At 45.0% G+C, this 72,089-nt stretch overlaps 1 protein-coding gene across 1 annotated transcript; it reads right to left on the reverse strand.

Moving 5' to 3' along the window:
- Positions 1 to 38,685: 38,685 nt before the first annotated feature.
- Positions 38,686 to 58,765, reverse strand: LOC144782695 (uncharacterized). Its single transcript, XM_078662026.1, has 3 exons — positions 58,755 to 58,765; positions 50,273 to 50,327; positions 38,686 to 39,267 (listed from the first exon to the last, which is right to left on the reverse strand). Exon 3 carries the CDS (start codon positions 39,216 to 39,218, stop codon positions 38,904 to 38,906), a length of 315 nt encoding a protein of 104 aa, XP_078518152.1. The 5' UTR covers positions 39,219 to 39,267; positions 50,273 to 50,327; positions 58,755 to 58,765; the 3' UTR covers positions 38,686 to 38,903.
- Positions 58,766 to 72,089: the final 13,324 nt, after the last annotated feature.

Raw genomic sequence — 72,089 nt, forward strand, 5'->3', positions numbered from 1 at the left:
ATTATTGTTTTCCAGCCCTGAGAGGCTCTTGGGTGCCATTTGCTCTCCGAGCCCACGAGAGGCTCACAGCCCACAGTCGTTTTAGAGCCCCGAGGCTCTTGAGTGCCAGTAATTTGTTTAGAGCCCAGCGAGGCAAGATGGCGGCTGAGTGAGAGGAGCCACGGAGCAGCAGCGGGATGTGGTGCAACTTAACCCCCAAAATCCTCGCCCCACCGCGGGAGTAGCCACTAGTCACTCACGGCCTCTTGTTGGTTACCTGTCGGGGAAGTCTGAAGCCCTGCCTCATTCATGTTGGTTTGTTGCTGCCGCAGTAAGGTAGCGCGTCCCGCTGAAACCCGCAGGTGGAAGCAATCTCCTGGAACAGTCGGAGCTGCCGGGATTCTGAGGCTGGTAACTGCCGCGTTAACGCTCTGGGCTCGGAATCGCCAGCGTATTGGGCGGAGTACTGTGGCGGATCAGCCCAGAGGGAAGGAAGTGCTTTGCCGTAACGGATACGGCTGGCGAGGACGGCACGCTGAGCAGACCGCAGAAGACATGGCCCCAAAAAACAACCTCCAGAGCGTCGGCAAAAGCAGCAGTGGCTGCAAAGAAGAAAGCGCAGGCAGCACAGGCTGCACAAGCTGCTCAGGGCGTCCAGGGAGTGCCTACCACTGGGCACGCACATGAAGGAATACCTGAGGTCGATCCCCTGATGGAACAAACAGATACGCCTGAACCAACCAGAAAGGGCAAACAAGCGGCGACGCGCTAAAGACAGACTCCCTCAATTTCGGAGTTGCTAGTCCGCAGTGGTAAAAGCCATAGGAACGCGGCTGTGGCTGCGGCGGTGCCTCACTCACCAACTAAGGAGGTAATAAAAGATTCAGGTACTGGCGCTGTGTGTACACCTCTGCAGGGGGTTGTCGAATGTCCATCAATAGAACAGGATGCTGTACTTTCTGTCGACCTTCCTGATGCAGGGGGGGAAGCTGTAACTCAGGGGACCCCCGAGCTCACTGGGACAGGGACATATGGTCAAAACCAAGACAGCGGGACTATAATCAGCAAAGATGCTACTGGCAAGGTTTTATCTCAAACAGCATGTATAACTGATCCGTTGAACAACGAGGTACCAGAAGTTGTTACGGGTCAGGAGCTGGTGAAAGGGGATGATGGCAGGGAGAAAAATATTACATTGTTATGTCCTCCTCTTGCTTTGATGACTCTAATGGACGGCATGGAGAGTGAACAGGAAAAGGAGAAGGACAGCAGTGAATGCTTTTATTCCCTGGCTGAAGTGGCAGAGTGGTCTGACGATGAGAGGAGCTCTTCTCTAGAGGGCAGTAACGTAGAATCGGATAGCGATCTGGAACAGACCCCCCCAGTACGGCTAAAAGACCTGCTGTTCAGGATAATGTTCAGGCTCATCCACATAGGGATCTGGTCTGGGATCATTCCTCAGCCCTGTCACTTCAGGGCAGCCTTAATGTCGAGGTACCAGTCTCTCACCCCTCCTGTTGGACGTTATCTACCAGACTATTCTTACGCACAGGGAAGAAGCCAGACAGGACACTAAGAAATCACAGGCAGCAATGCGAAACTCCAAGGTGTTGTCAGAAAACTGTCTAAGGCTCATGCCAATGTTGGGGATAGGGTTACCAACTTAGAAGAACGGATCGTGGCGACTGAATCAGAAGCTGCTGCGGCTTCACTTAAGGTTGACTCCCAGGCCACTCAGGTTGCTGATATCCAGTGGAAGCTGGAGGACATGGAGAATAGGCTATGGCGCAATAACCTACGGGTACTGGGGGTTCCGGAGGGGGTCGAGGGGTCAGATATCAGGGCCTTTATGATCAATCTATTCAAGAATGCATTCCCGGAGCTCTCAGATTGGAACTGGTCATCTGAAATCCAGAGAGCCCATCGTACCCCGTTTAAAGTGTGCCCAGGGGCAGCTAGTGATAAGCCAAGGGCAGTTTTAATTTTTCTAAGTAACTTCATCCTCAGGCAAATTATATCTGACAAGGCTAGACCCGACGCAAGAAGAACTAGTGAGGGCCTGTCTTTTTTCGTCAGACCAGATTTCTGCCATGTAACGGTTGAGAGGCGAAGGAGACTTCGGCAGTTGATCAAGCCTTTTCAGGACAGGCACATGCAGGTTTACTTAGTAAATCCAGCACAACTCAAAGTAGTGAGGGATGGCAAGACTCAATATTTTTCGTCTGAGGTGAAGGCAAGGGAGTTCCTGGACTCTTTGTGATATATAAAACTGAGGGGGAAAAAAATAGGTGAGTGATTAGAAGGACGCTAGGAACTTTTGACATCAGTAAGCTGGGATGTAAGGCCTGAAAATGTCATTGGTTTCTATTTTTTTTTTTGTTTATTTGGTATAGGTGATTGTTTCTCTTGCATGTTGGTTATTTGTTTTCTTCTTTTTTTTCTGACACTGAGCTTGGTGGGGGGACAGGGGTTTTGGGGGTGATATGCTATTCATGTTGTTTGTTTTTGAAACAGTAGTTGCACCCTCGCACCATGCTGCTGCACCTATCCATCAACGCACAGACCTCGGTCTGAGCGCTTCCAGAGGGAGAGGGAGGGGTGAGGGGGGAGGGAGATCGGGGTGGGTTCCAAGGGGGAGATCAGGAGTTACAGGTGGTGGGGGGACGGGGGGAAGCTTAAACAAAAAAAATTGAGAATATGCGGTATAAAGTTCGGATTTGTGGGGCATAATGTATGCGGTATGGAAAATGTTCTTATCCAACCCTGGGTAATAAGAACTAAGAGACGGTTGAAAAATAAAGATGTCAAGTCTTAGCATATATTCGGTCAACATAGGGGGGCTGAACGACTGGATAAAAAGAGCCAGACTGGCGGAGTTCGTCAAGTCTGAACCCATCGATATCCTGTGCATGCAGGAAACGCATCTGCCTTGGGCGAAAAGAAAGTTGCTAAGGGTTGGTGGTTTTGAGATATTGTCATGTTCCTCTCAGACTTCAACAATAAGGGGTTGGTAATTCTAGGTAAAACAATGCTGGCGGGGGCTAAACGAGTAAAGTCGGATCCCTTGGGAAGATGGGCTTTGGCAGAGTTGGGGTGTGGTTTAACAATCTGTGGGATCTATGGATCAAATCAGGATGACCCAGCAGTATTTGAAATACTGGAGGGGGATCTGTCAACCTGGCCTGTACCCATTCTGGTATGCAGCGATTTTAATATTTCTATAGATTTGACTAAGGGAGTACTGTATACTGGCAGAAAGCCAAGAGTCTCCAGGGCACTTCTTTCCATGATGCATTCACATGGCCTAACTGACATCTGGGGGACAAAACATCCTGATGATCCAGGGTTCACATATTTTTCATGTCCTCACCAGAAGTATAGTAAACTGGACTATTTTTTAATCTCCTCTGTAGAAATTGGTAAGGTTAATATTATGAAGCTCCCTAAGGTGCTTTCGGATCACAGTCCACTGGTAATCAGATATAGTGGTCTAGGACTGGTCAGAAAAAGTAGGGCCTGGACCTTCAACCGGAAACTTCTGGTTTACGCTCCGTTTGTGGAACATTTACGGAAATGGGCCCAGGAGTTCTTCGATGCAAATCAATACAGTGCCTCAAGGAATTCTGTTTGGGATTCTTTTAAGGCAGCATTAAGAGGGGAGGTCACTAGCTATACTGCCCAGGTAAGGAAAAAACAACAGGATGGGAAGAATAAGCTCCTAGCTGACCTAGTCAAGGCAGAAGAGCAGCACTGTCTTGATTTGACACAAGGGAAGGAAGGTAGCGAGAGCCGCAGCAGAATCTGTTTGATTAAAGCAGAACTGCAGAAACAGTTGGCAGAAAAGGCTGCGACAGAATACTGGACGTATAAGAGGTAAATGTATGAGACAGGGGAGCAGGCTGGGAGGGCACTAGCTTTAAGAGTTAGGCAAGATAGCGTTAAAAATGCAATAGCTAGTATCCATGATGATGGGCAAGATTATGTCGAGCCTCAGGATATTTTATTGGTGTTTGCAAAATTCTACCAAACCCTGTATAAGGAAGAAGCAGGGGCTGCAGGTCTGGATGGCCGCTACCCGGATCTAGGTCCTAAATTGGAACCGCTCGAGGTGGTAAATTTAGAGAGCAATATAACGGCCGAAGAGGTACGGGAAGCATTATTCAATCTGGCTGCCGGCAAAGCTGCTGGCCCTAACAGCATTCCACTGGAGCTTTATAAATGTTTGTCGGCTGAAGTTGCTCCGATGTTATTGGACCTGTTTAATGGGATTATCTGCACGGGCAAAATCCCCGAAACATGGAAGGATACGAATATAATTGTCTTCCATAAAAAGGGAAAGCCAAGAGAAAGTCCCGGGTCATATAGGCCGATCTCTCTTATAAACTCCGACAATAAGCTATACGCAAAGATCTTGGCCACGAGGTTGGGGAGGATCATTGGTGGGCTTGTCTCCCCCTGGCAGCATGGGTTCATTCCAGGTCGCGGTACAACGGACCACATTAGAAGAGCAATTTCGTTGTTTGAGGCCCATGCTGAGGGGGGGAGGGCGGTCGCCATGATCCTCCTCGACGCAGAAAAAGCGCTTGATCGCGTTAGGTGGCATTATCTCTGGGATGTTCTTGCGGAGAGAGGTTTCGGCCCTAAAATTCTGACGGCTATTAAGGCCATGTACTGTGACCCGGTGGCTCGTATTAAGATGATGGGTCAGAGCTCAGATAGGATCATGATAAGCAGAGGCACCCGTCAGGGGTGTCCCTGCTCGCCTATTTTATTTGCATTATACATCGATCCGCTAGTCAGGCAGATACTGGGGAATCACACTATCAAGCCAGTAATAACCAACGGGTTCGAGAGCAAAATACTAGCGTATGCCGACGATTTGGCGGTCATTACATCAGACCCTGCAGAGACCATGCGAATTTTGGTTGAAGTTACCAAGCAATTTGATGACTCTAATGGACGGCATGGAGAGTGAACAGGAAAAGGAGAAGGACAGCAGTGAATGCTTTTATTCCCTGGCTGAAGTGGCAGAGTGGTCTGACGATGAGAGGAGCTCTTCTCTAGAGGGCAGTAACGTAGAATCGGATAGCGATCTGGAACAGACCCCCCCAGTACGGCTAAAAGACCTGCTGTTCAGGATAATGTTCAGGCTCATCCACATAGGGATCTGGTCTGGGATCATTCCTCAGCCCTGTCACTTCAGGGCAGCCTTAATGTCGAGGTACCAGTCTCTCACCCCTCCTGTTGGACGTTATCTACCAGGCTATTCTTACGCACAGGGAAGAAGCCAGACAGGACACTAAGAAATCACAGGCAGCAATGCGAAACTCCAAGGTGTTGTCAGAAAACTGTCTAAGGCTCATGCCAATGTTGGGGATAGGGTTACCAACTTAGAAGAACGGATCGTGGCGACTGAATCAGAAGCTGCTGCGGCTTCACTTAAGGTTGACTCCCAGGCCACTCAGGTTGCTGATATCCAGTGGAAGCTGGAGGACATGGAGAATAGGCTATGGCGCAATAACCTACGGGTACTGGGGGTTCCGGAGGGGGTCGAGGGGTCAGATATCAGGGCCTTTATGATCAATCTATTCAAGAATGCATTCCCGGAGCTATCAGATTGGAACTGGTCATCTGAAATCCAGAGAGCCCATCGTACCCCGTTTAAAGTGTGCCCAGGGGCAGCTAGTGATAAGCCAAGGGCAGTTTTAATTTTTCTAAGTAACTTCATCCTCAGGCAAATTATATCTGACAAGGCTAGACCCGACGCAAGAAGAACTAGTGAGGGCCTGTCTTTTTTCGTCAGACCAGATTTCTGCCATGTAACGGTTGAGAGGCGAAGGAGACTTCGGCAGTTGATCAAGCCTTTTCAGGACAGGCACATGCAGGTTTACTTAGTAAATCCAGCACAACTCAAAGTAGTGAGGGATGGCAAGACTCAATATTTTTCGTCTGAGGTGAAGGCAAGGGAGTTCCTGGACTCTTTGTGATATATAAAACTGAGGGGGAAAAAAATAGGTGAGTGATTAGAAGGACGCTAGGAACTTTTGACATCAGTAAGCTGGGATGTAAGGCCTGAAAATGTCATTGGTTTCTATTTTTTTTTTTGTGTATTTGGTATAGGTGATTGTTTCTCTTGCATGTTGGTTATTTGTTTTCTTCTTTTTTTTCTGACACTGAGCTTGGTGGGGGGACAGGGGTTTTGGGGGTGATATGCTATTCATGTTGTTTGTTTTTGAAACAGTAGTTGCACCCTCGCACCATGCTGCTGCACCTATCCATCAACGCACAGACCTCGGTCTTAGCGCTTCCAGAGGGAGAGGGAGGGGTGAGGGGGGAGGGAGATCGGGGTGGGTTCCAAGGGGGAGATCAGGAGTTACAGGTGGTGGGGGGACGGGGGGAAGCTTAAACAAAAAAAATTGAGAATATGCGGTATAAAGTTCGGATTTGTGATCATAATGTATGCGGTATGGAAAATGTTCTTATCCAATCCTGGGTAATAAGAACTAAGAGACGGTTGAAAAATAAAGATGTCAAGTCTTAGCATATATTCGGTCAACATAGGGGGGCTGAACGACTGGATAAAAAGAGCCAGACTGGCGGAGTTCGTCAAGTCTGAACCCATCGATATCCTGTGCATGCAGGAAACGCATCTGCCTTGGGCGAAAAGAAAGTTGCTAAGGGTTGGTGGTTTTGAGATATTGTCATGTTCCTCTCAGACTTCAACAATAAGGGGTTGGTAATTCTAGGTAAAACAATGCTGGCGGGGGCTAAACGAGTAAAGTCGGATCCCTTGGGAAGATGGGCTTTGGCAGAGTTGGGGTGTGGTTTAACAATCTGTGGGATCTATGGATCAAATCAGGATGACCCAGCAGTATTTGAAATACTGGAGGGGGATCTGTCAACCTGGCCTGTACCCATTCTGGTATGCAGCGATTTTAATATTTCTATAGATTTGACTAAGGGAGTACTGTATACTGGCAGAAAGCCAAGAGTCTCCAGGGCACTTCTTTCCATGATGCATTCACATGGCCTAACTGACATCTGGGGGACAAAACATCCTGATGATCCAGGGTTCACATATTTTTCATGTCCTCACCAGAAGTATAGTAAACTGGACTATTTTTTAATCTCCTCTGTAGAAATTGGTAAGGTTAATATTATGAAGCTCCCTAAGGTGCTTTCGGATCACAGTCCACTGGTAATCAGATATAGTGGTCTAGGACTGGTCAGAAAAAGTAGGGCCTGGACCTTCAACCGGAAACTTCTGGTTTACGCTCCGTTTGTGGAACATTTACGGAAATGGGCCCAGGAGTTCTTCGATGCAAATCAATACAGTGCCTCAAGGAATTCTGTTTGGGATTCTTTTAAGGCAGCATTAAGAGGGGAGGTCACTAGCTATACTGCCCAGGTAAGGAAAAAACAACAGGATGGGAAGAATAAGCTCCTAGCTGACCTAGTCAAGGCAGAAGAGCAGCACTGTCTTGATTTGACACAAGGGAAGGAAGGTAGCGAGAGCCGCAGCAGAATCTGTTTGATTAAAGCAGAACTGCAGAAACAGTTGGCAGAAAAGGCTGCGACAGAATACTGGACGTATAGGAGGTAAATGTATGAGACAGGGGAGCAGGCTGGGAGGGCACTAGCTTTAAGAGTTAGGCAAGATAGCGTTAAAAATGCAATAGCTAGTATCCATGATGATGGGCAAGATTATGTCGAGCCTCAGGATATTTTATTGGTGTTTGCAAAATTCTACCAAACCCTGTATAAGGAAGAAGCAGGGGCTGCAGGTCTGGATGGCCGCTACCCGGATCTAGGTCCTAAATTGGAACCGCTCGAGGTGGTAAATTTAGAGAGCAATATAACGGCCGAAGAGGTACGGGAAGCATTATTCAATCTGGCTGCCGGCAAAGCTGCTGGCCCTAACAGCATTCCACTGGAGCTTTATAAATGTTTGTCGGCTGAAGTTGCTCCGATGTTATTGGACCTGTTTAATGGGATTATCTGCACGGGCAAAATCCCCGAAACATGGAAGGATACGAATATAATTGTCTTCCATAAAAAGGGAAAGCCAAGAGAAAGTCCCGGGTCATATAGGCCGATCTCTCTTATAAACTCCGACAATAAGCTATACGCAAAGATCTTGGCCACGAGGTTGGGGAGGATCATTGGTGGGCTTGTCTCCCCCTGGCAGCATGGGTTCATTCCAGGTCGCGGTACAACGGACCACATTAGAAGAGCAATTTCGTTGTTTGAGGCCCATGCTGAGGGGGGGAGGGCGGTCGCCATGATCCTCCTCGACGCAGAAAAAGCGCTTGATCGCGTTAGGTGGCATTATCTCTGGGATGTTCTTGCGGAGAGAGGTTTCGGCCCTAAAATTCTGACGGCTATTAAGGCCATGTACTGTGACCCGGTGGCTCGTATTAAGATGATGGGTCAGAGCTCAGATAGGATCATGATAAGCAGAGGCACCCGTCAGGGGTGTCCCTGCTCGCCTATTTTATTTGCATTATACATCGATCCGCTAGTCAGGCAGATACTGGGGAATCACACTATCAAGCCAGTAATAACCAACGGGTTCGAGAGCAAAATACTAGCGTATGCCGACGATTTGGCGGTCATTACATCAGACCCTGCAGAGACCATGCGAATTTTGGTTGAAGTTACCAAGCAATTTGATGACTCTAATGGACGGCATGGAGAGTGAACAGGAAAAGGAGAAGGACAGCAGTGAATGCTTTTATTCCCTGGCTGAAGTGGCAGAGTGGTCTGACGATGAGAGGAGCTCTTCTCTAGAGGGCAGTAACGTAGAATCGGATAGCGATCTGGAACAGACCCCCCCAGTACGGCTAAAAGACCTGCTGTTCAGGATAATGTTCAGGCTCATCCACATAGGGATCTGGTCTGGGATCATTCCTCAGCCCTGTCACTTCAGGGCAGCCTTAATGTCGAGGTACCAGTCTCTCACCCCTCCTGTTGGACGTTATCTACCAGACTATTCTTACGCACAGGGAAGAAGCCAGACAGGACACTAAGAAATCACAGGCAGCAATGCGAAACTCCAAGGTGTTGTCAGAAAACTGTCTAAGGCTCATGCCAATGTTGGGGATAGGGTTACCAACTTAGAAGAACGGATCGTGGCGACTGAATCAGAAGCTGCTGCGGCTTCACTTAAGGTTGACTCCCAGGCCACTCAGGTTGCTGATATCCAGTGGAAGCTGGAGGACATGGAGAATAGGCTATGGCGCAATAACCTACGGGTACTGGGGGTTCCGGAGGGGGTCGAGGGGTCAGATATCAGGGCCTTTATGATCAATCTATTCAAGAATGCATTCCCGGAGCTCTCAGATTGGAACTGGTCATCTGAAATCCAGAGAGCCCATCGTACCCCGTTTAAAGTGTGCCCAGGGGCAGCTAGTGATAAGCCAAGGGCAGTTTTAATTTTTCTAAGTAACTTCATCCTCAGGCAAATTATATCTGACAAGGCTAGACCCGACGCAAGAAGAACTAGTGAGGGCCTGTCTTTTTTCGTCAGACCAGATTTCTGCCATGTAACGGTTGAGAGGCGAAGGAGACTTCGGCAGTTGATCAAGCCTTTTCAGGACAGGCACATGCAGGTTTACTTAGTAAATCCAGCACAACTCAAAGTAGTGAGGGATGGCAAGACTCAATATTTTTCGTCTGAGGTGAAGGCAAGGGAGTTCCTGGACTCTTTGTGATATATAAAACTGAGGGGGAAAAAAATAGGTGAGTGATTAGAAGGACGCTAGGAACTTTTGACATCAGTAAGCTGGGATGTAAGGCCTGAAAATGTCATTGGTTTCTATTTTTTTTTTTGTGTATTTGGTATAGGTGATTGTTTCTCTTGCATGTTGGTTATTTGTTTTCTTCTTTTTTTTCTGACACTGAGCTTGGTGGGGGGACAGGGGTTTTGGGGGTGATATGCTATTCATGTTGTTTGTTTTTGAAACAGTAGTTGCACCCTCGCACCATGCTGCTGCACCTATCCATCAACGCACAGACCTCGGTCTGAGCGCTTCCAGAGGGAGAGGGAGGGGTGAGGGGGGAGGGAGATCGGGGTGGGTTCCAAGGGGGAGATCAGGAGTTACAGGTGGTGGGGGGACGGGGGGAAGCTTAAACAAAAAAAATTGAGAATATGCGGTATAAAGTTCGGATTTGTGGGGCATAATGTATGCGGTATGGAAAATGTTCTTATCCAATCCTGGGTAATAAGAACTAAGAGACGGTTGAAAAATAAAGATGTCAAGTCTTAGCATATATTCGGTCAACATAGGGGGGCTGAACGACTGGATAAAAAGAGCCAGACTGGCGGAGTTCGTCAAGTCTGAACCCATCGATATCCTGTGCATGCAGGAAACGCATCTGCCTTGGGCGAAAAGAAAGTTGCTAAGGGTTGGTGGTTTTGAGATATTGTCATGTTCCTCTCAGACTTCAACAATAAGGGGTTGGTAATTCTAGGTAAAACAATGCTGGCGGGGGCTAAACGAGTAAAGTCGGATCCCTTGGGAAGATGGGCTTTGGCAGAGTTGGGGTGTGGTTTAACAATCTGTGGGATCTATGGATCAAATCAGGATGACCCAGCAGTATTTGAAATACTGGAGGGGGATCTGTCAACCTGGCCTGTACCCATTCTGGTATGCAGCGATTTTAATATTTCTATAGATTTGACTAAGGGAGTACTGTATACTGGCAGAAAGCCAAGAGTCTCCAGGGCACTTCTTTCCATGATGCATTCACATGGCCTAACTGACATCTGGGGGACAAAACATCCTGATGATCCAGGGTTCACATATTTTTCATGTCCTCACCAGAAGTATAGTAAACTGGACTATTTTTTAATCTCCTCTGTAGAAATTGGTAAGGTTAATATTATGAAGCTCCCTAAGGTGCTTTCGGATCACAGTCCACTGGTAATCAGATATAGTGGTCTAGGACTGGTCAGAAAAAGTAGGGCCTGGACCTTCAACCGGAAACTTCTGGTTTACGCTCCGTTTGTGGAACATTTACGGAAATGGGCCCAGGAGTTCTTCGATGCAAATCAATACAGTGCCTCAAGGAATTCTGTTTGGGATTCTTTTAAGGCAGCATTAAGAGGGGAGGTCACTAGCTATACTGCCCAGGTAAGGAAAAAACAACAGGATGGGAAGAATAAGCTCCTAGCTGACCTAGTCAAGGCAGAAGAGCAGCACTGTCTTGATTTGACACAAGGGAAGGAAGGTAGCGAGAGCCGCAGCAGAATCTGTTTGATTAAAGCAGAACTGCAGAAACAGTTGGCAGAAAAGGCTGCGACAGAATACTGGACGTATAGGAGGTAAATGTATGAGACAGGGGAGCAGGCTGGGAGGGCACTAGCTTTAAGAGTTAGGCAAGATAGCGTTAAAAATGCAATAGCTAGTATCCATGATGATGGGCAAGATTATGTCGAGCCTCAGGATATTTTATTGGTGTTTGCAAAATTCTACCAAACCCTGTATAAGGAAGAAGCAGGGGCTGCAGGTCTGGATGGCCGCTACCCGGATCTAGGTCCTAAATTGGAACCGCTCGAGGTGGTAAATTTAGAGAGCAATATAACGGCCGAAGAGGTACGGGAAGCATTATTCAATCTGGCTGCCGGCAAAGCTGCTGGCCCTAACAGCATTCCACTGGAGCTTTATAAATGTTTGTCGGCTGAAGTTGCTCCGATGTTATTGGACCTGTTTAATGGGATTATCTGCACGGGCAAAATCCCCGAAACATGGAAGGATACGAATATAATTGTCTTCCATAAAAAGGGAAAGCCAAGAGAAAGTCCCGGGTCATATAGGCCGATCTCTCTTATAAACTCCGACAATAAGCTATACGCAAAGATCTTGGCCACGAGGTTGGGGAGGATCATTGGTGGGCTTGTCTCCCCCTGGCAGCATGGGTTCATTCCAGGTCGCGGTACAACGGACCACATTAGAAGAGCAATTTCGTTGTTTGAGGCCCATGCTGAGGGGGGGAGGGCGGTCGCCATGATCCTCCTCGACGCAGAAAAAGCGCTTGATCGCGTTAGGTGGCATTATCTCTGGGATGTTCTTGCGGAGAGAGGTTTCGGCCCTAAAATTCTGACGGCTATTAAGGCCATGTACTGTGACCCGGTGGCTCGTATTAAGATGATGGGTCAGAGCTCAGATAGGATCATGATAAGCAGAGGCACCCGTCAGGGGTGTCCCTGCTCGCCTATTTTATTTGCATTATACATCGATCCGCTAGTCAGGCAGATACTGGGGAATCACACTATCAAGCCAGTAATAACCAACGGGTTCGAGAGCAAAATACTAGCGTATGCCGACGATTTGGCGGTCATTACATCAGACCCTGCAGAGACCATGCGAATTTTGGTTGAAGTTACCAAGCCATTTGGATATTATTCTGGGTATCGCCTAAACGAGGCAAAAACACATGTGATATGTTCTAAGGACATAGTCAAAATAGATCAACGATATGTTAGCTCTTCAACCTATCTTGGGGTAATTATTAATGCTGCAACAGGCTCAATTGTACAAGATAATTTTAATCCACTCCTTAAAAAAATCGAGTTAGACTTGAAGCGTATGGATGCACTGCATTTGTCCCTTATAGGTAGGACAAATGTATTAAAAATGACCATGTTGCCCAAACTCCTCTACTTATTTAGATCCATTCCCTATTTATTAGAGGAGGGAGTGATAAAAAAAATTGAGTCTATTTTTAACAGCTTCCTGTGGCAATATGGCAAGACAAGGAGGGCAGCTAAATACATGACTCTCTCCTAGGAACATGGAGGTTTAGGACTTCCAAATGTTGTTGTTGTTGTTGTATAGCTTTATTTCGAAATATTTCATTTCATAAAAGCATTGCAATAAAAACAGATGCAAGAATAAAAACAGTTATACAATTTAGACATCAAGACAAAAAGTCATTAAAAAGGATAAAATATACAACAATGCTAAAAAACGTCCATCTTGGGACATTCATGTGGACACATAATTGATCATCCTTAGGGGAAGGAATGGGACACAACAATAAGTAAGGGGGCCGATGGAATGTGAATTGGAGCCCTTACTGGAGGATCATCATCCTCGCGGATCTTATCCTCCAAGCCCACCCCAAGTATTTCGCCAAGCCACAAGCAAACAAGGGGTGAGGGTCTGATTTTAGCAGATGTAGGGCCTCCAAATATGACCGGGTGCCCAGCCTCAGGCAAAGCGGTTTCAACCATCTGCGACGAGGACTAGCATATGCGGGGCATACAAACATTAAATGGAAAATAGATTCATCACTATTCGTACAAAAAGGGCAAGTTGTTATGGTTTGCCAAGGAGGTTTCCAATTTGCAGTCCATGATCCAAGGGGCAGAACACCAACCCTGAATTTAAAATACAGCGCCCTATCTGTTGAGTTGGAAATCACATCCAAGTAGGGTTCTCTGCAGGGGCGGCCTTTAATCAACAGAAACTCCACAGCAGATCTACATAAATTAGAGTGTTTCACTCTCTCATTATCCACCCACGCCCAAAATAATTTCTTTAGTAATTGTTTGGGTGGTGATGATCTGTTGGCCCAAGCGTCATCCAGACCTAGTTCACAAAGCAAACGCTTTACTTCCGAGAGCCAACCGATCTTGCACCAACCCGGGGTGGAGAGAAGTTCACGTAGAGCATCTGCGTAGCTTGAAAGTTCAGGAACATTCCATATACGGGCCCACAAGAGAAGGGGGCGTAACTTCGCCTGCTCAGCTATGGATCGTGTACCTGTGTCAAATAGGAGAGGGAGAGTAGGGGAGCTATGAGGAAGCCTCATTAGGTCTTTGTGGAATTTGTTCTCAAGATGGGATAGAGTATCACATTTCTGGGTATCCCATAGCTCCGCCCCATACAGTGCCGCACTGACAGCTTTTGCCCTATAAATATCTAATATCACCCCGATAGGCTTAAGGGAAGAGGCACGATGTTCTTTTAGTAGGGCGCCTGTGACCCTCCCATGAGTCAGGATGATTTTTTGGTGGTGCGCCTTCCAGCTCATGGAGTCACAGAGTCGAATTCCTAAATAATCGAATTCCCTTACCCTTTCTAAAGGAACTGAGTCCAAGGACGGAGGGTGGACTGTCTTCCTGGGGGGATTCAACACCAGGAACTTGGTTTTGCTGATGTTGATAACCAAGCCCCTGGTGGCACAGAAGCCCTGGAACCTCGTTAGCAGGGTTTGGAGGCCCACCGGGGATTTCGAAATCAGCAGGGTGTCATCTGCAAACAGGAGTGTTGGTATCTTCCTGCCCGCCAGGGAGGGGGCATCTGCTGGTAGCTGGAGCAGGTGCTCCACCACTCCGTTTAGATATAATGAAAACAGAGTGGGAGCTAGCACACACCCCTGACGGACCCCCCTGTCTACAGAGATGCGAGGTGTTTTTTGGCCCTGCGCACCCCATCTGATTTGGGCAAAATTACTCTCGTGGAATTTAATAATTAGTGCCAACAAGTAAGCGGGCATACCCAGACCCTCAAGAACGGCCCACAATAGGTTACGTGGGACTAGGTCAAAGGCAGTCCGTAGATCTATAAAGGCTAGGTACAGACTGCCTTTGCCCAGTGTGACCACTTTCCAATACAGCATAAGGAAACGAAATGTCTGCTCGATCGTACCAGTACCGGATCTGAAGCCGGCCTGAAAGTCAGACAAAACCATGCGCTTCCTCGGCCCATTGCAGGATCCTCCCTAAAACTACCTTCCCTGCTACCTTCTGAGTGGAATCAAGCAGACTTATAGGTCGGTAGTTGGCAGGATCGTCCCTACACCCTTTTTTAAAAATAGGGACAACTTCCGCGCCCCTCCATGAATCCGGAAATCCTCCGCCCTCCAAGGCCTCATTCAGGAGTTTAGCAATAAGTAAGCTCCACTCCTCTGCATTAATCCGTAGCAAGTCACCAGGGACTCCATCTGGGCCCGCCGCCTTATTGGGCACGATACACCTGATCGCTACTTCTACCTCCTTAGGTAAGAAAGTAGGGTCAAGGTGTGGGCTGTTATCCGGAACTATATGACTAGCGCCCCTACACTGACCCATAGCCCCCAAGGAATTGGAATAGAGTTTTGAAAAGTGGGCCAGCCAGGCGTCCCCTGTAATGTTGCATGTCAACAGTGAGTCGACTGGCCTATCCCTGCCTCTAAGCAAGGCCCAGAAGGCCCTTGAATCCTTTCTGGACCCAGCATCCATTAATTCGCTCCAGAAATTCGTTTCATGAGTAGCCCTTGCCACCACTTGGGCTTTTTTATATTCTTTCCTAGCAAGGGAAATCAGAACAGGGTCTTTCAGGCCTACTGCCCGGACAAGATTGCTTTTAGCCAGGCGACAGGCGGGGGAGTACCATTGATCTCTACCCCTGGTGGCAGTTCTCCGCTTAGCCCCGCCCCTCCCCTGGGGAACCATAAACAGGTTGCCAAGTGATACAATGGTCTCCGTAAAAGTCGTAAGAACGGCTTCATCGGAGTCCAACGTACCCAATATACCCTTGGCTTCCATCATTATGGTTTTTGCTTGGGCCATTCTTGATTCATCTAGAGCTACTTTGGCCCATTTCAAACGCCTCCCGCAATTGGATGGGACAACTTCATTAGATGATTTCCAAGTGGGCCGGGGCGATACTAGATCCCCTGTCTCCCATGGGAGAGCGAGTGATAAGACCAAGGGGTTGTGGTCACTATCCGATGTTTGTTGGACATCCATATCGAGTAGATACTCCCACAGGTTATGGTTTAACAATATATAATCTATTCTCGAGGTGTGGCCCACCCTATTGAAGGTGTGCGCACCCCTTGTGTCTGATTTGGAACGGCCATTTGTGGCTCTTAGGGCATATTCCAAACAAAGAGAATTGATGTCGATGGCATTCTGTGACCATTTTTTGATGGGGTCAAGAGCAAGCAAGGGGATGCCTCTCTTGGCATCGTCCTCCCAGGTATCCAAAATGTCTTCACAGGCCAGTGGTTCGAAGCAACAATTAAAATCACCAGCCAAGACAATAAGGGAGTCAATGTTACAACCACTGAGCTCTTCTTCAACTCCAGTGGAAGATAGAGGAGAAGAGTTGCCCACCCGGCCCCCCCTAAGATACAAATTAAACAGTTCTAAGATCCTACCCCCCGGGCACCGAATGATAAGTCTCAAGAGATCTGGAGATTGGGTATTTATGTGTTTTATGGTGAGCCCCAGAGAGATACTAACCCAGACAAGGAGGCCGCCAGAAGGGCGGCCTTTGCTGCCTTTGGACTTGGAGGCCGGCACGTGGTACGTCGCGAAACCAACCCTGTGCACGGGCTCCAAGCACCAGGTTTCTTGTAGGAGACAAATCCCAAACGGCTCCACAAAGGAATTCCAGTCGGGTTTATTGAAATTTCGCGCAAGCCCTGCCACGTTCCAGCTTAGAATCTTGATCGAGGAGCTGCCTACCGAGCTTTTACAGGGTTGGGCGGCAGTAGCTGGGTAAACAGCATGAATACCGTCAAGCCAGGAAGGCTGAGGAAGAGCCAAAGGTGGCAACGAATCATGGGCTATTAAGCTCACTGCTGTGGAAGTACTGGCATTGCCAACAGGCAAGGGAGAGTACAGCAAACCCTGGACAGGGGCAGCCTGGGACGTAGCCTGAATCGGGGGGACAGTGCTCCCCATGTCCAGGGTAGTCAACAGTGGGGAGAACTCAGCTTCCACCTGCGAGGTATTGGATTTAGTTGATGGTACCGGCGCTGGAGACATTAGGAGTCAATCAACATCCTCAAGGCTGGCAAACCTGTTAGAGGTTGTAATACCAAGCCAGCCTCTAGTTGGATTATGCTCCTTTGGGACAAACCCCCAGCTGTACTGTTGGGGGACCATAGACCAATTACCCCCCTGTGAGTGTGCAATACGCGGTGGATAGAAAAATGACAAAGGCCTCGGGGCAATAGAAGAGCCCCCATCTTGGCTCACCCAGGAGCAGATGTGGTTAGCCGTAAAGACATCATCAAAGGTTACGACTATGCAGTCACCTGGGATTAATTTCCTTGTTGTTCCCACCCACGGGACTCTGCGTACCATTGTAACTCTGCTCCTCCTACCATTAAGGATAGGTCTGTAGGTATTGAGCCAATGCATGACCTTGTTATGAAGGGAATGCTGGTGTTCGTGGTGGCCATTCTCTATTTCCGGAACACCCGTCAAAACTACCACATAATCATTGGCTTCAGGAGGGAGATCGATATATCCCCCTCGGAAATTACTCTTAGAGCTAGGACCCCCAGAAGAACGGGTATGAAATTTGTTCTGGGAGGTATGAGCAGGACGGAGACTAGAGCTAATGGAATTCTGTAGTCTCGTAACAGCCGAGTTGGTACGAATATGTGGTTGAGTGGTGGGGGCGCTTGAGGTGTTAGCCCTAGGCTGGAGAGCCGGGTTTGTAGTAGCGACTCTCTTAGTCCGTGGTTTGGGGATGGGCTGGGTGGAACAAGGCACAGTAGGGTTAGACGACAAACCGGGCATGGCTGTGGGCAGGGGGTAGCAGCCTGGACGACCATATTGTTATCTATCAGACCCTGGTGTTCAAGGCCTCTCAGGCCAAGGGTGGCCAAAGCAATAATGCTTTTCTCCATCTCTAGGAGGTTGTTCTCTATTCGAGAGAGCCTTAAATCCAGGGGAGACAGAAGGCTTTTTAAGGTGTCCCAAACCACTCCTATAAATTCCCTTTCCCTCCCTTCTTGGTCATTTGGGACAGGGTCTATTCTCCCAGTTGATAAAATACTTCCAGATGCCACAGGAGCTATCCCCACGTTGTTAGCACACCAAGAAGCCTGTGGGGCGGTGTAAAGCGTTCCTGTACTACCATCAGCTGTTGTACTACCAATGTTGGACAAGTTGCCACCCCGATTTAAGGTCTTTTTGTGTGGGGAAGTTGTACTGGGGGAACGTTTTCTTTTGTTTGGATTGACTGGAATACTATCTAGTCCTCCATAGGAAGTGGAGGCAAGAGAGATATCTGAGGAGTTTGAGATAGAAATAAGGGGATCAGGAGGACTACCCACAGCAGTTGGCAGACCCTCAGGCAAGACAAATGGGTACAGAGGTGCGGGGGGGATAAGTAAAACTGGAATATCATGAACATCAGCCTTCGTTTGGGCTCCCTCTGTATTGTGAGCGCGAGTAGGAGTGATAGCAGATGCAATGTGCCCAAGGGAGGATTTCTTATGGGTGGCAAATTCGAGTGACAACTTCCTAGCAGCTTCTAGGTCAAGAGACACTCTAGTTTGCAATTTGGTGATTTGTTGGTCTATGGCAATGTTCGTCCGTGTAATGAAATCATCCATGGGCCCATTTTGGGCCAGCCCCCCCTTGGCCGCCCTATTGCGAGTTACACGAGTACACATGTAGACTAACAGTGACTAGCAACCCGGACAACAATAGAAGACAGTCACAAATACCAGCAACAACCAAGTAGCGGGGAGAGGGAGAAAGAGGAGGGGCCCAGACCAGACCACTCAGACCTCGAACGGCCTCAAACGGCCCAGTCTTTGCCCTGTCTTCGCCCGGGCTGCGTCCCGCGCTGCGGGAGGAGGAGGCTATGATATAGGGGGCGTGGGGGGCGGGCCAGCAGGGACTTCTGGGAGATGAAGTCCCCGCACACTCGCAGCCCCGCTGACGCCTCGCGCCCACAGCCGCCTTACCGCCACCAAGATGCCCCGCTGTAATGGAGACTGCCGCTCCCGTCGATGCGGCACCCGCGGAGCGGGTGCGGCGAGATGTGGGCTTGGAGCTCGGAGAGCTCAGAGAGCTGGTGCTGGTTTTGAAGAGTTGCCGCTGTGCCTCTGGCCTCACGGTATGACCGCGGATGAATCAAAGTAAGTGTCCCACCGTTGGAGGGCTGAACGCCTCTTTAAGAGCCTCGTGGGGGGGGGCGGGGGGCGGGCCAGCAGGGAGAGCGGACCGGAAGCTCTTCCTTGGTCTTGCAGGGACTTCTGGGAGATGAAGTCCCCGCACACTCGCAGCCCCGCTGACGCCTCGCGCCCACAGCCGCCTTACCGCCACCAAGATGCCCCGCTGTAATGGAGACTGCCGCTCCCGTCGATGCGGCACCCGCGGAGCGGGTGCGGCGAGATGTGGGCTTGGAGCTCGGAGAGCTCAGAGAGCTGGTGCTGGTTTTGAAGAGTTGCCGCTGTGCCTCTGGCCTCACGGTATGACCGCGGATGAATCAAAGTAAGTGTCCCACCGTTGGAGGGCTGAACGCCTCTTTAAGAGCCTCGTGGGGGGGGGGGGCGGGCCAGCAGGGAGAGCGGACCGGAAGCTCTTCCTTGGTCTTGCAGGGACTTCTGGGAGATGAAGTCCCCGCACACTCGCAGCCCCGCTGACGCCTCGCGCCCACAGCCGCCTTACCGCCACCAAGATGCCCTGCTGTAATGGAGACTGCCGCTCCCGTCGATGCGGCACCCGCGGAGTGGGTGCGGCGAGATGTGGGCTTGGAGCTCGGAGAGCTCAGAGAGCTGGTGCTGGTTTTGAAGAGTTGCCGCTGTGCCTCTGGCCTCACGGTATGACCGCGGATGAATCAAAGTAAGTGTCCCACCGTTGGAGGGCTGAACGCCTCTTTAAGAGCCTCGTGGGGGGGGGCGGGGGGCGGGGGGCGGGCCAGCAGGGAGAGCGGACCGGAAGCTCTTCCTTGGTCTTGCAGGGACTTCTGGGAGATGAAGTCCCCGCACACTCGCAGCCCCGCTGACGCCTCGCGCCCACAGCCGCCTTACCGCCACCAAGATGCCCCGCTGTAATGGAGACTGCCGCTCCCGTCGATGCGGCACCCGCGGAGCGGGTGCGGCGAGATGTGGGCTTGGAGCTCGGAGAGCTCAGAGAGCTGGTGCTGGTTTTGAAGAGTTGCCGCTGTGCCTCTGGCCTCACGGTATGACCGCGGATGAATCAAAGTAAGTGTCCCCAAATGTGAGATTCTATCATTGGGCCTGTTTACTGACTCAGATGTCTATCTTATTTGTATCTACACCTAGGGAAAAATACACCTTGGACCCGACCTCTGACTTGTATGCCCCCCCCATCGATATATGAACTTTTAATGGGGAAGGAGGCAGTAGGCGCACTACTGAGAAAAACTGGTCGTAGATTCTTTAAAAAAAACAGGTTCAAGGTCCCCCTGGTGCTTGGGATCTGTGGAAAACACTGCAAAAAACATTACAGATCCCTAGGATTAACATACATACGCCATTGTGGAAATCAGGGTTCTTCCCGAACTTGAGTGCAGACGGGGCTTGGAAAATATGGGAACAACAGGGTATCCAGACAGTGGGGGATGTAATACTGAATGGCAATATCATGACATTCGATGCCATGCACCAGAAATACGGTTTGCCTACGGGTCGGAGCTTCAAGTATCTCCAAAGTTCACGAACGCTTAAGGCTGCTGGATCTGCCGCTGCTTTTGGCGCTCGTAATTCCATACTCGAATATCTATTGCGGGGAGGGGATAGGATACGGGTTATATATCAGGAATTAATTAAAAAGTTGCCAAAAGATCTCGAGAAACATGAGGCAGCCTGGGCAGTTAAATTGCAAGATCCAGATGCAGACCTTGATAAAGCTCTATACCTGGATAGGCAGGTGCTTCGGTCCTCCAATCTAAAGGCTCAGCATTTTAAAACCCTCTTCAATCTATACTACACTCCCTCCAAGTTATATGATTGGGGTATGAGGACGGATAGTAATTGTCCTAGATGTCAGAAAGGTTCGGCTGATCTGCTACATATGTTCTTCTCTTGCGAAAAGCTTACTGTAATTAAAACCGAGATCGAGAAATTCCTAGAGGGGCTGCCAGGCTCTAAGATCAGTCTATCCCTGACAGTGATGATTCTCGGGACCGACAACAAACTGGGCTTTAGTAGCAGAGAAACAGAGGCATTTATTTTCCTGGCTTTTGCCGTTTTACGGATCCTATTGTCAGCCGCCTGGAAGGATCCAAATGCCCCGACCTTTTCAATGTGGTTGGCCAGGTTCCTTGCTATCCATAATATCGAATCTATGCTTTATTTGCACAAAGGTAGGAAACTGCTGGATTTTGGCTGTAAAATCTGGGCTCCTCTGAAGGTGTGGAGGGAGGGTAGAGTTTTTTAATTAGACTGGGCTGTGGGTGATGTGATATTTCTAGTTCTGCTCTGACATAATATGTTGACTGTTGGTAAAAATTTTAGGGGGCTATGTGTTTATATATATTGATGGCTATATTTTTATTATGCATATTTATATATTTATATATTTATGTCTCCTATGGTCCTCCTTTTCGCTCTATGTAATAATATTGAATTGTATTTATGATAAGACTAATTTTTTTTTTTTTTTGGTTTTTTTCTTCTTCATGAATTGATATATATTTTTGTATAACCACATGCATTTTCTGTCTGATATCGCTTTTTCAAATTCTCAATAAAAAAAAATTTGAAAAAAAGAGTGCGTCATTTGGTTAGAGCCGAGCGAGGCTCTTGGGGGACACAGTCAGTTGGTCAGAGCCCTGAGGCTCCCATGTGGTGTTTCGCCCCATTGTTTTTCTTGAGCCCACGAGGCTACAACATTGACCCCATCATTGCCTTTCAGCTGCCTAGCACTTAGTGGGCAGCTGCCACGTTTAGGTTTGTGCTTGTGGCTGCCTGCCCAGTCTGCCCTGACATTTTGGGACTAAGGGCATTTCAGCCCTTGCGAGGCCAGTTGGCCTGAGGGACAGTTCTAGTGTTGTGCCTATGTGCACCTTGCGCAATTTGTGATTTACTTGCTAATGTGATTTCTGCGCAATTGTTATTACTTGCACCTCTGAATGTTTTATGCATCATGTGTTTTGCTTCTTTCCCTTTGCTATATGTGATTTGCTTAGGTGATTATTTTTCCTTCTCTAGGTCCTGTTAGTAAGGTCCTGGTTTCCTGCGTGATTTTCCTAAAGTGGTTAGGGTTGCATAGGAGGTATTTACCCATTAACAGTAATTATTGGTTGTGTGCGACATGTACTATTTTGGTGCTACAGTCATTATATGTTCTATGTGCTAAGTGTTATACCTACAAGAATTATTATTCCTACAAAGTACAAGTTCTAAAAGTGCATACCCCTGACAGTGGTCCAGGTGACCCTGTCCTGTACATAATCCCCTGTAAATTCTGCCCGTGCCTGTTGGCACATTGTAAAGTCTGTGTTTTTATCTAATGTGTTTTACTATAATACAAAGGCTATTTTTTATATAACCTTGTGTGGAGTTTCCTTTGTGGTGGGCCTTGGGTGTTATTGCTGGGTGCGCGTGCAAACGCTTTACACATCGCCTCCGAGATTAGCCTTGCTGCTCACGTCACGTTACCCAGAGGGTGAGCAGGGGTTATCTTGGTGTGTAACTCCCTTGCCCTGACTTGGGAAAGGTGATCTCTGACTGACTTTGGCGCAAGCCTTGGCCAGCCAGGGATCCCGTTTCAAACACTGCCCTATCCTGCAAACTATCTTGTCCTGGTCTTTGCAAATCAGGATCCCACTCTCATTCCAAGACTGTGATGCAGCCTGTGCTCTGGTCAATGCAGCTGGCATTGTCCAAGCTATAAAGGCTACTGATCCTCGTACTACGCCAGAGGCAATCAAAGCATTGCCCAGGAGAGATCTAGCTATTTGCTTTTCCCTTACCCCCCACATTAATCATAGCCACCTTGCATTGAGCTTAATCTCAACCTTGGCAAATGGAGACTCCCTGCCCTCTCCAATCCTATATACTTGGTTCCAGGGAGTAGCTCTTCAAGCTTAAGGTACTTCCCCTCAAGCATAGCGCTTAAGGCTCCAGAATCCCTCGGGGCAGGCACCTTCCCCCATTGATACTAACTTCCAGGACAAATCCCATTGTGTTAAGATGGATGTGCTTCAGAGCATCTGGGTACCTCTCCCAAATGTCCATTGCTAATTGGTTGAAAGCAACTGGTCCTTCTCAGGTACCTTCACCCATGTGTAACATTCTTGCCATAAACAGGTGTGCCTGTGTCCAGTTCTTTCTCTTGACAGTCTCGCTTTTAATATACCACTTTGTGGTACTTAAAAAAACCTACCATGTTGGACCTAAAAGGAGTTCCTTGCCTTCCCATATCATGATGCAACTTTCACACACTGCTTCGCATTGTTTTGTGCCATGGGGTCATACCCAGGGTGATTCATGGGCGTTCCCATACAACCACCCAAGGTTTCTAATGCTAAACCCATTTTACTAAAAACAGTAGATTGAGTTTAGTGTGAGAAAGCTGTGCCCTTTTCAACTAGGCGCAAGGAGGGAGAAATGCTTTCATTTCTCCTTCCTTTTCCGACTTTGAATGCTTGCAGCATTGTGCAGCATGCATGCAAAGTTGTAAAGCTTTCCCGCATGTTTAGCATAGCATTTTGTACAGGAATTGTACCCTTCCTGTACAAAACCCATACTACATTCATGCACACACCCTAGCACTGAAGCGCTAAGGTGTGTGCATGGTGCACGGCAGCTGAAATCAGTGCCAGCACAAGAGAAAGGGAAGGCGAGAGCCATAACTTTGAAGATATGGCACTCTCCTGCTCCCTCCCTGTCACGTTACTCAGTGCAGCCCCTGCGGGGTTTGTGCTGCGTTGCGTGAATTTTTAGTAAATCTCCCCCTCAAAGGCCAACCTGCTTCACAATGCTTCAGTGGTACCTACATTTAAATACAATACAATACATGCATCTTCATTGACATTCACTCTGCGTGCTTGTAGCAGCATGTTCCTCTCCATGCACCTACCACTTGCAGCCCTCACTCCCATATGCTCTTGTCATTGTTTTATATGCGATGCTCTAAGGCTAAAGGATTACCAAATATGGAAGTCTTAAATAAAGATAGGTTATCTTGTATTTATTTGACTTTATTGCCATTTATTCCACTGGGCATTTCCCCAGCTGACTGGAGCTTTTCGAGGTTGATTTTGAAGTCACTTTATTTCAACATGCACTTTAGGGGGGCTCAAACAAACACGGAGAGTTAGAAGAGGGAAACAGAGACAGAAGTTGAAGAAAGAAAGTGAAACTAAAGAGAGAATGCTGATACCTTGGAATGAGAAGGGAGAATGAAAGACACACAAATGGATGGACGTAAAGACAAGGAGGCATATGTACAAGGCCCTATTGCCACCACAACGTCACTTTTATCGACATTGTGGTGGCGATAGGGGCTTAGCCTTATTTACTGGGCAGCAATAAGCCACTTACCGTGGCTTAATAGTGCCTTCAAAATAAGGCCCCCTTTCTTTCTATGATTAGTGTGAAAGGGGTGGGCAGTGGGTGTTGCAGTGTGCGTTCCAGCACAACACCCATTGATTTTGACACTGCCCTCTATGTACAAGGGCAGCGTACATAGGAGGCAGCGCCAAAATTAAGACCAGTCAGCGAAACGAGGAGAAATGCATTATTTCTCCTCATTTTTGCTTTTAAGTTGTGTGCTGCCTTCTGCAGCACACATGGAAAGAGCAAAATGCCATGGATTGTTTCTGTACAGGAAGGTCCCCCTTCCTGCTAAGTGTAGCACCATTGCAGGGGGAAATGCAAGCTGCACCATATCATTGTAAATATGGTGCAGCCTTGAGTTTCAGAAGTGGTGGAGAGAGGAGTTAATCCAGGAAAGCTAACGCCTCTATCGACCACTTCCTTGTACATAGCCCCCAAAGTTAGGATGACCAACCGTTTGTAAATTTCATGGACTGCCCGTAATTTGGGCCTCTTGTCCGTTGTCCGTTAAGAATTCTTTCACAGATGCATTTTGTCCGTAATTTCGGACTTTAGTGCAAGCTGCCTCTGCATGCAGCCTGAGAGTTCTGTAACTCTCACTGCAGGGGCCAGCTACGCTCCAGCTGTGATCAGTGGCCTGCAGCAGCCTCTCTCCGACCTGTCACAGACTGCTATAGGCCCATTATCATTCTGTGTGTTGGCCTAATTATCCCATACAGTATGATAATGGGCCAATGACAGCATTTGCTAGGCCTCCTCCTGCCTGAGCTAAGGGCATGGCACACTGCTTTTGTTTATGGGCTCCTGTCATCTCACCAGGGGCCAAGCTCTGGGGTGGGTGGAGGTTTCATTTTGGCACATGGTACCTGGGTGCATCCAATATGCAAACGCAGGTATTTAAGTTTCACTCAAGAACACAACAGATGCGGTGCAAGGTTCAACCTAATATAAACTTATTTTGACTTGTGCTTGTGTTGGTTGTCTATTTACTTATGTAATATTGTGCAACCTCCTCTGATGTGTCTGTAAAATGTTCGTTTTGTCCCGAATTTTTGTTCAGAATTCTGACCTTCTGTCCTATTGACCCTTTGTCCATAATTTTTACACTCACTGTCCTGAATTTGCACCCATGCCAGTTGGTCACCCTAACCAAAGTGTAGGGAAGAAGGGAGCAGGCGGGTTTGAACAATCTTGCTAGGGCTGCTTTTGTTTTCTCAGTGCGGCCCTGATCATAAGATTAGATATGGTTAAAAGTTGCTGCTTTCTTTTATTTCATGATGTAGAAGAAATTGCAGGGTCTACACACATGCTTTCAAATGACTCAATGTCATAGCTTTATTGCGTGAATGTAATACATTTCAAATCATGGATAGACAACATAAACCAAAAAACCCTGCAGAGATAGTATAAGCCTTTTTAATTCGACATTTCCTTATTTTACTCAGCTAACGGTACACTATATTAGTATTTCACAGTTATCTGGATTACGACGACGGGGCCTTATTCAGAGGTGAGTGCGCCTACTCTATGGCGCTGGTCTGCTGTAACAGAAGCCGCAGTACTGCACATCTCCATTAACTGTTGTACATTCATACCACTGGCCAAACACGTTAACTTTTTTCTGGCATGATGACGCACACTTCGCATTCTTATAGCTGACTCCATTGGAGGGGGAACAGTAATCAGACGCCCCTCCGCTGATCATGCATTGGTATGATCCACCTCCATCCGCGCGACAAGCATTAACACACCGCACAGCCTTGTAGGTGTATTCAGTGCACTGGCCATGAACAGCAACAGCACACAGAGCCAGGAGGCAGGCGACGAGAGCTAGCTTCATTTTTCCAGGTGGTGCCTTCAGCTTCTGACGGATGAGTAGCGGTGTTTTCCTAAAAATAAAAAAAACTTGATTTGATTTCCTGAAAACATTTGCATGCCTGGTGGTTACGTTTTGAAATCATAACACATTCTATATGTCCAAAGTGTTAGCCTGCAAGAACAATGAGTGTATGGTGTGAGCCAATGATATAAGGGGTATAATTCAATCGTGTTATTATAATTTTTGCAGTTACAATATCCCTTATATGTAAACTGCAGTCAAAACAATCTGAAGACAATATAAATTCTAAGAATAAAAATCAATACAACACCTTGATGGTGCACCTCCCAAAACCATTCAAATTACATTTCAGAAGTAGGTGCACATCATAAACTGTGCAAACTAGCCAGGGTACTTCATTCACAAATAATCATCGGCGTGAATATTGGTAGTGAAAACATTGTCTAGGAAAAAAAAGTATTTATGATGTCAAATGTGCACCTCCAAGACTCTGACCTCTGTTAGTTACCAACTTCTTTCTGGTGCCTTTCGTTATGTGAAAACCAGTCTTAACCCGTGAAACATCTGCTACCACCATCTTGAACCTTCAAAATGTAAATTAAGACATCATTTGAGTACTTAGATATTTATTTGAATTAAAGGCTGATGGTGAAAAATAAGTCCTAGTACCCACAAAAGAGTGCCAGTTGTAGGAAGCAGGTTCCTTATATATTGGACCATAACAAGGTAGACTGTGTAAAGAGTCCAGGCAAACCCCAGTTTGTTTACAGAGGCACACATAATAACCCAAATGCTCTTCTTTGTGGTAGTGTGGTAGTGTGAGTGAGCAGTTAGGCTTATCAGAAGATAGTGCTAAGCATTTGTTCTACTCACAGAGGCAATAACTGAGACACACACTCATGAATATATCTGAGACAATTTAGAAAAATAAGTCATATTTTTATGTCAATTGTGATACTAACAACTTCATTATCAAGTGATTACTTTTTAAAGTATTATTTTTTACAGATAAGTATAAAGTTCACTTAAATGCTTCTTAACACAGCAATACTTCACTATGGGGGAAAAGGCATATGTTGCATACAGTTATTTGTGATCGGTTTCTGAGGGTCTCCTTCCGGACTTAGGGTAATAAGGGGCCAAGGCCCCAAGTACCACCAGCAGTTACTTGTTACCTGCCCTGGTGTGTCTGGCTGCAGACGCGCTGGTTGGGTTAGTAGCTGTAGGAGCCTAGCCGGCAGGAAGAAGGAGGGCCACCTAGAAACAGGCTACAGAGAAGATTTTGGGGACATGTCCGGGAGCTTCCAGCAGGGGTCCAGGGGGCAAGAAAGCCCAGTCAGTTAATCGGTACCCAGGCTGGGGCCCTCAGTGCAGAGTGAAAAGGTCAGCTGGACTTTGTGTGTCCTAGGGCCTTGTGGTTGTAGGTCTTCACCAGCTGAATGTACAAAATCTGGACAACTGGGCCATTCTGGAAGTTGGTCTTTGCTGTGCTGACATCCCTCTATGGTTGCTTGGTCCCTGTGTCATTGTAGTCTGGATTGAACTTTCAGGGGTTTTCCTGCTGCAAGGAGTCTGGTACCCCTGGTATTGATCCAGTGCAGCTCTGATTAATCCTGGTGTTCTCTCTTTGGGGGGACAGTCTGATGTTCAGACGCACAGATTCCTCTTCCTTGGGGGCTGTGGCATAGGGCTGGCCGGTGAACGGCAACTCAGTTGACCAGGCTTTCCTTTTCAGTGCATTCGGACTGCAGGAGAGTAGCTCCTCTGGTCCATGGAAGGTTGCTCATGATTTGCGAAGGGCTGGCAGTCTCCTGAGTTTCTTGGAAGCTGCTCAGCTGTAGGAAGAGTCACTGGTCATGATTGTCAAGCCTTGCTGCAGGCAGGCAGGCAGGAATTGGTGCCAAAAGGCCACAGGCAAGACTTCAGTTCTTTCTTTTCTCACAACTCTTCTTTGTCCACTTCTTCTTGATCCATTCAGTCTGAGTTGCTGATGTCAGGGGTGCCACCTAAATACTCAATCAAGGGGAATTACGGGGAGTGACAGGTAGTATCCAATGGAATACTTACCTTGAGAGTGCTTACACCATCTATATGACCACTTCCAATGGGAAGTGGTCATAACTCTGACCCAGAGAGCCTATTTCCACCAAAACTGAGATGGTGGGATCCTAAAATCCATGTCTACATCAGGTAGCACACTCGAGGGGTGGTACTAGCCTGAAAGGGGAACACGCCTCCTAACTAGCTAATTTACCTGCCTGTCCTTCTGCCAAATGGGCCCGGGTTAGGGAGTGCAATTCCCCCTGTCTGGGGAGGCCTTGGGTCGCACATCAAAGGTGGCAGAGGACTTTGAAACTTCCTGCCTTGACATGCTTATCAATTAGCCATCCTTCTTGGAGGAGGTGACAATACCTCCAGTCAGAGCAGGCATTGTGTCTGCCCTCAGAAAGCATCGGGTTTCACCTGCAGGGGGCAGAAACCTGTCTGTATTGGAAAGCTGGTCTACACCAGTCAGCCAGAGCACTAGTAGTCGGTGGGTTTTCAGGGGGCACATCTAAGTTGATCTCTTTGGTGCATTTAGTAATATATCCATCACTGCAATCAGTGTAGGTTTGGTAATACAAGATGTTTGATACCAAACATCTTAAGTTTTAGTGAAGCAGTCATGTAGCTGGTCATGTAGCTGGGGAACTCAATGGCATCCCTGTGCACTTGTATTTTCTAAGAATCAACTTAGGCATCACAGGGGCATATCTGTTCATGCAGAAATGTTCACACATGTAGTATAATAAAGTGCACCCTGCCTTGGGGGTGTAGGGCCTGCTTCAGGGGTAACTTACCTATACTGCATGCAGTGTCTGCAGGCATGGTGTGCCATGTCGTGTCTTCACTTTTTCGGCACCATGGCACTTAGCCTGCAATGCCAGTTTGCATGATGGTGCTAATGTGTCCCTTAGGGTGGCACAATTCATACTGCAGCCCTTAAGGACCCTCCTTAGCCTCCTTGACCTAGGTACCAGAGGTACTATTTACTAGGGACTGAAAGGATGTGCTGAAGGTATTGCCAATTGGGGGAACAGTTGTACAGTTTTAGGGAAATAGATCTGGTACTAGGGACCAGGATAGCTGAAACCTAGTGCATTTTGTCAAAATTGCATCAGTTACCAGGCAAAAAGTGGGGGTGGCCTACACTAGTGGGCCCCACCTGTAACCATCACCTCAAAGTAGACACTGGTCTCTCATTACAAGTGGGCAGTAATTCCTGATTTGGCAAGTTCTGCTATATTATATTATATTATCTCTCATCTTCTGTCATGTTATGTTATGCTAGGTTATTGTCATCCTTTTTGCCCTGCTCACCGCCATGTTTTGACTGATACTGATGGTAACTGACTCTGACTGTGCCCTTTGCTCTGCAAAACAAGCTCAGGGCCAGTGCTTTGCTGAAATAGGTAGTAATCAGGTATAACTACAATTGGCAATGACAGACCCCTGTAAGTCCCTTGAAGATAATAAGTCAACGGGAACTCAAACAACCTAAGTACCTAGCATATAATAAGGTAGGGAGGTTTAGAGGTCCAGTAGATTTCCTGCACAAGAGGGTGCTCTGCTGTGTTGCCTGATGTCATTTTTAAAGGCAAGACAAAAAAGCAAAGAATGAAAGGAGTGTATGGGGGATTCCCCTTTATAGAATGAATTCCCTCACCCACCCATGGGTGTATTTCACACCGTCCAGTGTTTCCTGTTGATCAAGCCTTTTCAGGACAGGCACATGCAGGTTTACTTAGTAAATCCAGCACAACTCAAAGTAGTGAGGGATGGCAAGACTCAATATTTTTCGTCTGAGGTGAAGGCAAGGGAGTTCCTGGACTCTTTGTGATATATAAAACTGAGGGGGAAAAAAATAGGTGAGTGATTAGAAGGACGCTAGGAACTTTTGACATCAGTAAGCTGGGATGTAAGGCCTGAAAATGTCATTGGTTTCTATTTTTTTTTTGTGTATTTGGTATAGGTGATTGTTTCTCTTGCATGTTGGTTATTTGTTTTCTTCTTTTTTTTCTGACACTGAGCTTGGTGGGGGGACAGGGGTTTTGGGGGTGATATGCTATTCATGTTGTTTGTTTTTGAAACAGTAGTTGCACCCTCGCACCATGCTGCTGCACCTATCCATCAACGCACAGACCTCGGTCTGAGCGCTTCCAGAGGGAGAGGGAGGGGTGAGGGGGGAGGGAGATCGGGGTGGGTTCCAAGGGGGAGATCAGGAGTTACAGGTGGTGGGGGGACGGGGGGGAAGCTTAAACAAAAAAAATTGAGAATATGCGGTATAAAGTTCGGATTTGTGGGGCATAATGTATGCGGTATGGAAAATGTTCTTATCCAATCCTGGGTAATAAGAACTAAGAGACGGTTGAAAAATAAAGATGTCAAGTCTTAGCATATATTCGGTCAACATAGGGGGGCTGAACGACTGGATAAAAAGAGCCAGACTGGCGGAGTTCGTCAAGTCTGAACCCATCGATATCCTGTGCATGCAGGAAACGCATCTGCCTTGGGCGAAAAGAAAGTTGCTAAGGGTTGGTGGTTTTGAGATATTGTCATGTTCCTCTCAGACTTCAACAATAAGGGGTTGGTAATTCTAGGTAAAACAATGCTGGCGGGGGCTAAACGAGTAAAGTCGGATCCCTTGGGAAGATGGGCTTTGGCAGAGTTGGGGTGTGGTTTAACAATCTGTGGGATCTATGGATCAAATCAGGATGACCCAGCGGTATTTGAAATACTGGAGGGGGATCTGTCAACCTGGCCTGTACCCATTCTGGTATGCAGCGATTTTAATATTTCTATAGATTTGACTAAGGGAGTACCGTATACTGGCAGAAAGCCAAGAGTCTCCAGGGCACTTCTTTCCATGATGCATTCACATGGCCTAACTGACATCTGGGGGACAAAACATCCTGATGATCCAGGGTTCAAATATTTTTCATGTCCTCACCAGAAGTATAGTAAACTGGACTATTTTTTAATCTCCTCTGTAGAAATTGGTAAGGTTAATATTATGAAGCTCCCTAAGGTGCTTTCGGATCACAGTCCACTGGTAATCAGATATAGTGGTCTAGGACTGGTCAGAAAAAGTAGGGCCTGGACCTTCAACCGGAAACTTCTGGCTGACGCTCCGTTTGTGGAACATTTACGGAAGTGGGCCCAGGAGTTTTCGATGCAAATCAATACAGTGCCTCAAGGAATTCTGTTTGGGATTCTTTTAAGGCAGCATTAAGAGGGGAGGTCACTAGCTATACTGCCCAGGTAAGGAAAAAACAACAGGATGGGAAGAATAAGCTCCTAGCTGACCTAGTCAAGGCAGAAGAGCAGCACTGTCTTGATTTGACACAAGGGAAGGAAGGTAGCGAGAGCCGCAGCAGAATCTGTTTGATTAAAGCAGAACTGCAGAAACAGTTGGCAGAAAAGGGTGCGACAGAATACTGGACGTATAGGAGGAAAATGTATGAGACAGGGGAGCAGGCTGGGAGGGCACTAGCTTTAAGAATTAGGCAAGATAGCGTTAAAAATGCAATAGCTAGTATCCATGATGATGGGCAAGATTATGTCGAGCCTCAGGATATTTTATTGGTGTTTGCAAAATTCTACCAAACCCTGTATAAGGAAGAAGCAGGGGCTGCAGGTCTGGATGGCCGCTACCCGGATCTAGGTCCTAAATTGGAACCGCTCGAGGTGGTAAATTTAGAGAGCAATATAACGGCCGAAGAGGTACGGGAAGCATTATTCAATCTGGCTGCCGGCAAAGCTGCTGGCCCTAACAGCATTCCACTGGAGCTTTATAAATGTTTGTCGGCTGAAGTTGCTCCGATGTTATTGGACCTGTTTAATGGGATTATCTGCACGGGCAAAATCCCCGAAACATGGAAGGATACGAATATAATTGTCTTCCATAAAAAGGGAAAGCCAAGAGAAAGTCCCGGGTCATATAGGCCGATCTCTCTTATAAACTCCGACAATAAGCTATACGCAAAGATCTTGGCCACGAGGTTGGGGAGGATCATTGGTGGGCTTGTCTCCCCCTGGCAGCATGGGTTCATTCCAGGTCGCGGTACAACGGACCACATTAGAAGAGCAATTTCGTTGTTTGAGGCCCATGCTGAGGGGGGGAGGGCGGTCGCCATGATCCTCCTCGACGCAGAAAAAGCGCTTGATCGCGTTAGGTGGCATTATCTCTGGGATGTTCTTGCGGAGAGAGGTTTCGGCCCTAAAATTCTGACGGCTATTAAGGCCATGTACTGTGACCCGGTGGCTCGTATTAAGATGATGGGTCAGAGCTCAGATAGGATCATGATAAGCAGAGGCACCCGTCAGGGGTGTCCCTGCGCGCCTATTTTATTTGCATTATACATCGATCCGCTAGTCAGGCAGATACTGGGGAATCACACTATCAAGCCAGTAATAACCAACGGGTTCGAGAGCAAAATACTAGCGTATGCCGACGATTTGGCGGTCATTACATCAGACCCTGCAGAGACCATGCGAATTTTGGTTGAAGTTACCAAGCAATTTGGATATTATTCTGGGTATCGCCTAAACGAGGCAAAAACACATGTGATATGTTCTAAGGACATAGTCAAAATAGATCAACGATATGTTAGCTCTTCAACCTATCTTGGGGTAATTATTAATGCTGCAACAGGCTCAATTGTACAAGATAATTTTAATCCACTCCTTAAAAAAATCGAGTTAGACTTGAAGCGTATGGATGCACTGCATTTGTCCCTTATAGGTAGGACAAATGTATTAAAAATGACCATGTTGCCCAAACTCCTCTACTTATTTAGATCCATTCCCTATTTATTAGAGGAGGGAGTGATAAAAAAAATTGAGTCTATTTTTAACAGCTTCCTGTGGCAATATGGCAAGACAAGGAGGGCAGCTAAATACATGACTCTCTCCTAGGAACATGGAGGTTTAGGACTTCCAAATGTGAGATTCTATCATTGGGCCTGTTTACTGACTCAGATGTCTATCTTATTTGTATCTACACCTAGGGAAAAATACACCTTGGACCCGACCTCTGACTTGTATGCCCCCCCCATCGATATATGAACTTTTAATGGGGAAGGAGGCAGTAGGCGCACTACTGAGAAAAACTGGTCGTAGATTCTTTAAAAAAAACAGGTTCAAGGTCCCCCTGGTGCTTGGGATCTGTGGAAAACACAGCAAAAAAACATTACAGATCCCTAGGATTAACATACATACGCCATTGTGGAAATCAGGGTTCTTCCCGAACGTGAGTGCAGACGGGGCTTGGAAAATATGGGAACAACAGGGTATCCAGACAGTGGGGGATGTAATACTGAATGGCAATATCATGACATTCGATGCCATGCACCAGAAATACGGTTTGCCTACGGGTCGGAGCTTCAAGTATCTCCAAATTTCACGAACGCTTAAGGCTGCTGGATCTGCCGCTGCTTTTGGCGCTCGTAATTCCATACTCGAATATCTATTGCGGGGAGGGGATAGGATACGGGTTATATATCAGGAATTAATTAAAAAGTTGCCAAAAGATCTCGAGAAACATGAGGCAGCCTGGGCAGTTAAATTGCAAGATCCAGATGCAGACCTTGATAAAGCTCTATACCTGGATAGGCAGGTGCTTCGGTCCTCCAATCTAAAGGCTCAGCATTTTAAAACCCTCTTCAATCTATACTACACTCCCTCCAAGTTATATGATTGGGGTATGAGGACGGATAGTAATTGTCCTAGATGTCAGAAAGGTTCGGCTGATCTGCTACATATGTTCTTCTCTTGCGAAAAGCTTACTGTAATTAAAACCGAGATCGAGAAATTCCTAGAGGGGCTGCTAGGCTCTAAGATCAGTCTATCCCTGACAGTGATGATTCTCGGGACCGACAGCAAACTGGGCTTTAGTAGCAGAGAAACAGAGGCATTTATTTTCCTGGCTTTTGCAGTTTTACGGATCCTATTGTCAGCCGCCTGGAAGGATCCAAATGCCCCGACCTTTTCAATGTGGTTGGCCAGGTTCCTTGCTATCCATAATATCGAATCTATGCTTTATTTGCACAAAGGTAGGAAACTGCTGGATTTTGGCTGTAAAATCTGGGCTCCTCTGAAGGTGTGGAGGGAGGGTAGAGTTTTTTAATTAGACTGGGCTGTGGGTGATGTGATATTTCTAGTTCTGCTCTGACATAATATGTTGACTGTTGGTAAAAATTTTAGGGGGCTATGTGTTTATATATATTGATGGCTATATTTTTATTATGCATATTTATATATTTATATATTTATGTCTCCTATGGTCCTCCTTTTCGCTCTATGTAATAATATTGAATTGTATTTTTGATAAGACAAATTTATTTTTTTTTTGGTTTTTTTCTTCTTCATGAATTGATATATATTTTTGTACAACCACATGCATTTTCTGTCTGATATCGCTTTTTCAAATTCTCAATAAAAACAATTTGAAAAAAAGAGTGCGTCATTTGGTTAGAGCCGAGCGAGGCTCTTGGGGGACACAGTCAGTTGGTCAGAGCCCTGAGGCTCCCATGTGGTGTTTCGCCCCATTGTTGTTCTTGAGCCCACGAGGCTACAACATTGACCCCATCATTGCCTTTCAGCTGCCTAGCACTTAGTGGGCAGCTGCCACGTTTAGGTTTGTGCTTGTGGCTGCCTGCCCAGTCTGCCCTGACATTTTGGGACTAAGGGCATTTCAGCCCTTGCGAGGCCAGTTGGCCTGAGGGACAGTTCTAGTGTTGTGCCTATGTGCACCTTGCGCAATCTGTGATTTACTTGCTAATGTGATTTCTGCGCAATTGTTATTACTTGCACCTCTGAATGTTTTATGCATCATGTGTTTTGCTTCTTTCCCTTTGCTATATGTGATTTGCTTAGGTGATTATTTTTCCTTCTCTAGGTCCTGTTAGTAAGGTCCTGTTTCCTGCGTGATTTTCCTAAAGTGGTTAGGGTTGCATAGGAGGTATTTACCCATTAACAGTAATTATTGGTTGTGTGCGACATGTACTATTTTGGTGCTACAGTCATTATATGTTCTATGTGCTAAGTGTTATACCTACAAGAATTATTATTCCTACAAAGTACAAGTTCTAAAAGTGCATACCCCTGACAGTGGTCCAGGTGACCCTGTCCTGTACATAATCCCCTGTAAATTCTGCCCGTGCCTGTTGGCACATTGTAAAGTCTGTGTTTTTATCTAATGTGTTTTACTATAATACAAAGGCTATTTTTTATATAACCTTGTGTGGAGTTTCCTTTGTGGTGGGCCTTGGGTGTTATTGCTGGGTGCGCGTGCAAACGCTTTACACATCGCCTCCGAGATTAGCCTTGCTGCTCACGTCACGTTACCTGGAGGGTGAGCAGGGGTTATCTTGGTGTGTAACTCCCTTGCCCTGACTTGGGAAAGGTGATCTCTGACTGACTTTGGCGCAAGCCTTGGCCAGCCAGGGATCCCGTTTCAAACACTACCCTATCCTGCAAACTATCTTGTCCTGGTCTTTGCAAATCAGGATCCCACTCTCATTCCAAGACTGTGATGCAGCCTGTGCTCTGGTCAATGCAGCTGGCATTGTCCAAGCTATAAAGGCTACTGATCCTCGTACTACGCCAGAGGCAATCAAAGCATTGCCCAGGAGAGATCTAGCTATTTGCTTTTCCCTTACCCCCCACATTAATCATAGCCACCTTGCATTGAGCTTAATCTCAACCTTGGCAAATGGAGACTCCCTGCCCTCTCCAATCCTATATACTTGGTTCCAGGGAGTATCTCTTCAAGCTTAAGGTACTTCCCCTCAAGCATAGCGCTTAAGGCTCCAGAATCCCTCGGGGCAGGCACCTTCCCCCATTGATACTAACTTCCAGGACAAATCCCATTGTGTTAAGATGGATGTGCTTCAGAGCATCTGGGTACCTCTCCCAAATGTCCATTGCTAATTGGTTGAAAGCAACTGGTCCTTCTCAGGTACCTTCACCCATGTGTAACATTCTTGCCATAAACAGGTGTGCCTGTGTCCAGTTCTTTCTCTTGACAGTCTCGCTTTTAATATACCACTTTGTGGTACTTAAAAAAACCTACCATGTTGGACCTAAAAGGAGTTCCTTGCCTTCCCATATCATGATGCAACTTTCACACACTGCTTCGCATTGTTTTGTGCCATGGGGTCATACCCAGGGTGATTCATGGGCGTTCCCATACAACCACCCAAGGTTTCTAATGCTAAACCCATTTTACTAAAAACAGTAGATTGAGTTTAGTGTGAGAAAGCTGTGCCCTTTTCAACTAGGCGCAAGGAGGGAGAAATGCTTTCATTTCTCCTTCCTTTTCCGACTTTGAATGCTTGCAGCATTGTGCAGCATGCATGCAAAGTTGTAAAGCTTTCCCGCATGTTTAGCATAGCATTTTGTACAGGAATGGTACCCTTCCTGTACAAAACCTATACTACATTCATGCACACACCCTAGCACTGAAGCGCTAAGGTGTGTGCATGGTGCACGGCAGCTGAAATCAGTGCCAGCACAAGAGAAAGGGAAGGCGAGAGCCATAACTTTGAAGATATGGCACTCTCCTGCTCCCTCCCTGTCACGTTACTCAGTGCAGCCCCTGCGGGGTTTGTGCTGCGTTGCGTGAATTTTTAGTAAATCTCCCCCTCAAAGGCTAACCTGCTTCACAATGCTTCAGTGGTACCTACATTTAAATACAATACAATACATGCATCTTTATTGACATTCACTCTGCGTGCTTGTAGCAGCATGTTCCTCTCCATGCACCTACCACTTGCAGCCCTCACTCCCATATGCTCTTGTCATTGTTTTATATGCGATGCTCTAAGGCTAAAGGATTACCAAATATGGAAGTCTTAAATAAAGATAGGTTATCTTGTAGTTATTTGACTTTATTGCCATTTATTCCACTGGGCATTTCCCCAGCTGACTGGAGCTTTTCGAGGTTGATTTTGAAGTCACTTTATTTCAACATGCACTTTAGGGGGGCTCAAACAAACACGGAGAGTTAGAAGAGGGAAACAGAGACAGAAGTTGAAGAAAGAAAGTGAAACTAAAGAGAGAATGCTGATACCTTGGAATGAGAAGGGAGAATGAAAGACACACAAATGGATGGACGTAAAGACAAGGAGGCATATGTACAAGGCCCTATTGCCACCACAACGTCACTTTTATCGACATTGTGGTGGCGATAGGGGCTTAGCCTTATTTACTGGGCAGCAATAAGCCACTTACCGTGGCTTAATAGTGCCTTCAAAATAAGGCCCCCTTTCTTTCTATGATTAGTGTGAAAGGGGTGGGCAGTGGGTGTTGCAGTGTGCGTTCCAGCACAACACCCATTGATTTTGACACTGCCCTCTATGTACAAGGGCAGCGTACATAGGAGGCAGCGCCAAAATGAAGACCAGTCGGCGAAACGAGGAGATATGCATTATTTCTCCTCATTTTTGCTTTTAAGTTGTGTGCTGCCTTCTGCAGCACACATGGAAAGAGCAAAATGCCATGGATTGTTTCTGTACAGGAAGGCCCCCCTTCCTGCTAAGTGTAGCACCATTGCAGGGGGAAATGCAAGCTGCACCATATCATTGTAAATATGGTGCAGCCTTGAGTTTCAGAAGTGGTGGAGAGAGGAGTTAATCCAGGAAAGCTAACGCCTCTATCGACCACTTCCTTGTACATAGCCCCCAAAGTTAGGATGACCAACCGTTTGTAAATTTCATGGACTGCCCGTAATTTGGGCCTCTTGTCCGTTGTCCGTTAAGAATTCTTTCACAGATGCATTTTGTCCGTAATTTCGGACTTTAGTGCAAGCTGCCTCTGCATGCAGCCTGAGAGTTCTGTAACTCTCACTGCAGGGGCCAGCTACGCTCCAGCTGTGATCAGTGGCCTGCAGCAGCCTCTCTCCGACCTGGCACAGGCTGCTATAGGCCCATTATCATTCTGTGTGTTGGCCTAATTATCCCATACAGTATGATAATGGGCCAGTGACAGCATTTGCTAGGCCTCCTCCTGCCTGAGCTAAGGGCATGGCACACTGCTTTTGTTTATGGGCTCCTGTCATCTCACCAGGGGCCAAGCTCTGGGGTGGGTGGAGGTTTCATTTTGGCACATGGTACCTGGGTGCATCCAATATGCAAACGCAGGTATTTAAGTTTCACTCAAGAACACAACAGATGCAGTGCAAGGTTCAACCTAATATAAACTTATTTTGACTTGTGCTTGTGTTGGTTGTCTATTTACTTATGTAATATTGTGCAACCTCCTCTGATGTGTCTGTCAAATGTTCGTTTTGTCCCGAATTTTTGTTCAGAATTCTGACCTTCTGTCCTATTGACCCTTTGTCCATAATTTTTACACTCACTGTCCTGAATTTGCACCCATGCCAGTTGGTCACCCTAACCAAAGTGTAGGGAAGAAGGGAGCAGGCGGGTTCGAACAATCTTGCTAGGGCTGCTTTTGTTTTCTCAGTGCGGCCCTGATCATAAGATTAGATATGGTTAAAAGTTGCTGCTTTCTTTTATTTCATGATGTAGAAGAAATTGCAGGGTCTACACACATGCTTTCAAATGACTCAATGTCATAGCTTTATTGCGTGAATGTAATACATTTCAAATCATGGATAGACAACATGAACCAAAAAACCCTGCAGAGATAGTATAAGCCTTTTTAATTCGACATTTCCTTATTTTACTCAGCTAACGGTACACTATATTAGTATTTCACAGTTATCTGGATTACGACGACGGGGCCTTATTCAGAGGTGAGTGCGCCTACTCTATGGCGCTGGTCTGCTGTAACAGAAGCCGCAGTACTGCACATCTCCATTAACTGTTGTACATTCATACCACTGGCCAAACACGTTAACTTTTTTCTGGCATGATGACGCACACTTCACATTCTTATAGCTGACTCCATTGGAGGGGGAACAGTAATCAGACGCCCCTCCGCTGATCATGCATTGGTATGATCCACCTCCATCCGCGCGACAAGCATTAACACACCGCACAGCCTTGTAGGTGTATTCAGTGCACTGGCCATGAACAGCAACAGCACACAGAGCCAGGAGGCAGGCGACGAGAGCTAGCTTCATTTTTCCAGGTGGTGCCTTCAGCTTCTGACGGATGAGTAGCGGTGTTTTCCTAAAAAAAAAAAAAACTTGATTTGATTTCCTGAAAACATTTGCATGCCTGGTGGTTACGTTTTGAAATCATAACACATTCTATATGTCCAAAGCGTAGCCTGCAAGAACAATGAGTGTATGGTGTGAGCCAATGATATAAGGGGTATAATTCAATCGTGTTATTATAATTTTTGCAGTTACAATATCCCTTATATGTAAACTGCAGTCAAAACAATCTGAAGACAATATAAATTCTAAGAATAAAAATCAATACAACCTCTTGATGGTGCACCTCCCAAAACCATTCAAATTACATTTCAGAAGTAGGTGCACATCATAAACTGTGCAAACTAGCCAGGGTACTTCATTCACAAATAATCATCGGCGTGAATATTGGTAGTGAAAACATTGTCTAGGAAAAAAAAGTATTTATGATGTCAAATGTGCACCACCAAGACTCTGACCTCTGTTAGTTACCAACTTCTTTCTGGTGCCTTTCGTTATGTGAAAACCAGTCTTAACCCGTGAAACATCTGCTACCACCATCTTGAACCTTCAAAATGTAAATTAAGACATCATTTGAGTACTTAGATATTCACTGATCCTCCTGCTCTCCAGGAGTATCATGGGTTGTGTATTTGATTTGTAGAAAAATAAGCACTATGATCCAATGTTGGGGAAACATCCTTTACAATGTTGTACTCAGAAGCTCGCAGCCGGCTCTGCCAACCACCATGGATGGCCAAAACCAAGACAGCTTATTCTTGATTGCACCTCTTGCCCTTCATCTGCCATCCCACGCTCCCTCTACTTTAATCTCAGTCTTGCAGATTCTTTTTCATCTCTGCTTTATCTGTTTATCACTGTTTTCCCATCTTTCTCTTCCTTTGTTTTCCACTTTCTACCTTTCTTTCTTTTTTCTGAATTAAAGGCTGATGGTGAAAAATAAGTCCTAGTACCCACAAATGAGTGCCAGTTGTAGGAAGCAGGTTCCTTATATATTGGACCATAACAAGGTAGACTGTGTAAAGAGTCCAGGCAAACCCCAGTTTGTTTACAGAGGCACACATAATAACCCAAATGCTCTTCTTTGTGGTAGTGTGAGTGAGCAGTTAGGCTTATCAGAAGATAGTGCTAAGCATTTGTTCTACTCACAGAGGCAATAACTGAGACACACACTCATGAATATATCTGAGACAATTTAGAAAAATAAGTCATATTTTTATGTCAATTGTGATACTAAGAACTTCATTATCAAGTGATTACTTTTTAAAGTATTATTTTTTACAGATAAGTATAAAGTTCACTTAAATGCTTCTTAACACAGCAATACTTCACTATGGGGGAAAAGGCATATGTTGCATACAGTTATTTGTGATCGGTTTCTGAGGGTCTCCTTCCGGACTTAGGGTAATAAGGGGCCAAGGCCCCAAGTACCACCAGCAGTTACTCGTTACCTGCCCTGGTGTGTCTGGCTGCAGACGCGCTGGTTGGGTTAGTAGCTGTAGGAGCCTAGCCGGCAGGAAGAAGGAGGGCCACCTAGAAACAGGCTACAGAGAAGATTTTGGGGACATGTCCGGGAGCTTCCAGCAGGGGTCCAGGGGGCAAGAAAGCCCAGTCAGTTAATCGGTACCCAGGCTGGGGCCCTCAGTGCAGAGTGAAAAGGTCAGCTGGGCTTTGTGTGTCCTAGGGCCTTGTGGTTGTAGGTCTTCACCAGCTGAATGTACAAAATCTGGACAACTGGGCCATTCTGGAAGTTGGTCTTTGCTGTGCTGACATCCCTCTATGGTTGCTTGGTCCCTGTGTCATTGTAGTCTGGATTGAACTTTCAGGGGTTTTCCTGCTGCAAGGAGTCTGGTACCCCTGGTATTGATCCAGTGCAGCTCTGATTAATCCTGGTGTTCTCTCTTTGGGGCGACAGTCTGATGTTCAGACGCACAGATTCCTCTTCCTTGGGGGCTGTGGCATAGGGCTGGCCGGTGAACGGCAACTCAGTTGACCAGGCTTTCCTTTTCAGTGCATTCGGACTGCAGGAGAGTAGCTCCTCTGGTCCATGGAAGGTTGCTCATGATTTGCGAAGGGCTGGCAGTCTCCTGAGTTTCTTGGAAGCTGCTCAGCTGTAGGAAGAGTCACTGGTCATGGTTGTCGAGCCTTGCTGCAGGCAGGCAGGCAGGAATTGGTGCCAAAAGGCCACAGGCAAGACTTCAGTTCTTTCTTTTCTCACAACTCTTCTTTGTCCACTTCTTCTTGATCCATTCAGTCTGAGTTGCTGATGTCAGGGGTGCCACCTAAATACTCAATCAAGGGGAATTACTGGGAGTGACAGGTAGTATCCAATAGAATACTTACCTTGAGAGTGCTTACACCATCTATATGACCACTTCCAATGGGAAGTGGTCATAACTCTGACCCAGAGAGCCTATTTCCACCAAAACTGAGATGGTGGGATCCTAAAATCCATGTCTACATCAGGTAGCACACTCGAGGGGTGGTACTAGCCTGAAAGGGGAACACGCCTCCTAACTAGCTAATTTACCTGCCTGTCCTTCTGCCAAATGGGCCCGGGTTAGGGAGTGCAATTCCCCCTGTAGGGGGGAGGCCTTGGGTCGCACATCAAAGGTGGCAGAGGCCTTTGAAACTTCCTGCCTTGACATGCTTATCAATTAGCCATCCTTCTTGGAGGAGGTGACAATACCTCCAGTCAGAGCAGGCATTGTGTCTGCCCTCAGAAAGCATCGGGTTTCACCTGCAGGGGGCAGAAACCTGTCTGTATTGGAAAGCTGGTCTACACCAGTCAGCCAGAGCACTAGTAGTCGGTAGGTTTTCAGGGGGCACATCTAAGTTGATCTCTTTGGTGCATTTAGTAATATATCCATCACTGCAATCAGTGTAGGTTTGGTAATACAAGATGTTTGATACCAAACATCTTAAGTTTTAGTGAAGCAGTCATGTAGCTGGGGAACTCGGAAATACCAGTGTCCGGCACATATACTCCCACAAAATGGCATCCCTGTGCACTTGTATTTTCTAAGAATCAACTTAGGCATCACAGGGGCATATCTGTTCATGCAGAAATGTTCACACATGTAGTATAATAAAGTGCACCCTACCTTGGGGGTGTAGGGCCTGCTTCAGGGGTAACTTACCTATACTGCATGCAGTGTCTGCAGGCATGGTGTGCCATGTTGTGTCTTCACTTTTTCGGCACCATGGCACTTAGCCTGCAATGCCAGTTTGCATGATGGTGCTAATGTGTCCCTTAGGGTGGCACAATTCATGCTGCAGCCCTTAAGGACCCTCCTTAGCCTCCTTGACCTAGGTACCAGAGGTACTATTTACTAGGGACTGAAAGGATGTGCTGAAGGTATTGCCAATTGGGGGAACAGTTGTACAGTTTTAGGGAAATAGATCTGGTACTAGGGACCAGGATAGCTGAAACCTAGTGCATTTTGTCAAAATTGCATCAGTTACCAGGCAAAAAGTGGGGGTGGCCTACACTAGTGGGCCCCACCTGTAACCATCACCTCAAAGTAGACACTGGTCTCTCATTACAAGTAGGCAGTAATTCCTGATTTGGCAAGTTCTGCTATATTATATTATATTATCTCTCATCTTCTGTCATGTTATGTTGTGCTAGGTTATTGTCATCCTTTTTGCCCTGCTCACCGCCATGTTTTGACTGATACTGATGGTAACTGACTCTGACTGTGCCCTTTGCTCTGCAAAACAAGCTCAGGGCCAGTGCTTTGCTGAAATAGGTAGTAATCAGGTATAACTACAATTGGCAATGACAGACCCCTGTAAGTCCCTTGAAGATAATAAGTCAACGGGAACTCAAACAACCTAAGTACCTAGCATATAATAAGGTAGGGAGGTTTAGAGGTCCAGTAGATTTCCTGCACAAGAGGGTGCTCTGCTGTGTTGCCTGATGTCATTTTTAAAGGCAAGACAAAAAAGCAAAGAATGAAAGGAGTGTATGGGGGATTCCCCTTTATAGGATGAATTCCCTCACCCACCCATGGGTGTATTTCACACCGTCCAGTGTTTCCTACAGCTCTCCATGGATGCACATTGCAAGTGGCAATCCCCCAAGCAGAGGTAAGTTTCTCCTCATTATGTCCGGCATTAGGCGCATGCCGCCGCCCGGAACCCGCCTCACCGCATTTGTTCTATATCCCGGCCTCGGTGCCGCACTCGGCGTTCTCGCTGTGGTGTTTGCTACCAGCCTCCGGTCGGGCAGGATTTCACCTTTTTCCTGCTATTAGGTCTTCCACACACTCCGTAACTCAGAGCCCCATTACTATTGATGACTCTGTGACTAAGAGCAGCTTCCATTTTGTCCCACATGGGCTCCGTTTATCGGGCTCTTTTCTAATTCATTCTGGGCTTGCTTCCCTGATGTCCCACTTGCCCCTTTCTTTTCCTTCTGAGCGAGCATTTGTTTAGCACACATACTGCTTGCGCCAAACTCTGGAGCTGCAATATGCAGGCTCCACCATTATTGCAGACTCCTAGGCTCATCTCCGCTCCTTGTATTTTAGAGCTTATGATAGTGTTTTTTTTCTTTCACTTTCTTTCACCTTTCACAGCGTCCACGCTGTCACTAATGATTGCTCTATGCTCTCAGACACTTCCTCTTCCCTTCCCTTCCAGATCTCAAGCATCCCACTGATGAGTGAGCAGTGTCGCACTTTGCGACACTCCTTCACTATCTCTTTGGTAACACCTACACTATAAGTGCTTGCTGGACTGTTGCTCTGCTTTTTGTGGCGGGGCACTATGGTGTTAATTTCCAGCGTGCATCTTGCCTCCGCATGTTGTTTGGGCAAACCATATAGAGTGGTGCTAACTACTTTTAATAACCACACGCACTTTCACTAATATGTATTTGAGTCAACTGTTCTTTGAGTTCCTATGCACTTATGGCTGTGACTTACAGCCACAATTGCCCCCTCCTCAACCTTTTTTCTGTGGAACCCTCCTCGAGTGAGCCGAGGATGGGTTCCCACTAGCTCCCCTCAAGAGACGGGTAAGTCCTCATTTCTCTATGATTTTCATAACGTGTATACTTAGCCAGCATGTCCCGATCACAGATTGTTTTGATTTGGCACGTTTATTAAGGAGTTTAACCGTATTACTTGTCATGCTTGTCAGTAAATGCAACTTTTTTTTATAGGAACACCTCTGAACTCAAGTTTATCATGACTGACGCCCAATCCGCCAGTCGCTGCACTGTTTAAACACCTACCTAAGTTGGCTTGATGTTTCCTCTACACACATTTCTCATTTAGGTCCTGAAGAAAGGCAAGCACCTCTATGGAGGGCACTTTGTCTGAAACATGTTGACCCTATGATCACTAATATCCATGCCAGGTTGAATTCTCCAGGCATGGGATTACAACAGTTTTTTAACCCTGACCCCTGGGTGTCCCAGTAAAATTGTTTCTCGACATACCAGGTAGTCAGTTTTGACTTCACTAGCACATTCTTTCTCACACTCTTACTCATCATAAGGTTTTAGTATACCTCTTGTTACATTCAATTAAAATATCCCTGAGCTCCTCCCTCTCAGAGAGGGGGTTTTAGCCCGCACTGCAACCAGGTTCACAGTGCAAGGAGTTCCCAATAATTAAGCATGCCACCCATGGGTGGGTGAGGTAATTTGTCCTATGAAAGGGAATCCCTCATACACTCCTTGCATTCTTTCCTTTTTAGTCCTGACCCGGGGGGGGGGCTTTTTGTGTTGTTGGTTCGTTATAGGAGAGCCGCCCCCATCAGTAGTTAAATCTCCTCTGGCCTCTTGTTTGGTTACACATTTTTAAAGGCAGCCCTGCCTCAGAAGGGATAATCTATCTAATTTTTACATATAAGTCCCCCATAAGGTCTCCCTAGGTGCCCGAGGTGTGGGGTGCCGAGTAACTATAAGCAGGGGCATTATAAAATATATTTTATATGATCTGGTGAGGGAAAAACTGCCAATTTTGTTTTTCCCAATTATAGATCATCAGCTACATAGGGTAACATTGGAATATATCATTTAAGCATAAATATTGCTAGGAAGGAGCTCAAATATCATTCAAGGACTTAAAAGATTGATAATGATAAATTCAACAATTTGCCACTGTTGGATTTATCATGACTAATACAGAAGAGAAGTTACATGACTTTCTTTTCTGTGAGCCATAATACAGTCTTCTAGGAGCCTCTCCTGATTTGACAGCCTTAAAAGGTTGACCCAAACTGTATTAATGGGATTATAACTGGCCTGTATAGAGCAGAGGTTGCCTGATGGGGGAGCTTTGCAGCTGCAGATAACAGGCCAGGACAGGGGCTGGGTAAATCAAACTGGGCCTCAAAGAGAGCAGGACAGTAGGGAATGCCAGCCACGCCAACCCCCTCGTTCTGTGCCCCCAGCCAGATGTCAGGCCCAAGAATGGAATCTGAAGAAGGTCTTGAGGGGGAGTGTTAATGGAAATGAGCCACACTTGGTTAAGCCAGGTCTTACTCTCCTGGAAAGGAATTCTTGATCTTGAATTTTAAGGTGCAGTGCTTTGTGGGACAAGAATATGCCACATTTTAGAGGAAGGTATCATGCTCTTGGGTGGCACCCTGCATCTCATTGGACAGGGGTGCCCCCCTGCTTGTTGCTCTAGATCATTGAATAAATATGTGAGAGTTGCATAGCAACTCAGATCTGCTGCCTGAAACTACAAGGGGAAGAACGACTGCCCTGTCTGACCCCTGCTTTGCACCCCAAAGGATTGCAATCTGAAGGACTGCTCCTGCTCCACACTTGGAATTACAGCTCTGAGGACTTTGCTTTGCTTCAAAAAGGATGAAGGAGTGGACTCCCTGAAAGCAACAGGTTAACAGGGCTTCCCTTCACTATCTCCCTCCAGAAGTCCCCAGCCTGGTTTGCGTACAGTGGAGTTTTAAGTATTTTTTCCAGGTGCATTGTGGGAATTGTAGCCTCAAATTACCAAGGACCATCTCAGAGCTCTGTACCCTTGGATTTGTCTTTTGGACACTTTGAATCTTCAAGGGGATCTTAAGGAAGAAGTTCCAGAAGTGTGGAGAAGTTTGGAACAACTTTTATAAAAAGCTCCAAAAGGGGACCTAATTGACATCAAGAGTCAAGCCAGCTAGCTACCTTCAACTGCAACTCGGCCTGCAGTTCTGGTTTGTTCAACTGAAACCTTTGTAGCTACAGACTTCCAGGAATTGACTAGGGCCTCTTCGAGAAGCAATCTCATGATGTTGCATTGAAATCAGCCTGATTGATGGGACCGCACAACGTCAAGAGAAAATCCTCCAGAAAAGTTTCTAAGTGTGAAGGTAAAATTTTGACTGGAGCCTCCTGCTTAGTGTATCCGACGATAGCTCCATCACAGTTGGCCTCAAACTTTGACTTGTCCCGGCCATGAGTGATCAGATGGCCTATGTTGGTGGCATATGTTTTTAAGCACTGGAAAGTGCTTAATCTTTAAAAACTCATATATCCGGTTCCCTATATGGGATTTTTGTTGCTTAAAGATTTTCATAAGTTGGTGTGAGATTTTTTTGTGTGCTGTGCCTTACTAATTTATTGTATTGGTGTTTTTATAAATACTTTACATGCCTGTCTCCTGAGTTAAGTCAGCCTGCTTGTAGTCAGCTACCAAGTGTTTAAGCCGGGGCTAATGTGTTGAGACCTTGACTTGACCCTATATTGCATTGATTGCCTTACTGCTAGTGGTAGGGGCGTACTTACCCCATACCAATAATCCACCTCCCAACAGTTATGTTATGTTATGCAGAGTTGTAGAGTGCACTATCACCCAGGAGGGTATCTTGGTGTTTAGGTGTGTGTCTAGTCAGTAACTCCCATTACCACTAAAGTCATAAATTAGATGTAAGTTAGTAAAACTACACTTCCAGTTCTAACCTGCTTGGACATTTAAAGTTAAACAAAATATCAGAAAACTGCCAACAAATTAGAAATAACCAAGGCAAACGGTTTTCGTAATTGCCCATTTTTGTATGGCATGCATGAGGTAAAACGCAGGATAGAGTAGAATTCCGATATCCTGGAATTACTGATACCTACAATATCAATAAATTGTGGTGCAAGTATAACAATGTTCTCAGCTTACTTGTAATAACAGTCTTAGAATATGATCTTACTTTAACACTTATTTGTACGCTTTGTCACCGTATGTCGAATCTGAATAAAGCTTTCCAATCAATAAGCTTTGTTGTGTGATGTTAAGGTGATGTTGTGGCTTTGTTTGGCGATGTTAAGGTACACGCAGATCCATATGGGGGAAAAGTTAAAGGAAAGTGGTAAAAAAAATGTAGTTGTTCTTTCAATGTTAAATTCCATAAGTATTTGTGCTCTCCACTAAGGACAAATGGCAGAAAGCAACTACATCAAACGTTGACAGAAACTAGAACTTTAAACAGGGTGGTGTGGTGTTAATATATTCAGTAGTATTTGAAATGCACCCATTTGAGTTTGGAGAGCTTCGATGGGCTGGTGCAAAACGTGTTTGTCCATTTCCTGTTGCATCCACAATTTTTCCGTAGTGCACAGTAAACATAAAACGACTGATGCTGCCTTATTTTGGCATCTACTATGCTATTTTACATTTGGCACACGGAACTTTCTACAATACCATTTTTTTAAAAATATCTTGTAATACTTTCCACGATGTATAAAGTCATTCAGTGACAATGTTATCCATGCCGAATACAAGTGTATCCAATGTATTTATGTATGTATGTATGTATGGATGGATGGGTGGATGTGAGAATCAAAGGCACGCAGGACCAGTGCAAACTTTGTTCATTACACATAGTGCCACAAGTCCTTGCATTAGTGTTACGTTCTTTATTGCTTTCAGTAATAAAAGGTACAGCAGAATCATACAACAGATTCTATAGACCCCCACCCCAATCTGCGAATAACAGCGAAAGCTCACTTGAGCAGGTTTGCACAGGGAAGACTTTAAGGTGGATAAGTCACAATTGAATAGTGAATCTTCTGAAGAACAACATGTCTCCATCACAAGATGTTCTTAACCATAGGCTAATTAACATGTTAGGAGCTAAATATGAATTTGGAGAATGTCATGTCACTATTATCCTGCTACCCCACACGGGATAAGCCTGAAAAATAAAGTGCACCCACTTTGAACCATTTAATAAATGATAGTGGCAGATACAAGGAAGTTCACTAGCCATTCAGGGCATTAATGCTTCCTACCCCAAGAAATTATAAAATATTCTTCTTTCCCTAAATCCTACTTTTAGTCTTGTTTCTTGTTTACCTTCCTTCTCATGTTCAGTTGTTGTCTATTTTGGTCTTTCTTTCCTCTAATGTTCATTTTTGTCTATCCTTTTAACCACCAACACAGAAATCCACCCATCCATCATACATTCCTCCTTTCTTTTGTCTTTTTCATCCATCCTTCTCTCAATCCATCCATCCATCGCTCATCCATTTATACATCCTTACTTCCATCTGTCCGTTACTCTCCCCATCAATGCTTCCACCCAACATTTTTCTTTCCATCATTCTTTGTATCTATTCATCTATCCATCCTTCTTTTCGTCCATCCATCATCAGTCCACCCTTCTCTCTCTATCCATTCCTCTCTCCATCCATCCATCTATTCATCCATCCATCCATCTCTGAATCTACTCATCACCCTCTCTAACCATCTCATTTATCTGTCCCACCCTCATGCCATCTATTCTTCCATTAATCCATCAATCCATCCATCTCTCAGCCCTTCTTTTCTCACCCAACTGCCTCATCATTCTATGATCTTCTTTACACTCGTATTTTTGAGCTTCTGCTTGGAGACTAGCTGTCTTCATTCAAAGTCAAAGGAGAAATACATGTTTTTAATGATTTTTTATGTTAAACAGAACTGCCAGTGGCAAACACTGCTCAAGCTGCTAAAGTTGAGGGCTGGTCACACCGCGACTCGACTAGACAAAGGCAATCAAAATCAGATAAATTCAGGGTATCAATCATTTGGAACTTCTCCACACCAATGTGCAGCAACCTGTTTTCATTGTGCTTTTTAGCCATTCAGAAGTTGAGAGGCTGTGATTGTCTCTTGGGTTTCTGAACGGTGCTCTTTCCAACTCATGCGTTACATCAGATATTTTCCAGGTTTGTGTATGGCTATAGATAATGCGATTTCTGCGAGAACAAATGTTCATCATGATACAGTCCCTAGTCACAAATCCCACTGTGGGCGCAAAGTCCTGTTTGTGCCCAAAGCGAGATTACAAGTCTGGCACATACTGTACCAACTCTGGTGCTTGCCTCCGCGACTTATGGCAAGGCAAATCCACCATAAATTGCAGGTGCATACTGCACAAAATGTTGTTTTGCACTCTGTAGTTGTCAGAGTACTAAGAGTAGCATAACAGCCAGTGAAGGGCTGAGCCTATATTGGTTGTCTGGATAGCATGATTGTGTGATCACCAATATCGAACACAGCTCATTTGTCAAGAAGGACAAGGAATCGTGATGATTGGCTGTAGTGGGTAGAGTTATTGAAAATGGGAATGGGAAGGAAATGTCTTTGGAACGACACGTGTTGAAGTATGATTGGTGAGATGTAAGCAGATTAGGCGTAGTGAGAGGTAGCTAAACGGTTAAATACCAGGTCAATAATTCTTGATAAGCGGCATTATGGGACAGCGTGAGAGTTCGTTTTTCTTATGCTGTAAGATTCAATTCTCAATATCCGACTAGGAAACAAGTGCCCAAAAAATCATGATGACATTTCAAATCTCGTTGGATGTTCGAATGCTGAGCACACAGTTGCTTAAAATACCAAATAAATCATCAATGTACTACTTTTGAAATATATACATTTGCTTCTAAATGACTACCCAACACTGGATCAAGTGGAAAGATTTAGCACTGAACCAAATTATGTTAACATTGTTAAAACGTGATTCAAATGGTCCTAGGAAACTAATATTTCAAGCATTAAAACTGTGTCAAAATATAACTTACCTACAAGGCGGAAGATGAGATGTCAGAAGATTTTCTTAAATTGGTCTCTTGTAAAATTTCTACATGGAAAAGTAACAAAGGAAATGGGTTCCATTGAATAACATTTTAAATTCAAGCAACTCCTCTACTGAAGCAGACAGGCATAGAACAGAAATATTTTCAAACTATGTGAGCGCTGAAGTCCTTGTTTACATCAAATTCATGTTTTTGTTCTCTCCAGTTTATCATAAGGACAGTTGTGCATTAAATAACAGCAGACAGTAGCCATCCATAGGATGAAATGCCTGGGACTGGTGACATCCTGCACCAGTAGGCTCCCAATGACACAACAGGCCTGATCCCTGTCTCACTCTTAAACAGTGCTTTATTTGTAAAATATTAAGTGCCAGGGCTCTGACCAGGAGGCCACTGCAGCTTGCACCACCCAACGCCCTTGTCATCGCTGCCAAATTAACTACTAACCATCTCGCTCCCATGTAAATGCGCCAGTTCAGATTATTCTAGGTCCCCATAGCTAAAGGAATGGTTGGGGAGGCAGGTATTAGCACTATTTTCTTGTATATTGTATTGCTAAACAACTGTTGTTCTGCTCATCTTTAAATTAGATGAGCAGCGCCACAATGTGGTAAACTGTTCTGAGAATGGTGTTGACAATCAGGTGCCGGTGCCAAGCACTGAAAACCAATTAAGTGCTGGTTCTGAGCCGGAAGCACCAGCTCAAATTAAGCACTGCTCTTAAACTCTCAGCATCCTATGAATTGTTGCTGAGAGGTTAAGGTCTGGTCACTATGGTGTCTATGCCCTCCATGATCTATTAGATGAGGAGTAGCAAGGGCAGTGAAGGCAATACAAATCGCCTGGGCTTTAAGTGGGCCGGGTCCTGCCAGTTCTAAAAAATAGGATCTGAGACGGGGTCATATCGGGTTCTCCATTTTTGCCCTCACTCTAGGGGTGAAAAATAATAATCTTATCTCTAAATGAGTAACAACCTTCATTGCCTTTGAGGTAACATCTAAGAGATTCGTTAAAGTTCTTTCACAGTCTCATCGTTTCAGAACTGAATCATTTTCAATATGATATACAACGAAGCCATAGTTGTTGCTAATTTTATCTTATGCAACTAACAACCACTGGCAAAGCCAATAGTCCTGACTTGCTGAATGTGTAATGTTACTTGTTGTAAATGGATATCTGGATGCAATGACAGAAGCAGCAAAATAGCAGAAGGGAGGCACACTATGCTAAGCGGAGATTTTTAGCTTAGGTGTTTTTAAGCCAAGCCCTTGATTACACCAGTCTCGCCTCTTTGAAAGACCCCCCAGTTTTTTCATTCCACTTAAAGCCCCGCAAATCGCTAAGCTAGGGGAAACAGCGACTGATTGATCAAGGACCATACAGCAGACAATGAATGCAAACCGGCAGTTATTTTAGTGACCATCATTATTTTGATATTCAATAGCTAATATTTATACTTTACATTGTGCTAAAGTTTATAGTTATTTGTCATTTGAATATTATATAAACAGGTAGGAGCTCCTGAGTGTAACGTCTCTACAGTGACCTTCATACCTCTAAAGACCTGATAATCAGTGCCTGGAGGGAAGGTGATAATTATTACACCCGGGTGCTATTCAAACTAAACCTATTACACCCAATAAAATCCAACCTCATGGCATTTGTAATTTATTGGGTGCATAACGTGTACCTATTCTGTTTTTTGGGGGGATTAGCATGTTGACTTTGGTGCCTACTGCTGCAACATCCGCATGTCATTATGACACTCTTTCCCCCCTTTGTATTCCAGTAGATTTGACTTGCTGAAATGTAAGGAATAGTGCAGACTTTATCACACCTGGTAATTACCGTGTGTGGTAAACACCACCCAGCTCAGATTTCTGACATCTTTGCAAACGGTTTTGCACAGGGATCTGAAAAATTGGGACCACTGAAAATCAGTTCCTAAATGATTTATATAGTTCTACCTTAATGGGTATTCTACTTTATTTAAAACTTTCAACACTGATATTGAAAGCACATCAAAATAAATGGCAGGATGTTAAGATGCCCCAGCCACATAAACCAACTAATACGGATAACATTTTGCCAACTGCCACTCCTTTTTTTTACCAGTACCTGGAATAAAGTTCCAGACAAATAGAGAGCACCATGCAGGTTATGGGGAGGTAGTATAGAATAGTGATATCTTAATAGAAAACAACCACCTCAATCAGCTTAAAGAGAAGGATAACACAAATTTAGTATAGTAAAATGTAATGTTGATAATGTTCAAAATCCGTTTAAGATTGCAAATTAATTGGTAAGATATTAAATGCTGGATTCATTTGATGCCTTTATTAATTCTGTCTTAATAACATTTGATTATACGTTTATTTATTGTTTGTAATATTTATATGGTTGTCAACCAAAAAAGTATATATCTTAAATGAAATGACATTAAATTAGCTTATATGAAGTCTTAAAAGGTTGCCTACTTTACACTGTCAGACTGTTTGCCTCAATTCATGTTTCAGTACCACTTACAATGCACATTTTATCACCAAAGTATCTTGCTCTTAAGAAATGGAAGCGTTCAGACAGTTTGGTTTATATTTATGTAATCTTGCGGCATATGTAAAAGCCCCTATCGCTAGGCCTAGAGTGAAAGGGGTGGCAGTTGATTTTGATGCTGCCCCCTGTTTGCAAGAGCAGCATAAATAGGTGGCGGCGCCAAACTTAAGACCACAGAAAACCAGGGGGCTCATTTATGAGAAATTACGCATCGCTGCATGAAAGTAGCGATGCGTCACTTCTTAGTGTGCACTCCTTGCGACATACCTGATACGTCATATTTAATGTATGACGCATCATGTCTCAAGGAGTTACAGATACGTCAGTATTTCTGACGTATCTGTAAGCGCAAAAGTGACGTATTGCTGGAGTGTGTCATAAAAGTGACACAGCTCCAGCAGTGCGTCCTTTCACATGGGGCAAGCCCCATGTGAAAGGGCCTTCATGAGTCTTACGCCTGCTGTGAGGCAGGCGTAAGATTTTGGCGCAACGGCTTCCTAGAAGTGACGCAGTGAAATCTCATAGATTTCACTGCGTCCCTTCTACAAGCTTTTTGCGGGGGAAGGCCCCACCTGCATACATTATACCTGACGCAGGTACAATGTAGCGCAGGGTTTTACAAAGTGACACACTTTGTAAATAGTGCGCAACAGGAGGCATGTTTTACGCCACCGATGCATCACAAAAAGTGACGCATCGGAAGCACAAAACTGACGCAAAGCCTCATAAATGGACCCTGGTCTTAAGTTTGTGAAATGGGGAGAAATGCTTTATTTCTCCTCATTTTTGCTTTTCCCATGTGTGCTGCCTTGTGCAGCACAAATGGAAAAAGCAAAAAGCCTTGGGTTGTTCATGTTCAGGAAGGTGACCCTTCATGCACATAAACGATCTTTAACCCATTGCGTGCGTCGGTCGGCCGCCGGCCATCTGACGTCACGGTGGGCATGTGCAGGTGCGGTCTGAACCACGCCCACACCATAAATCACCCCCACCGCCGCAAAATTCGCGCCGCGGTCAAGGGGTTAAAAAAAATACATTTTCTGACTTCTATGTGTTCTGCATTAAGCAGCACACATAGAAGTGACAAAATGGCATTTCAGAATTGTTTATTTGCAGGAAGGTGGACCTTCCTCGACATAAACAATTTTTACCTGCAAGCAGACGGTAGACTGGGGAAAGGCAAGGCTGCACCATATTCGTGTAAATATGGTGCAGCCTTGCGTTTCTGAAGTGGCGTAGTGAGGCGTTAAGCCATGACGGCTAACGCCTCACTCCGCCACTTCTGTTGTACAAATCTGCCCTTGAGATTTACGGCCAATCATGCACTATAAGGATGGCTTGAAAAAACGCAGGGCCTGATTCACAAAGGTAAATTTACACTTTTGTGTATACTTACCATTGTTTGCTATTCACAAAGGAATTTACAGAAAGTATACTTATGAGTGCAGTGTCTCCGCACATATAAAGACCAATCTTTTACTGTGCTGAGACCTTGCAGTCTAAAGATGCTACTCGTGAATCCCTTAATAAATAGCAAACAATAGTAAACGTACAAAAAGTGTAGTTTTTCCTTTGTGAATCAGGCCTGCAACCAACCATCTTGTGATCCAATTCACAATTTAAGGGGCTTATTACAATTGTCAAACGTAAAAAATGTATGCTTAATAAAATGTTTTCTAATGTATCTATTAGCAGAAAATGTTCACGTCATAACTAGCGTTGTCCTGGTGGTGATGGTGCGCAGGGAGTAACATCAATTCCTGAAGAGGGAAAGGGCGGTCAGTGTTTTTTGTAGGAGTTTATTTTGCAACTGAGTTACAGCAAACAAATGATTGTCGTAATGCTGACAATGCAAACATTCTCTCCCAGTCAAAAGATCTGGGTTAAATCCATCGTTCTTTTGCCCACTGTGCCACGTCAGTTTGGACCCAGCCATATGCAAATCAGTCTTGACCCTGTGCCCCATGGGTACAGTCCAGACCGAACTGCCAGGCCAGGTCCTCCCTGGACTGGAAACAAGCATCCTGGGACCGGTTTCAGGGTATGTCACCCTTTTTCAGCCAGGCTAGCTTGAATCCAGTGGCACAGTGAGCAAGGGACCCACGTCTGGGCATACCCATCCCACTTAGGGCGAAAAGTGTTACAGCAAACAAATGATGGATGGAATGCTGACAATGTAAACATTCTCCCCAGTCAAAAGATCTAGGTTAATTCCATTGTTCTTTTGCCCACTGCACCACCCCAGCTTGGACCCAGCCATATGCCATATGCAAATGAGTCTTGACCCTGTGCCCCATTGCAACTGAGGCCTGATTGCACATGGTGTAGACGAATGAAGAAGACAATACATAATATCTCTGTACATAAATGATAGGCTTGGTTGTTCTTTATGTACAGTGCTGCACTGAATCTCGAGGATGATTCATAATGGGAAACAACCTTTACAATGCAACTTTTACAACGCACTACCATTACAACGAAACTTTTACAACGCAACATCCATTACATCGCATGCCATTACAACACAACCATTACAACGCATGACACTACAAGGCATACCACTACAACGCATGTCATTACAATGCATACCATTACAACGCATAACATTACAACGCATAGTACCCTTACACTATCTAACACTTACCCTACTGTTACGCCCCCTGGAGTTAGAATAGTAATTTTTACCCCTACACTATCCAACACTTACCCTACTGTTGCATCCCCCTGGAGTTAGAATAGTAATTTTTACCCCTACACTATCCAGCACTTACCCTACTGTTGCACCCCCCTGGAGTTAGAATAGTAATTTTTACCCCTACACTATCCAATACTTACCATACAAGCAATGTAATGTTATGCGTTGTAATGGAATGCGCTGTAAAGGTAGTTTTTAAGAATTCATTGTAATGGCATGCGTTGTAATGGAATGCGTTGTAAGGGATGTTGCGCTGTACAAAATGCGTTGTAAAGGTATTCGTTGTAAAAGTATGCGTTGTAAAGTCATACATCCTTCATAATGTGTGGTGACGTAATGCAAAATGATAGGGCCCAAAAGATGTTTAGAAGATAAAGAGGGGTCACTGAGTCTTCCATGTCTCACAGATGGTCATTGGTCTTGGGCTGAATGGGACCCCAATGAAGGGTTGGTAACCCCCCTGCACCACAGGGGCCGCAGAGGCCTGTGTTTCACCCATATTAATAAGATGCCAATCTGGAATAAACATGGAGTTTACTTACAAAAGTAAACAAGCAATGGCAAAGTGAATCCGCCTGTCTTTAATATGTCAGTGCATATAAATGCAGGCATCCACAGATGTTCTTTATATGTGTTGCATGCATAACACCTATTTATCACATTAAAGTCTGCAAAAAAAGATTGCTTTCCGTATAGAATGCACATAAACTGGAGCGAATTGACAGTGAAGAACACTGTAGTCATTTAGTGCACTTTTTAAAAGTAAAACAGTCCCTAAGGCATTGCAAAGGGAGCACTTCTTGGTAGGCTGAATGATGTACCAATGGCCAATATCACGAGGAGAGAGAGCTATACTAACCCTCGGTGGAGCCAAAGCCCCACTCCATGGACATATTTTAAAACATGGTAACAATATATCTTGCAGACAGCTGCACTGTCAAGCCACACCTGGAAAGCACATTGACTATGTAATACTTAACATCATTTGATCCATCTCAATGTTCTGATTTGTTAAATAAACCTCCCATAAGAGCCAATCTCATCCTAGGCCTCAGACAAAGCAGAGTTGTTAGTCCAAGTTATTTGTTCAGTTTTAAGTCTGTCGCAGTCTTGCAGCTCGATGCATGCCAGGCTCTAGTTGGTTAGAGTAATGAGTGCGATCGGTGATAAACCTCTGGGACTCCAGATATGCACAACCAGTGTTAGTTTACATGTTGTATTGTGCATTCTCCTAGTTTCGTTGCCTGCCACAAGACGTGCATATTTATATATAACTTTAGATCAATCTCACGTGTATCTTGGTCGAACGCTCATCTCATTTAATTTATTTATTTATTTATTTTGACACTTATAAAGCGCACTGTTCCCTTCCGGTGTCCTGGCGCTGTTTTGATAGCTCCCAAAACTAAGTCCATAGGTTAATTTACAAAAAGCCATGTTTTTAACTTTCGCCGAAAGGTCATAAGCTCAGGAGACAGTCGGAGTGCCGCTGGAAGGGCTTCCAAGCCACCGCCGCCCCTCGGCTAAAACTCCTGCCTCCCCAACCCACTTTTCTGATGCGTGGGGTCCTAATCAATCCCATGGTCGCTGACCTCAGTAGTCTTCCGGGTTTATGCCAGTGAAAATATTGCCCCAGAAATGCTGGACCTATGCCATGAATCGCCTTAAAGACAATACACAGGCTTTTGAATAGAATCCGCTTCCTTACTGGCAACCAGTGTAATTTCACTAATTCATGGGAAATGGCCGCAAATTTAGGCAAGCCTGTTAGCAGGCGCGCTGCTGCATTCTGCAGTATCGGTAGCTTGCTGAGTACTCCTTGCTGGGCTTCCAGGAGCAAGCTGTTGCAATAATCCAATCGTGAAAGCACTAAAGCCGTCACCACTGTTTTTTTACATTCCCCTGGAAGAAACGGAAGGACCTTCCGAAGGGTTTTCAATATCCAGTGGATGGATGAGGCCAAGGCATTTACCTGGGGTTTATAAGAAAGCCTGTCATCTATGATGACCCCCAGGTTCTTAACCTTGTTAACAGGAGTGGGAAGATTCCCCATCTCTTCTGCCACCAGCTCGGGCCCCAAAAATTGGCCGTGGAGCCAAACAGTATTACTTCAGTTTTGGCCGAATTAAGTTTTAAACAATTTCCTGCCATTCATTTGCTCACAGCTTTCATGCATTCCTGGAACTTACTGGCCACGTCATTCTCCCTCCCTGGTAACAGTGACACCACAATCTGTGTGTCATCTGCGTAAGATGTAAGTTGAAACCCATGGGAGCGGATGACTGGGGCCAGGGAAGAGACATAGACATTGAACAAGGTAGGGCTAAGTGAGGAACCCTGAGGAACCCCGCAAGGTGGTTGAAAAGGTTTTGATTAAATGTGCAAAGATTACTCAGAAGGACATCATAAGTAAGTCTCCTTTATTACTTTCAATAAAGTAAACCACGTTTTAATTTAAAAAAATACTTATGTTGGAGAGTGTGCATTACACACTCCAATTGCTATTATCCAACCAGTTGGTAATCCTATTTATTTCAGAAAATGACTGAAAGTAAAAAGAAGAACTTTTCTAGTAGGTTAATGCAAATCGGATTTGTCTATGATGACGAAGTGGTTCTGCCAGCCCCGAGAAATCTTTTCATATTTCATATAACATAGGCATTATGTGTACTTTTGTCTTGAAGGGAAATTCGCGTTTTTTCCACAGTGCTACTAGCTATCGCCTCTTAAAGAAACATTTGTTAATAGAATGAATGATTTGATGCACTAAAATTCCTTCCACTTTGCCATTTGTGTTATCAAAAATTCATAAACCTGCTTCTTTATTCATGCCCATCAGAATGGAGCATACCACCACAATTCAAAATGTTTATGTTCTGTGAACTGGTCTGTGTGAATGGTTTGGGAATATAGAATTTTCTATTTTGTGGTAGTATGGACGCCTATTCGCAGTTGATTAAACATCTGGGTGCTTTCCTCTCTTGGTAGCAGTCTAGAATATGCTTTGTAGACATATATTTACTCAAACCAACAATATCTTGATGCAGTGACTTCCTTTAGAATGTTCACAGTACCACTGAAATGAACTCCGAATTCATGTTTAAAATGGAAGAGCATTGAAATTAAACTATTTTATGAGTAGATATTGAACCTTAAACAACTTTTAAACGACCTTTAGAAAATACAAGAATAAAACACAGACATTTTCAGAAATGGCACTTACCTTCTGGGAGGTTCGAGTATTCTCTGAGAATTTTCCAAACCAGACGCTCTTTATAAAGGATTTTTCTTCCAAGGACAACAAAGAAACTTGTCAGGTGAACTGAAGATACCACTTAAAAGCATTCAGTGTTGCCGCCCTTGCAGATAACACATACAAAAGTAGAAAGGGTTCAATCAAAAAGCTAATCCAGAATTCCTCATGCACAGTCGGTTCATATCGATTTTCTTTACAATTCAGAATTAGAATTTGCTTAAAATGTTGAACTCGGACAAATATTTGGAAAGGAAAATGTTTACTGACAATAAGAACGAGGGTGGGAGCTTGTGTTATAAACTGTGCTTTCCGTTAATCAAAGAGTAAATATTACCTCCTTAGCAAATTGTGAAGGACTTGGCAGGGTTCCCATCTGTGGTATTTAGGTGGCTAATGGTATATCTCAAGATTTGTTCCTTTTTTGTTGCTGTCAAATGTGATCTGAACCTACACTGAGATTTATCCCCTGAGCTGTGACATAAGATTAACAGAAGGTCGGACTGGCTCCTGTACTCATCCTGCTTGAGGTGTGATGCAGAGTACTAAGTAACACAGGCCTTGTTTTGATGGTTCAACTCATGATGGCTTTTTAACATGATGAGCACGCTGTTACTTTGTACTTCATCAACCACCATCACTTCACCCACCTTCACAAGGAGTTTACTACCACCCACCCTGCCCCTGCCCCGTCCCGCCTCACTGCCCCTTTGCACTTCCTCGAGGAGCCGCCACTGGCTATGAAGTGTTTGTATGTAGAGTGTAGTGGAAATTTGTGGGTTGGATTGGAATTATAAACTGTGGAATTGTGTTGTGGAATTTAGCTGGGCGCATTAAAATACACATGCACCAGATAACTGGAGCATCGACCATATAGTGATCTCGGTTAGCAGATAACTGGATACTGATCTTTTGTGGTTGGAAAAATAAGGTCTGTGCCTCTACGCTTTAAGGCACCATACACTTTTTTTCAGCCAGTACTTTACTTGAGAAGGTAATGAATATTAATTCAAAATAAACATCTTACGTAGGTGTTCTTGTTCACTGGGGTGATAGTCAAGTAAATATGTTTGCTGACAATAGCAGTGCCTTCGATTTTATTTTGGAAAAGGATAGTTTGTAAAGAATATAAACTGAAAGGTGTAATTTATTGTGACAAAAACATAATATTTTATTCAAGTGAAGTAATAGTCCTGGTCATGATTATTTCACCTTTTCTTTCCTAAAGGGGAGCTATCACCTATTTGCCACAGAGTTTGATTTGTTGTAGTCGGTGGTGAGACCTCGCTGTTGTAACTGTGTGGGGGCAAGTAGCCTCCCTCAGCTCTCTGCACAGCAAGAACGACTCATCAGCGAAAGCTGATATGATTTGTCATCAGAGTTGGGCCTCCCATGGAATAGAGAGCCATTTAGTGCAGCACCTCTCTTCAGTCACTCTTGTGTTTACTGAGTTCTTGCTGTTGATGCTGTGTGGGGCAGGTAGCCTTCCTCAACTCTCTGCACAGCAATGACCACCCCATTGAATGCTGAAATGTGCTGAGCCCAAATGAGAGATGTCATTTGAGTTGGGATGATTTTAGGAGCTGATGGCAACGGATTGCAAGGTGGCCAAAATAAACTCACTCTGTGCCCACCATGTTCACCACTGGAAAAGAGGGCTCTGCACATGTGCACAATGCACTTAACTGTGCTGGCGACGTAATTTAGAAGTGCCAAATCTATTCCACGCAATGCATTGGTCAGCCCGAACTGTGGCAAGAGAAATAGTCTAGAGTCAGTTGCCCAAGTCTAGTGAGTCACGGAGTTCCCAAGAGACAGATGCATTGAAATGTTGAGACGGGTTCAGGATTACAGAATTACATTTACAATCATTCCCATACTCCTTGCTCTGCGGTCCTGCGTGCTGGAATCAGCTGCCATGCCGAGTCTCTATGCAAATGCAATCACATAAAGACCGCATGCACTCAGGAACAGGAGGGACCCAGAGAGCCTGGGAGGGCTGGTGGGGGTTAGCAAGTAATGTTGTGGGAGGGGGGTTAAGGAGACGGTTGGAAGGGGTCTTTCATCATTTTCTAGTTAAAAAAAGATGAATGAATGTCTCCAGGGGGTAAATTTAATCTTTGACAATTTTGAAAATCATTTTGCATGTCATACCTTTTACGCTTCGTTAATGTTGCTAGATGTTCAGAGGGTGGGGGGAGGATTCATAACGTGAAGCAGAAGGAGGATGCCAAATAAAAGGCAGTGACGGGCAGAAAAAGCAACGATGGGCGGAAAACATTTAATTAAAAAAAAAAGTGTTCCCCAAACCACAGATAAGAAATGCAAGTGTAAGGAAAAGGTACTTTACCGTTGCTCCTCAGCATTTAACGGAAGTAAGGTTGCTTGAACAACTTAGAAGGTTGCAAAGAAGAGCGTTCTTCTCCAGCCCTATGTTGGCGTTCCGACATAGGGCTGGAGGCTTGTGTCACATCATTGAGGATCAGTAAGGTCTTCAGCTCTCCTTTGAGTAGAGCAACACGGCAACCAACTATTTAGGATATCTAACTCATTCCTTATGGAGTAACCCCAATTTTATACAAAAAGAAAAAGTGGACTGATAAATAAGGTTAAGTTACAGTCACGAAAGACAGGAGTCGGATTCACTCTACTTTTTAACATGGCATCTCCAGGAATTAGGCCTAGGAGATAAGACACCAGGAGCTGGGTTCTTATGATTATTTAGCTATATGGAAAACAGGCCCTGTTAAGTGATCCTTCAATACTGTATCTCCCACAGTCAGGCCCTTGAAGACTAGACATCTACAGATGATATTTGAAATTTAATTAGTGTCGAAATGATCATGGACATCTGCAGATACCAATTGCACTGATTAAATCGCATGGTTCTTTCAATTGGGAAAATACATCCATAAAGCATAAGAAAGAAGGCATTATACTATATTGTCTTGTTTACCACTGGTGAGAACACCCTGAGGAAGGCTTAAACTGGAAATGCGTTGGTGACATTAACCATCTGAAACCGGTGTTTTTCATAGCATGTATACAATAAGAGTGAATTTTTTATTTTTTTATTTGAAATTTAAACTTTATTGTTTAGTAAATTAAAACCATAACAATTTGATATATGACGCACAACAGGTATAAAAATGTATAAGATTATCATTAAAAATCAGTGATAAAAAGGCTTGTGGTAAAAACGGAAGGTAAAACTAAATAATGTTCCTACTGTTATTTACATCACTATGAAAATTATTCAGGCAGAGAAAAAATTCATTAACAATTTAAAATCCTCATGTTGCTTTATGCATTTTTCAAATGCCTGCAGGTACTTCACCAGCTTGCAATGTATTCGAGGAGCGGTTGTATCCAAGCTTCCAATAATGGCAGATCTGGATGTATGACGTTACAACGCAGGCTATTACAATGCCTGCCTTTACAACGCGTTTTTTACATCGCATACCATTACAACGCATAGCGCTTTTGGGTGCTGGATAGTGAATAGTTTAATTTACTATTCCAACTCCAGTCCCCGTGGACACTAGGGAAGGTGTTGGATAGTAAATTAAACGTATTCCCTATCCTAGAGCGCCCCCAGCGCAATGCGTTGTAATAGTTTGCGTTGTAATGACCGCGTTGTAATGGTAGTGCGTTGAAAAAGTTTCGTTGTAAGTGATGTTTACCGGCAGATCTGCATGTCCGAAGTCTCCTGATCCGAAAACTTTCCTTTAAAAAGTATGACCGCTCCTTGGACAGCATCTTACAATGACAGACTATGGGGCACATTACGATGGAGGATTTTCCGCATCCTCCGGGCCGGCGGAAGCCACCGCCGGCCCGGAGGATGCGGAAAATCCTCTGCGGACCCACCAAAGACCCACCGCCACATTAGGATGGCTGGTGGGTCCTGGTTTCTGTCCGCCGCTTTTCCGCCGCGGTTGACTTACAACCGCGTCGGAAAAGGCCTAATATGGTGGCGGTGTCTCTCAGACACCGCCAGACATATTAGGATGGCTGTGCAAACATGCTTTTCTGCGGTGGATTCTCCGCCGAGGAAAAGCATGTGGATCTTCACCTCGGGGGCCCGTAGCGGGCCCCCTGGGTGAAGGGGGGTGGGGGGTGCACATGGGGGGTACCTATGGTACCCCCCTGCCTTTGCATGCACGAAGCGGCCTTTGCCTTTGCATGCACGAAGCGGCAGGCACCGCGCGGTGCCTGCCGCTTTGTGCATGCAAATGCACTGCTTTCAGTTTTTTACATTGCGGCGGGTGCTGCTTCAAGCAGCACCCGTCGCAATGTAAAAAATACAGGATGTGACCGCCATGGTGGCGGTCACATCTTAATTGCCGTGGAGGGACTGCCGCTGCCCATGCGGACGGTCCCTCTTACGCAGGGGTGGCGGACGGACGCAAGTCCGTCCACCATCATAATAGGGCCCCAAGTGTATTATATCTTCTTTATGGCCACCACACAGTGGACATGTAACGGCAGCGAGCTGTTTCCAGGCAGGATCATCGGCTAGTGTCGGAAAGACGCCAAATCTCAAAGACATCAGCTTTCTCTTAATAAAAATAGAGCAGGTTGTTTCCAGGTACAGTGCTCGTGTCAGTTTCTTATAGCCATTTATCACAGCCCATGAGTGCGAGCAATGGGAGAAAATTTCTTTGTCTAAAACTAATGAGTGGAGTTTGGCCACTTTATTTAGAGTCTGTTTTAGAAAAGCAAATGACAGATTTGTATCCCATAAGGTTTTTGAGCAGGTTGCGTCCAAGGCGTGCGTGAGGAATTGATTTGCTTTGGATTTTTTTGAGATTTGAGCTCTTGCCATAGGTAGGTGTTAAGATTTTTATTACATGCTTTTTGCTTGATCTGATACCACACCTTAATGAAGGAGTATAATCTGCCCGGTGTTTCGTTTTTTAATCCAAACTCGAGTCGCATTTGCGCTGGTGAAGTACTGTTTGGTAATCGTAATACCTTTTTGTAAATTTTAGTTGTCAGGCTGTTTAGTAAGTCCGCGTCTTTTCCATGCATTGCCACACTTACATAGGTCAGAGTTGGGAGAACTTTGTTTGCCATCACAGTTAATAAGGGTTTAAGTGATGGCCCTTCCAATTTTTTTGACAAAGTACTTAGTCCAAATAATAGGGCACCAGCTCTTTGAGTCAAATATTTCCTCTGTTCTTTAAAATTGAGTTTATCGTCTATATAGAAACCCAGGTATTTATATGCTGAGACTTTCTCTAACGGTTTTCCCTTTAACCTAATATCAAGGTGCGATCCACGTCGGTTGGTAATCAACATGGCTTTGGTTTTTGAGATGTTTAATGACAATTTGTTTGCCAACAGGAAAGCCGAGAGTTCCGTTATTAATCTGGTTAATCCCACCTTTGTTAGGCTCAGGAGTACTATATCATGTGCGTAAGCCAGATGGGTGAGCTGTAAAACACCTAGTTTCGGTGGATGGGCATTGCAATGGTTCAGTTTCCCGGAAATATCTGAAATGAAGAGGTTAAATAAATGTGGAGCAAGAATACACCCCTGTTTGAGGCCAATCGTTGTGGGAACTTTTCTCGACAGTCGTGTTCCATCGCCTATTTTTACTTGCGACCAAGTATCCGAATAGAGTAGCAGCAGACCCCTTAGGATATTCTCCGGTATTGCCCACGTTCTCAGTTTTGCCCACAATAAGTTCCGATCTACACTGTCAAAAGCCGCCTGAAGATCAATAAAACACATATTCAGGTCCTGTTTACTACTCATGCCCTTCTCCGCAATCATAGTGATGGATAGGATGTTTGCTGTTGTTCCAATCCGCTTCCTGAACCCCGTTTGATTAATGGGGATCAGGGCTTTTTTGCCTGACCAGGAGACCAAATCGTTTAATAGTAAAGATGCAAAATATTTTGCCTCGATGTCCTGCAATGCTATCAGACGATAATTGTTTGCTAATGATCTTTCTCCACCTTTATAAATTGGCATGAATATTGATCCTTGTCAACTTTCAGGTACTTGATTCAAGTTTTGCACATCTGAGAACAGTTCCACCAGGCAAGGTCCCCAAAATTCAGGGGCATATTTATACGCCGCTTGTGGGATGCCATTCGGGCCTGGTGCCTCATTGGGTTTTCCTTTTTTGATTATTTTAATTATTTCTTCCGCCGTATATGGATTATTCTGAAGGTCTGTAACCGATATGTTGCAATGTGCGCTGGTCAACGTTTTACTCCAAGGTTCTTCTACAAGGCACATTTTGTTTTGACTTTTTGTGCATGGGTCACTACTTTGAGTTATTGTCGAGGTGTCTGTAAATTTTAATGCGAGAAACTCTGCCCACTCCGATTCCTGCACGTTAGAACTTAGGACGTTACAGGGTCTTGTTAACTGATTTATTGTTTGCCAAAATATATTAGTGTTCTGTAGTTTTGAACTGTGAATTAGTTTTGACCAGAAGCTATCATTTGTTGACCTTTTAAATTCCCAGATCATATTTTTATATTCTTTTCTTTGTACACGGAAGCTGGCCCATTGGGATGTACCATGATCTGCTGACTCTAACTTCCTTTGAGATTTTCGAAGTAGTCTTCGCAGGTCTTGTAGCTCTTTCGGGTGTTTTTTCTGTGATCCGTCAGTGCTGGATTTCACGACAGGCAGCTTCATCTTTTGTTTCAATTTTTACAGAAAGAGAGACCATCCTTGGATAGCATTCGTTGAGGAAATCCCTATCTCAGTCAATGTGTCCTTCATTGCAGAGAACCACTCATATTCATTTATGTTGGACCAATTTATCCGTTTCAAATTGACAGAGCTTAACTGGCCTTCTAATATGTATGACGGTTGCAATCTTTCCTTGTCAAGGTTAAAGGTGGTATGTTGTAGTGCATGGTCACTCAACAGGGTAAACTCAATTTGAAAACTAATCACAAAGGGTATTAATGAAAGGCCAACCATTGTAAAGTCCAACGTGGATTCAGAATGTGGACCATAGTATGTTTTACTAGGTGGTTGGTCCTCGGCAAACCTCCCATTCAGTATACTCAATCCGAGAAACTCCAATTCAGTCACTAATTGGATTGCTAATTGGTCTTTCCGTGTACCAACACCTCCTTGCATCTGTTCGGGAACACCCCAGTAGCTATTATCAGTTAGTAATTTATCATCATATTCCGGTGTTAGGATCATGTTGGAATTAAAGTCACCTGTGATTATTATGTTAGATAGTCGGTCAGTAGACCGTAGGTCCGTAATGACTTTGCACAGTATCGCATTCTTTATATTTTTTTCCTTAAGTTTTGGTTGCGTATAGTAGTTAACCAGAATTGTTGGTTTGCTATTGTTATTGTTTTGATCTGTTAATTTGATTAACTGAATACTGGGATCTGGTGATTGTTATTGTACTGAATACATTTTTAGGGATGAAGATACGTATACTGAAAGGCCACCAATGGCACGGCCATAGATCTTACATTTTTCCGCTGCCACGCCCTGATGTATAAACCCAGCTAGTGCAATTTCTTCTCGTAGCCAGGTTTCCTGTAGTGCGATTATGTCACAACCACGCCATTCATCCAATGGAAGACCTCCTTCTATCAATCGTTTCGCACCGGCAATATTCCAGGATACCATATGTATGACCTTATTTGTATCTTGTCTCTGTTTACCTATGAGCGGTTAGACCTTCCATTTTACATTTAACATACCGGGGAGCCATTTCCAGTTGTCCATTGTATTATGTGCTTCCTCATTACCCCATTTTGATTCTTCGCATATTGGCGAAGGTTCACTTCTACCCTTTGCATTAAATAGAATGGAATATACTGGTTTTTTTTTTAATTTGAATGTGCATCGTCAATTCTCCTTGTGCGTTGGGCTCCACACAACCTCTTCAATGGTGGCGGGTAGCGGGGAGAAGTTTGATGAAATATTCGAATGCCCCACAATTGAAAGATATCCACTTTCCCCATAATTGCTTCTGCTATTTCTATTGAATTACAGGTTGTCAAAGTATGTTCAGCTGATGTATCCTTAGGGTCATTTAGAAATTCAACCAACTCAAGATCTGCCGTGTTTATATCTTTAAGGTCATCAAATTCTGTCAATAGCTTCAGAATGTTGCTCCTGTTTAGTATATCATGTGCCCCCTGTGATTTATACTCTGGTGACCAAATTATTTTGTGCAGCTCTATACCAGCTTTATGATTGGGAGGCCTTGTCGGAATGACAGATTCCGTATTTTTCTGTGCAACCTCTGGATTCTTTACACAGAATTTTAATGTTCTCTGCGTTTTCTGTTGGCTGAGCATCTACCTGTGGTATTGGTGGTATTGATTCCACTAAGCTGCCACTGGATTGCAAGTGCCCCTTCTTATCATCCTTGTCCGAGACGGGGACAATGACTTCAATGGGCTTGATCTTGTACATTGCTTCTAGCTGCGTGGTCTGATCACCAATGAAATTACAATTTCTATCTGGATTTGGAGTGGGCGAGCGATTTATGCCAAAATACTCGGTTTGCTGCATTTTCACAACATGTGTAGAATTGGAAGATGTGTCGAATTTCTGGAGGTTTTTAAGAGCATTTTTAAACACTGATTTATCTCCTTTGAACGTTTCATCACTTGCGAATGTGTCTGAGTGGCTTCTGGAGTTGCCAGTGGTTTTTAGTGGACCTTGGTTCAGATTAGAAAAAATTGATTAAACTCCGTTAGCCTTGTTTAGAACAACCTCACTTATCTTGTTTCGGGCTTTCCTCTCTTTTTTCCTTTGTCTCTTGGTTAACATTAGCTTTGTGGTCTCATTATTTCTAGGGTCTTTCACAGCTGTTATCTCGGTTACTTCACTTATATTGATATTAGCCGGGGCGACATTGGCCTCATTGGTACAAGACGCTTTTGTAGTATTATCATCATCCTGTAAGATTGCCTCGGGCTTAGCACCGATTGCACCGTCCCGCATCTGATCTACATTAATCAATCTTTGATTTAGAGTTAAAATCTGGTCTAGGATGACGGGAAGGGTGCTCAATTTGTCCAGAGCAGGGCCACAGGAGCAGGGGGATTGTAACTGATAAGTGTGGGCTTGTGCTCTTGTTATAATGCTATTTAAGTTGTCCAACTTTGTATTAATCCCAGCAATGTTGGACGTGATAATACTCATTAGGTCGATTTGAATGTCCAACTTGTCAGATTGCATTGACATAGTTGTTACAGACGTTTGCAGGACTTTTAGGAGAGGGGCAACCAAATTCACGAAGGCCTTGTCCATTTGAGATTTAGTCATGGGGTCCTCCTTTGATGGATCTTTATGGTTTGAATTACCTAATGGTGGTGATAAAGCCGGCCTGGGACCCTTTGGTCTCTGTAGGTGTTCCATGAGGCCCACACAGGCCAGGTACGTGTCCTCCTTGACACTATCAATTTTACCTTCCCCCTCTAGCTCCCCTTTACCTGCGGAGAACCCAACCAGCTGATCCTTCCGGTCCCTTTTATCTGAAAATGAACTTGTGATGAGACTAGTACAGGCCAGCTCGGCGGGGGCCGGTTCCATCGAACCCGCACTGTAGATTTCCCCAATATCTGTAGGCTCTGTTAAACCCAGAAAAGCTGGGCTTGGAGTAATTGTTGTTCACAATCCTGGGCACTGCAGATTTGAAGATGTTGTTGGTTTGACCACTGGGATATTATGTACCAATGCTGTAGTTATAACTTCGTAATTTTAACCCCACACGCCTGTTGATTTTTCAATGTTTCGTAAAATCTCCATCTGGTCAATGTGTTTACGGGGCTCACATGTATCATTTGATTGCTTACTATGAGTCACAAGGGCAGGTATCATTGGTGGCATTGAAAAGGCTTTATTTGGCATGGCCGCCCCGTGTTCCCCAGGGCGAGTCTCGGTTGTGGGCTCAATTGGTGTTAATAAACCCGGGACTCCTTCCGTAGATGAAAACACAACAGCCCCAGGGTCTTACAAATACTGGAATCGAGAACATGACGTGTTTTTGTTTTGGATTGACTTTTCCAAGAGAGAGGCAATTGGTGAGATCAGTGGATTTTGTTTTGGACTATTTGCTTTATTTACATTCAGTTTTTCAAATCTTTTCCGTTTGAGGGTGCCTCGTGAGGCTGAGATGTTATCCCCGGGTGCCTTCCTCACTTTACCAGACCTCATGGTGAAACTTGAAGGTAATAGAACTTGAATTGATTTTAGGTTTGTCTTTATCTTTGTCTTTGTTATATCCTAGTCCTTGATTTAAATCTCTGTCCAGACAACGTAATGGTTTAAACAGACCCCTTGCTGAACCCTGCGAGCTGTTCACTCAACCTCAATAGTACAAGGCTGCGCAGACTGCACGCCCTCCCAAGCCTGTCTGCACCCTCCGTTCTCAGCCGTGTAACCACTTCTTCCACAAGCACGACACACGGGGTCTGGTGCAGCTGCCGTCAGGGAGGCAACGTTACGCTGATTGCGCTATTGCAATTGCCGGTTTTGCAGTGTTAGGCAGGGTTAAGCAGGGGCAATGAAGTGGGTATGACCCAGTCAGATTTATATTATCGCAGAAGTCAGTCCATTGTCAGCACACCTTAATAAAACCTTAATATAACCTTTTTGGAACTGCGCCTTTTCGAAGGAGTTCTGATGGTTCTGAAAACACGCGGCTTATAGTTTTGTAATGTAATATAATGTTTGTAATAGGCAGGACTACAATTTATTTATTTATTTATTTATTTATTTGGGCTTACCAAACCAGTCACTGCCCGGTCATGATAACCTACCACCAGCTTACCGCTTGCCGCTTGTGCTGAAGCCAGTTGACCATGACATCGGCTTCAGCATTCCCATCTTGGCTTTGTTTGACTTGGCTCGGCTCGGCTTGGCTTGGTTTGGCTTGGCTTATCAATCCCACAACTCCACGATTTAGGGCTGAAGCTGCTGGGCTCACACGGCCTCCCAGATCGCCCAGGCCGCGCAGTTGCAGGTTCCTGATGCCTGATGAAGATGTCTGATGTCTGATGTCAAAGTGTTAAAATGAGTTTTTAAGCCAGTGGCAGAGAAGGCAAAGAATGGCAGTTGGGAGCTCAATAGTCTCAGCGATGGTGGTCTTAGTGCTTAGTGCTTGGTGCTTAGTCGTCTAGTCATCAGGACGTATGTTGGAACAATTTCGGAACAATTTTCCGCCGCTTTTATGCAGTGAAGGTTTTCTTTTTTAGGCAATGAAGGTTTCCTTTTCCCAATACACCAAAGGCGCCACTGGCAACCAGTCGTCAGCTATCGACCGACTACAACCGGCCCGTTGAGGCCACAGCCCACAGCCCGCAGCCCGCAGGCTACAGCAGTCCTCAGGTGAACCCCTGCCGACTTCCCAACCTCGGGGCAGTAACGGACCTGTTTGGCTGAGTCTGGTAGCGGCCAAGCTCCCGCTCCCGCCGCGTCGGAGCTGACGTTGGAGATTTCCTCAAAGCACCACCAATATCCTGCAAGCTGCGCGTTTATCCGCTCGTAGATCTACCACAGCCACAGCCACGGAGCGGCCCCAGCAGAGCAGCAGAGCAGAGCAGAAGAGAGGCAACAACAGCGCCCAGCACCGGTTTCCGGCGTCCGGCAGAATGGCGTTTTCGGCAGCAGCGTGTCTCTCTCAGCTCTCTAGCGCACTCTAGTGTCTCTTCACTCAGCAACAGTTTCAATCAGCATAACAGAGTGATATTCACTAATTGTTAAAGTGACAATAAAATGAATCATACATATTGTAAACATCTGTGATTATCCTCATGTCTGATTTTTGAAGCTATGAGCAGTCTATGGTTTGACCGTACCTCATATAGATTTCGGTGGTAACTTTTATATAAAGAAAGATTCAACATGTATTTTTTATGATCATTAATTGTTAGTATGTGTATGTTTTTTAAACTTGAAATCAATAAAGATGAAAAAATTTAAATAAAAATAAAAATAAGATATATTTTTGCAACATTTGTAGTATAAGGTCTATGATTGTCTAGCATTCTCTGTTACAGCTGTTGCACACTAAGATATTTAGCACTATGCCCGGTGCATACATTTTGCCAATATGCAAAGAAGAGCGATACAGGGTGTCTCTCTCAGCTCTCTAGCGCACTCTAGTGTCTCTTCACTCAGCAACAGTTTCAATCAGCATAACAGAGTGATATTCACTAATTGTTAAAGTGACAATAAAATGAATCATACATATTGTAAACATCTGTGATTATCCTCATGTCTGATTTTTGAAGCTATGAGCAGTCTATGGTTTGACCGTACCTCATATAGATTTCGGTGGTAACTTTTATATAAAGAAAGATTCAACATGTATTTTTTATGATCATTAATTGTTAGTATGTGTATGTTTTTTAAACTTGAAATCAATAAAGATGAAAAAATTTAAATAAAAATAAAAATAAGATATATTTTTGCAACATTTGTAGTATAAGGTCTATGATTGTCTAGCATTCTCTGTTACAGCTGTTGCACACTAAGATATTTAGCACTATGCCCGGTGCATACATTTTGCCAATATGCAAAGAAGAGCGATACAGGGTGTTGAACCAATGGTAAGTAGAAGTCGGGAATAGAGTCGTATTACTGATTACAGTAGGTCTTACCGACAGCGCATGCATGCTGGCTAGGCTGAGCCTACAAATCACTGCCTTGAGCACAGCGACGTTCAACCTACTGAAGCCTGCACATTACCTCTGAGACCTCTTACACAAAAAGAAACTGCAATGATGTAACCCTCTGTCTATTGATGTTTGAGTCCTTAGCTGAATTGGAAGCCCCGAACAATGTTTTACGTAAAGGTTCTGTTTCTGGAGTTCACTCGTTTTATATCTCAATCAATCAATCAAACAATCAATCAATCTGGGAAGCAGTACAAAAGGGGGTGGTGATGGACGGAGCATCTGAACCAATCAAACACTCACACCCAGTTCAGACATGGCCATATGCAAATCAGTCTGACCCTGTACCGCTTTGTTCGCTGGCTGAAGACGGCTGAAATGCCAGAAACTGGTCCTAGGAAGCTTGATTCCGGTCCAGGGAAGGCATGGCTTGGCAGTTCGGGCTGGACTGTTCCCATGAGGCACAGGGTCAGACTGATTTGCATATGGCCATGTCTGAACTGGGGTGGCGGAGTGGGCTAAAGAACGGTGATGGATTAAAACCATATCTTTTGACTGGGTGTGAGTGTTTGATTGGTTCAGATGCTCCGTCAATCACCACCCCCTTTTGTACTGCTTTGTTCGCCATAAGTTGGCAGGGTATGCTCAGACGTGAGTCCCTTGCTCACTTTGC

Source organism: Lissotriton helveticus, chromosome 9 (assembly GCF_964261635.1).
Source record: "Lissotriton helveticus chromosome 9, aLisHel1.1, whole genome shotgun sequence".
Lineage (NCBI taxonomy): Eukaryota > Metazoa > Chordata > Amphibia > Caudata > Salamandridae > Lissotriton > Lissotriton helveticus.

Bases quoted from the DNA above. Each gene is read 5' to 3' on its own strand.
- LOC144782695 (XM_078662026.1), bottom strand. From the start codon at position 39,218: ATGAAGCTAGCTCTCGTCGCCTGCCTCCTGGCTCTGTGTGCTGTTGCT.